The sequence below is a fragment of the Oncorhynchus clarkii genome, chromosome 18, assembly GCF_045791955.1.
Source record: "Oncorhynchus clarkii lewisi isolate Uvic-CL-2024 chromosome 18, UVic_Ocla_1.0, whole genome shotgun sequence".
Taxonomy (NCBI): Eukaryota; Metazoa; Chordata; class Actinopteri; order Salmoniformes; family Salmonidae; genus Oncorhynchus; species Oncorhynchus clarkii.
Genome location: NC_092164.1, coordinates 60,578,173 through 60,648,787, shown reverse-complemented (window position 1 = coordinate 60,648,787; position 70,615 = coordinate 60,578,173). Strand labels below are relative to the sequence as shown.

Genomic DNA, 70,615 nt, shown 5'->3' with positions numbered 1-70,615 from the left:
AGAGAGAGAAAGAGAAAGACCGAGAGAGAGAGAGAGAGAGAGATAGAGATAGAGAGAGAGAGAGAGAGAAAGAGAAAGACCGAGAGAGAGAGAGAGAGAGAGAGAGAGAGAGAAAAAGAGAAAGACAGAGAGAGAGAGAGAGAGAGAGAGAGAGAGAGAGAGAGAGAGAGAGAAAGAGAAAGACAGAGAGAGAGAGAGACCGAGAGAAAGAGAGAAAGAGAGAGAGAAAGAGAAAGACCGAGAGAGAAAGAGAGACAGAGAGAGAGAGAAAGAGAAAGACAGAGAGAGAGAGAGAAAGAGAAAGACAGAGAGAGAGAAAGACCGAGAAAGAGAGAGAGAGAGAGAGAAAGACCGAGAGAGAGAGAAAGACCGAGAGAGAGAGAGAAAGACCGAGAGAGAGAGAAAGACAGAGAGAGAGAGAGAAAGACCGAGAGAGAGAGAGAAAGACCGAGAGAGAGAGAGAGAGAGAGAGAGAGAGAGAAAGCGAGAGAGAGAGACCGAGAGCGAGAGAGAGAGAGAGAGAGAGAGAGACAGAGAGAGACAGAGAGAGAGAGAGAGAAAGACCGAGAGAGAGAGAGAGACAGAGAGAGAGAAAGACCGAGAGAGAGAGAGAGAGAGAAAGACCGAGAGAGAGAGAGAGAAAGACCGAGAGAGAGAGATGGGGCTACAGGCGGACCTGATCTGAGGAAAGCATCCGCTCCTCCACCCTAGTACCCGTCTTTAGGAAGTGTGTTGAGAACAGTCTTTAGAGATTACCAGTGTTTTTATTTATTTCCAGAGGTAGAACAGCGGGAGGCCCAGCTTCAATCAGCCCAACTAGTGCTGGGAGACAAGGACCCTGCTTTTCTACTTGGCCATGCTCTTGAAAAGTAGAAAGAGAAAAAAAAACTCTATATACAACTAAATGGATTAGCCGTCATGCGTTATTTTGGTTATGGAAACATCAGCAGAAGAAATATAAGTGAGTACACGCAGGGCCGCCCAGTGCAAATACATCCAGGGGGGCAATGTCATCTGAGCATTCTCCCGGTTGGATGAAGTATCTACCACTAATACCACTAGTGTGACAGGCTTTTCTTAAACATACCCAATCTGAGGACACCAGAAGACTGTCTGAATCTTGCCGGTTTTAAGACTTTGTGTATATAAAATGGGCTTTGGTTGATATGTGAGTGAGTCAGAGCGAGTGTGCTGTGTGTGTGTGTGTGTGTGTGTGTGTGTGTGTGTGTGTAGTGAGGAACTTGATGAATCTCTTGAGTGAGGTAACAGGTTCAATTGAAAGCTGAAAGATCAGAGTGACTGGATAGATAAAGGGAGGGAGTGATGGAGGGAGGGAGGGGAGGGAGGGAGTATGGAGGGAGAGAGGGGCGGGAGGGAGGGAGGGAGGGAGGGAGGGAGGGAGGGAGGGAGGGAGTATGGAGGGAGAGAGGGGAGGGAGGGAGAGAGGGGAGGGAGGGAGTATGGAGGGAGAGAGGGAGGGAGGGAGAGATGGAGGTAGGAAGGGAGAGAAATCAGGTCAATGGGCACCCAGGACAGCATGGGTGGATTGGGGGATGGGGGGATTGGGGGGTGGGGGGATTGGGGGTGGGGAGCAGTGTTTGGATGCTGCAGGAGTGTGTAGAGTGTGTTTGCGTGTGGGATTAAGGACGCCACATTGACTACGGGAGGAAGGAGGCGGGGACAGGCAGATGTCCAGGGTCCCACGACGTGTCCCAGTGGGAACAAAACAACCACTGCACTGGAACTCCCCCCCCCTTCTTCTACTGCCCAGCCACTGTCACCATGGCAACGTGTCAGCCACAGCTACCTTCCACTATATTACTATAACTTGTTATTGTGAAACTTTGGAATGAGGGGTGGAGGAAAGGATACACTAAAATATCTTACCTCCACATTGAAGACAATGGCTAATTTAACATATGGCTCTGCAGGCCTGCAACACTGCTCTTCCCACTGCCACCCTGCTCTTCCCACTGCCACCCTGCTCTTCCCACTGCCACCCTGCTCTTCCCACTGTCACCCTGCTCTTCCCACTGCCACCCTGCTCTTCCCACTGCCACCCTGCTCTTCCCACTGTCACCCTGCGCTTCCCACTGCCACCCTGCTCTTCCCACTGCCACCCTGCGCTTCCCACTGCCACCCTGCTCTTCCCACTGCCACCCTGCTCTACCCACTGCGCTTCCCACTGCCACCCTGCTCTTCCCACTGCCACCCTGCTCTTCCCACTGCCACCCTGCTCTTCCCACTGCCACCCTGCTCTACCCACTGCGCTTCCCACTGCCACCCTGCTCTTCCCACTGCCACCCTGCTCTTCCCACTGCCACCCTGCTCTTCCCACTGCCACCCTGCTCTTCCCACTGCCACCCTGCGCTTCCCACTGCCACCCTGCGCTTCCCACTGCCACCCTGCGCTTCCCCTGCCACCCTGCGCTTCCCACTGCGCTTCCCACTGCCACCCTGCGCTTCCCACTGCTCTTCCCACTGCTCTTCCCACTGCCACCCTGCTCTTCCCACTGCCACCCTGCTCTTCCCACTGCCACCCTGCTCTACCCACTGCAACCCTGCTCTTCCCACTGCCACCCTGCTCTTCCCACTGCCACCCTGCTCTACCCACTGCGCGTCCCACTGCCACCCTGCTCTTCCCACTGCTACCCTGCTCTTCCCACTGCCACCCTGCTCTTCCCACTGCCACCCTGCTCTACCCACTGCCACCCTGCTCTTCCCACTGCCACCCTGCTCTTCCCACTGCCACCCTGCTCTTCCCACTGCTCTTCCCACTGCTCTTCCCACTGCCACCCTGCTCTTCCCACTGCCACCCTGCTCTTCCCACTGCCACCCTGCTCTACCCACTGCAACCCTGCTCTTCCCACTGCCACCCTGCTCTTCCCACTGCTCTTCCCACTGCCACCCTGCTCTTCCCACTGCCACCCTGCTCTTCCCACTGCCACCCTGCTCTACCCACTGCAACCCTGCTCTTCCCACTGCCACCCTGCGCTTCCCACTGCCACCCTGCGCTTCCCACTGCCACCCTGCGCTTCCCCTGCCACCCTGCGCTTCCCACTGCGCTTCCCACTGCCACCCTGCGCTTCCCACTGCTCTTCCCACTGCTCTTCCCACTGCCACCCTGCTCTTCCCCCTGCCACCCTGCTCTTCCCACTGCCACCCTGCTCTACCCACTGCAACCCTGCTCTTCCCACTGCCACCCTGCTCTTCCCACTGCCACCCTGCTCTACCCACTGCGCGTCCCACTGCCACCCTGCTCTTCCCACTGCTACCCTGCTCTTCCCACTGCCACCCTGCTCTTCCCACTGCCACCCTGCTCTACCCACTGCCACCCTGCTCTTCCCACTGCCACCCTGCTCTTCCCACTGCCACCCTGCTCTTCCCACTGCTCTTCCCACTGCTCTTCCCACTGCCACCCTGCTCTTCCCACTGCCACCCTGCTCTTCCCACTGCCACCCTGCTCTACCCACTGCAACCCTGCTCTTCCCACTGCCACCCTGCTCTTCCCACTGCCACCCTGCTCTACCCACTGCGCGTCCCACTGCCACCCTGCTCTTCCCACTGCTACCCTGCTCTTCCCACTGCCACCCTGCTCTTCCCACTGCCACCCTGCTCTACCCACTGCCACCCTGCTCTTCCCACTGCCACCCTGCTCTTCCCACTGCCACCCTGCTCTTCCCACTGCCACCCTGCTCTTCCCACTGCCACCCTGCTCTTCCCACTGCCACCCTGCTCTACCCACTGCCACCCTGCTCTTCCCACTGCCACCCTGCGCTTCCCCTGCCACCCTGCGCTTCCCACTGCTCTTCCCACTGCCACCCTGCTCTTCCCATCTACTCTGTACTGTTTGTGGAGGCTATTGTCTTCGAGCTGCAGAATGCTCCTCCAGAGGACTATACCCTACAAACTGTACACCACAGGGGGTTGAGGGCACCTTCAACGGAGAGGAGGAGCTCAGGGTGATGGCTGGAGTGGAACTAGTGGCTCCGTTACAGATATTATTATGAGCCTTCCTCCCCTCAGCAGCCTCCACTGCCGCACACTACCATAATCCATATCACTACACATGGAAGCTATATGAATCACTGCAGAATAATGACAGTAAACTACCCAGCCTCAACACTGAACCAAGGAGTGTTTTCATTAGGAACCAAACAGAACTGCAGAATAATGACAGTAAACTACCCAACACTGATCCAGCATACCAAATCAACTTCTCAGACAATCATTTAGTAGCAAACCTACAAGGTCCCTGACTCTTGACAAAGACGATGGAGAATACAGTAGTGTGGCTGCCACTGTTAGTGATCAGAGAAGGCCCGAAACAGCCTTAAAATACTGTAAGGCTTCAGCACTGTCCAGGCCCATTGTCCAGGCTCCCTGTCCAGCAGGCATTCATCTGCATGTGTTAGCATCATCAGCCTCAGCCTCAACACACACACACACACACACACACACACACACACACACACACACACACACACACACACACACACACACACACACACACACACACACACACACACACACACACACACACACACACACACACACACACACACACACACACACACACACACACACACACACACACACACATCACAATACACACCATCTCTACCCAGCATCACAATACACACACACACCGTCTCTACCCAGAATCAAAGCACTGTCCCTCATCGCCACATATTCATCATCCACTCAACTGATTAGGACCACAATACCTGCTCCAGCTATAAAACTGATCAACGCAACGCTACCAGGCATAAATCTTTTGCTAAGGAGACAGGCTACGGTGAGGAATGAGGAGGCAGTGTTTTGGCTTTATGGGGATTAGATTGATGATTTAGATGTGCACATACTTCCCGGCAGTGTAGGTTATAATATAATGCTGTGGAACAAGGAGCAGGTACATGGTTTTTGAAGTTGTTCAAGTGAGAAATAAATTGGATGGAGAGAGTGGGTTTTGCTTGTCTAGGCAAACATGAAACATCACATCTAAGTCCAAATCAGTATATTTTACACAACTTGGAACAAGTAGGATTTAGTAGTCTCTGTTGGTGCTTTCACTTGATCATCAAATAACCAAACGTTGAGGTTGTTCAGCATCAGACAGAGGAAAGCCATTTGGCCAATTCAGAGTGACAAGTCTACCAACACTAACAGCCAATCACACATTGAAACATGCTTTCACTAGGTCTCAGAGGTGGGCACACACACATATCTACCCAGCATCACACACACACGCCCTCCCCAGTCCACCACGACTCTCCCCAGTGTGTGTGTGTTCCTCCATGCCACTGTGTGCATTGGGGAGGGGGGGTAGGCAGGGGTGGTGTTAATACCATCAGTCTGTGTCTTCTACCCAGACACAAAGGGTGTCCCAATGTGAGAGAAGCAGGAGCAGCCCCAGCCCACCACGACTCTCCCCAGTCCACCACGGCTCTCCCCAGCCCACCACGGGCCCTCCCCAGTCCACCACGACTCTCCCCAGCCCACCACGGCTCTCCCCAGCCCACCACGGCTCTCCCCAGCCCACCACGGCTCTCCCCAGCCCACCACGGGCCCTCCCCAGCCCACCACGGGCCCTTCCCAGCCCACCACGGCTCTCCCCAGCCCACCACGGGCCCTCCCCAGTCCACCACGGGCCCTCCCCAGCCCACCACGGGCCCTCCCCAACCCACCACGGGCCCTCCCCAGTCCACCACGGGCCCTCCCCAGCCCACCACGGGCCCTCCCCAGTCCACCACGACTCTCCCCAGTCCACCACGACTCTCCCCAGTCCACCACGACTCTCCCCAGTCCACCACGGGCCCTCCCCAGTCCACCACGACTCTCCCCAGTGTGTGTGTGTTCCTCCATGCCACTGTGTGCATTGGGGAGGGGGGGTAGGCAGGGGATGGTGTTAATACCATCAGTCTGTGTCTTCTACCCAGACACAAAGGGTGTCCCAATGTGAGAGAAGCAGGAGCAGCCCCAGCCCACCACGACTCTCCCCAGTCCACCACGACTCTCCCCAGCCCACCACGCGCCCTCCCCAGTCCACCACGACTCTCCCCAGCCCACCACGGCTCTCCCCAGCCCACCACGGCTCTCCCCAGCCCACCACGGCTCTCCCCAGCCCACCACGGGCCCTCCCCAGCCCACCACGGGCCCTCCCCAGCCCACCTAATGGGAACATCATAAACCACATAGACAGCTAGAATTGAATGGGAATGAGGGGAGAACAGGCCATGGATTAGATTTTTAAAAAAGCCATATCTGTCACTCGCATACTTCAACAGTGAATGACAGTAGTGTTCCAGGTCAACACAGTGTCAGCGTCAAATGTAAAAATGTTATCTAAAGCAGTTATTTTTTACAAGGCAGTCACAATGCACAACTCACCAAGGTACAGTGCTAATGAAAAAATATTTTTAAAAGAAAAGTACAAAATAAAACAATCTTCAGAGCAACAGAAATGAGCTATTTACCTGTTGACATCAAAGACATCAGAGTATAAAAACATTGGAGACATGTGGAATAACAACACATTTGCATAACCTATAAATAGATTGTTCACATGAGAGTTCAGCTCTTTCTCTCTGTATCTGAGGAACCTCATGGAATGTCATAGCTTCTGTCACATGCCTACCACATTCCTCTGTATCTACCACCTGAAACACAGTTACCGGATCTTTATAGGGTCCATCTTTTCCACATTCTATCCTACACAGCTGAGCATGCGTCTGTCTATCAATAGATTCTATCCTACACAGCTGAGCATGCGTCTGTCTATCAATAGATTCTATCCTACACAGCTGAGCATGCGTCTGTCTATCAATAGATTCTATCCTACACAGCTGAGCATGCGTCTGTCTATCAATAGATTATATCCTACACAGCTGAGCATGCGTCTGTCTATCAATAGATTATATCCTACACAGCTGAGCATGCGTCTGTCTATCAATAGATTCTATCCTACACAGCTGAGCATGCGTCTGGGTCTATCAATAGATTCTATCCTACACAGCTGAGCATGCGTCTGTCTATCAATAGATTATATCCTACACAGCTGAGCATGCGTCTGTCTATCAATAGATTCTATCCTACACAGCTGAGCATGCGTCTGTCTATCAATAGATTCTATCCTACACAGCTGAGCATGCGTCTGTGTCTATCAATAGATTCTATCCTACACAGCTGAGCATGCGTCTGTCTATCAATAGATTCTATCCTACACAGCTGAGCATGCGTCTGTGTCTATAAATAGATTATATCCTGCCCAGCTGAGCATTCGTCTGTGTCTATCAATAGATTCTATCCTACACAGCTGAGCATGTGTCTGTGTCTATCAATAGATTCTATCCTACACAGCTGAGCATGCGTCTGTGTCTATCAATAGATTCTATCAAACACAGCTGAGCATGCGTCTGGGTCTATCAATAGATTCTATCCTACACAGCTGAGCATGCGTCTGTGTCTATCAATAGATTCTATCATACACAGCTGAGCATGCGTCTGGGTCTATCAATAGATTCTATCCTACACAGCTGAGCATGCGTCTGGGTCTATCAATAGATTCTATCCTACACAGCTGAGCATGCGTCTGGGTCTATCAATAGATTCTATCATACACAGCTGAGCATGCGTCTGTGTCTATCAATAGATTATATCCTGCACAGCTGAGCATGTGTCTGTCTATCAATATATTCTATCCTGCACAGCTGAGCATGCATCTGTGTCTATCAATAGATTCTATCCTGCACAGCTGAGCATGCATCTGTGTCTATCAATAGATTATATCCTGCACAGCTGAGCATGCATCTCTGTCTATCAATAGATTCTATCCTACACAGCTGAGCATGCGTCTGTCTATCAATAGATTCTATCCTACACAGCTGAGCATGCGTCTGTGTCTATAAATAGATTATATCCTGCCCAGCTGAGCATTCGTCTGTGTCTATCAATAGATTCTATCCTACACAGCTGAGCATGTGTCTGTGTCTATCAATAGATTCTATCCTACACAGCTGAGCATGCGTCTGTGTCTATCAATAGATTCTATCAAACACAGCTGAGCATGCGTCTGGGTCTATCAATAGATTCTATCCTACACAGCTGAGCATGCGTCTGTGTCTATCAATAGATTCTATCATACACAGCTGAGCATGCGTCTGGGTCTATCAATAGATTCTATCCTACACAGCTGAGCATGCGTCTGGGTCTATCAATAGATTCTATCCTACACAGCTGAGCATGCGTCTGGGTCTATCAATAGATTCTATCATACACAGCTGAGCATGCGTCTGTGTCTATCAATAGATTATATCCTGCACAGCTGAGCATGTGTCTGTCTATCAATATATTCTATCCTGCACAGCTGAGCATGCATCTGTGTCTATCAATAGATTCTATCCTGCACAGCTGAGCATGCATCTGTGTCTATCAATAGATTATATCCTGCACAGCTGAGCATGCATCTCTGTCTATCAATAGATTCTATCCTGCACAGCTGAGCATGCATCTCTGTCTATAAATAGATTCTATCCTGCACAGCTGAGCATGCATCTCTGTCTATCAATAGATTCTATCCTGCACAGCTGAGCATGCATCTCTGTCTATCAATAGATTCTATCCTACACAGCTAAGCATGCGTCTCTGTCTATCAATAGATTCTATCCTACACAGCTAAGCATGCGTCTGTGTCTATCAGTGGCGATTATAGCATGTAAATCTTGGTGAGGAAATCAAAACAATTATAATTGTGCAATGCATGCCAGCAAAACCACTACACAACACTAAACAACACATTAATTGCACTATAATGGTGACAAACAGTGCCCACAAACTGTTAGGGCATACATAAAACTTTCCCAACATCAGTGTCCCTACAGCAGTCTTAACATCTTACCACTGCTACACCTGGCTATCAGCGGAGCCTTGTCTGGCAGTGAAAGTTAATTCCTTCTCATTTACTGCCTTTCAAAGAAACTTAGCTGATATGGCTGACTTGCTTAAACAAATGTGGTTTCTACTAACAATTGAGCTGTACAAAACGATGGCATAAGGGGACAACAAGCGGATAAGAGGCAATCTGTCATTTCGATAAAGACATCAATGGGCGAGCCAAGACTGACGTAGTCAATATAACTATTTGTTAAGCACTTTGAAATGCACAGCGACATAATTCAGAACATGGGCCGTTCTCACAGTGTTCTCCCTGTACACCAAGTCAGAAACGTAGGATAAATAAAGAGGGCATATAAAGAGACAATGAAAGCTCTTACAATATTCAATGGTTACATTTCTCTAAAACAGGCTACAGGTTCCATACGCACCACCAAGTTGGAACAGTTGGCAAAATTAAGAGGGAAAAATATACAAAATGTTTAGGGTGAGGCACTTGGGCTACTAACAGTTTACTACACAACATAAACTTAGTATTACTTTCTTAGCTACAGTATACACACCTCCCTGGCATATTACATCATTTATGCAGAAGGATAAAATACCTTTTTTGGACTCGTTGTGCTGTGCTCACTTGAACAAGAAGATGGCATGGCGGTCCTTCGTCAGCAAATTGTGTCATCAAAGTCTGGCATTCTCTGGACTTATGGTGCTTCCAAGACAACTGGGAACTTGGAGGGAAAAAAACAGGTCGAATCATGATGACGTCAGTGATCTTCAAGTAGCTCTAGAGAAAGGCCCGACTTCCCGATTTACAATTCCGAGTTGGATGACCATCCAAAATGTTTTTTTTCCCAGTCGGAGCTTGTTTTTTCCCAGATATCCCAGTTGTCTTGAACTCACTAGAATTCCCAGAATTCCCAGTTCCGAGTAACAGTTGTTTTGAGCGCGGCAGAAATGATGCTGGATTGACAGCATGGTCAATGTTGAATGTTTATCATTTTAAGCTTGGAAAAGAGATCCTTAAACCCAGACTTGGGACCGGACAGCCACTCCAGGGAATAGCAGGCTAGTGATTGTTTTGCAATGCTTGCAGTTAGCCACTGATTCCTTCCAAACAACTCATTGTTGAATTTGCGATTTCCAACTTGTTGTGTAATGTTCATGTCCAACGGCCGATGAGCACCGATACATTTGATCGTTTCTCTTCATTATTTATCTTAATTTGACAAGGATTAAAAAGGATTTGTTAGTTGATTGTCGACTTCACTCATGATGATGACTGCTAGCTAAGATTTTGAAAGTATGATATTGACATGATCAGTCCAATCAAAGCTACTGTACATATAACGTGATTTGACTTAATTTTATCTGTGGTCAATGACCTGGAGTCTTCTTGGATGGGCACTTCTAATTTACCTCTATGGCAGCACCCAAGGGGCTTGAATTTTCAAGCTCTACCCTTAGATTTGGCGGTGACATTGTGTCCCCATGAGTGACAGAACACTGAGCCAATCACGGAGTAACTAGAGAACATTACCAACCCATATACCACAGAAAGCACTGAGCTACGCTGAAACACCTGCATTTTGGAGCTGCCTTACTCAAGAAAACAAAAAATTGACTTATGTGCCACCAATCCCACATGAGGCTTTATTAACTCAATTATTTTGTATATATTTTTTACGCTGTTTGCAAACTGATATGTGACACGTATCAATGCCAAAATAACATGCTTATTTTTTACTCTGCCCCACCTGCCCTGAATGATGGGTCGCCACTGGCGTCTATGAATAAATGAATTGGTGCTTTCTAAAGAAGACTGGCAGGCGTACCTCATGAAGCTGGTAGAGAATGCAAAGCTGTCACCAAGACAAAGGGTGGCTACTTTGAAGAATCTAAAATATATTTTGATTTGTTTAACACTTTTTTGGTTAGTACACGATTCCATGTGTTATTTCATAGTTTTGATGTCTTCGTTATTATTCTACATACAATGTAGAAAATAGTAAATATCAAGAAAAACCCTGTCAATTGCATCAAAATTGTTTTGTCGAGTATTGTCACATCATTGTCATATTGTAATGCTTGTTTCAGAAGGTTGTACATGGAGAATATTTGACAGGGAGGAGTTTATGAATAGCCTGACAATGAAATAGTCTGCAGGATTTCTTTGCCCATGTCATCTACAGTTGAAAAACAGTCAAATTATAATAGGTGGACCATGATAAATGTTCTAACAACTGTCAAATTGCTGTAACTGCAGTGGACTGAAATGTGAGATGTGAATGCAATATAAAAAGAACATTCATCTCTTTAAATATAGCAGGGATTTGTAAAGAATATCAATTTACCTCACTATTTACAACACCATGTTCTTATAATCAAGCATTGACAACCCTCATCTATAATTTATGTGGAAAGAGAACATCCTACAGTGATACTGTATGTCTGTCTCTCTGTGGCCATGTATCTGGGGTGAATTTCAGGGCAAAATGAAAGACATTACATTATTATGCTCAGAGCTCCCTCTAGTGGTCAATATGAATAAATCCCTACTTATAAGAAACCATTTTTCCTCACTTATGTTGGAGACAAAATCCTCAATTCACTATAAAGTTCAAATTTAATGTGTGTCATCAACTCCCTATGAGTAGCTTGGCATAACTTCACCACTTTCAAGTATTTGTTTATCGTATTATTCTTTGGAAAGTTGTTTGTAAAACAAAACAAAAAAATCTGGACCTTTTTCAAACAAAACAGAAACGAATAGAAAACAGGACAGAACCTAGGAGAAAACAGGACAGAAACTAAGAGAAAAGAGGACAGGAGCTAAGAAAAAACAGGACAGGAGCTAAGAGAAAAGAGGACAGGAGCTAAGAAAAAAAGAGGACAGGAACTAAGAGAAAACAAGACAGAACCTGGGAGACAACAGGACAGAACCTAGGAGAAAACAGGACAGGAACTATGAGAAAAAAGGACTAAGAGAAAACAGGACAGGAAATAAGAGAAAACAGGACAGGAACTAAGAGAAAAGAGGACAGGAACTAAGAGAAAATAGGACAGAAACTAAGAGAAAACAGGACTAAGAGAAAACAGGACAGGAACTAAGAGAAAACAGGACAGGAACTAAGAGAAAACAGGACAGGAACTAAGAGAAAACAGGACAGGAACTAAGAGAAAACAGGACAGGAACTAAGAGAAAACAGGGCAGGAACTAAGAGAAAACAGGACAGGAACTAAGAGACAACAGGAAAGAGCCTAGGAGAAAACAGGAAAGGACCTAACAGAAAACAGGACAGAAGCTAAGAGAAATCTAAGAGAAAACAGGACAGGAACTAAGAGAAAACAGGACAGGAACTAAGAGACAACAGGAAAGAGCCTAGGAGAAAACAGGACAGGAACTAAGAGAAAACAGGACATAAGCTAAGAGAAAACAGGACAGGAACTAAGAAAAAACAGGACAGGAACTAAGAGAAAACAGGAAAGGAACTAAGAGAAAACAGGACAGAAGCTAAGCGAAAACAGGACAGGAACTAAGAGAAAACAGGAAAGGAACTAAGAGAAAACAGGACAGGAACTAAGAGACAACAGGACCGAAGCTGAGACAGTCAAACCATGAGGGATCATTATAGTAGTTTATGATGAAGAAGCCTAAACAGCTGGGATCTCTCTGTCTCTCTAGGCCACTGACATAATGTGGCGATGTTTCTAAACAAACACATGTATCTTATATTATTAGTATTTTTTATTAACTTACCCATTTTATTTAAAAAACAAAGATGAGCGAAATAAACCTCTAATCTTATCTGTAGCTCTGGTGTGCATAGAGATGATTCTAAATATTTATTGTAAGGCTGCTAAATCATCCACACATACCTGTGTGGAGCGTTCTGTATGCGGGGCCACGCCCCTATTGCCCTTGCTCTTTACTGTTGGTCATACTGTATGGACCAGAAACTCTATGTGTGCCTCCCAAATGGCACCCAATTCCCTATATAGTGCACTACTTTTGACCAGGACTCTGATTAAAAGTAGTGCACCAATTAGGCAATAGGGTGCCATTTGGGAGGCATACAGCCTTGACATATAGCTCTTCCACTCCCTTGCTCTGACTGTTACTATGACCATTTTATCAAATGGAATCCACAATGCCTGTCATCTCTGCTGATATACTTTGCTGTACCAACCCTTCTTTATAACCCCTCTCTTGGTAATCAGACAAACTACAGTAAATCACCATGCTGACTGGTGATCTACTGTAAAAGATTTTAAAAAATGAGGGTCCACCTCTGATTTATCTGAAGTTGCGATCCATGGATTTGAGCCGTCTGTCTTCGAAAGTGTGGACTCTGAACAGTGAAACTGCCGACGTACCTAATCATGTCAGATAACCAAGTATCTAGAGGATGTTATTTCCTGTATCCATTTACAGGGAATTCTCTTGAGTGGTAGACTGGACAGAATGGAAAAAATACTGCAGCTGGAAAGCATCATATGGCTTTGTGCTCAATGTATGTGCTAAACAAGGAAAGCTATACAGAAACAACATGTATCAGAATTATTATTTTCTTTGCGTATTTTATTACTTTTTGGGGGTTTTGTGGGATTGGTGGCAAGTAAAAATACACATATGACAAAGTTAGACAAAATCTAAACATGTCACATTCTCACATGTATACATACTGTCAACCTCTGCATTACCGCTAACTACACACGTCACACGATCACAAATGAAAACAGAATCTACCTACTTCCCTGCACAGTCACACTGTTATGGTATGTGGTTATACAAAAGATGTGGCAATTACAGAGGCAGTAGGCTGAGGAACTGTGAGTCCCATTATAAATATCGGTGGTATAAATTACAGTTTGAACTAAATCGCATACAGATGAAATCCTTTCCAACAGTAACATTAGCACCAACAGCAGGTTCAGACTGAACACCAGCAGACTACACTTCTATGTGGTAGATACAACAGAACTAGACTATAAATCGCATATATCATCTAGAAAGTCATTTTGAGGAAATCTTCCATCATATAGAATGATCAAGCATGTTAAATTAAATATATCAAAACAGGTCAAATATAGCATAGTTTACATACAGTGTAATTTGTAATTGTATACACATCCATTGCATTGTACTGTACAGTGTGAGGACTAGGAGGCTCTAGAAGCCAATCTTTTCTTCATACAGAGAGAGGAGCAGCAGGATGCCCCAGCCAGACAGCAGTCCTAAGTTCTGGAGCAGGAACATGAGCCAGGGCCTACGGTTGTCCGCATGGATCATGGTGGGGAGCTGGGAGGAGAAAGAAGCAAGACAATCCACTGCATTTAACTCCTTGCCCAAATATAGCATATTTACAGAGAAAGATAGGCATTAGGGAATTGATGAAAGACATAGGTAGGAGCAACCGTGCCATAACTAGGGGTCAGAGCTCTTCCTGGTCAGGTGACATAGCCAGGAGACACTTAAGGCCCAAGTCATAATTGGGCTTCTAGGGGAAAATGTTGTCCGAAGTTGCAACAGTAACCAAGACGGCAGGGCTTAGCGAAGGGTCATTTGAACAATTTGTGCAATAAACTCTCATTTGAAGAGAAACCCAAATAAGTGATTCCTCACAGCCTGTTTGAGAATGTGGTAAACCTAGTGTACTAACCATATCAGCCAGACCCACATACAGGAAGAGACCAGAGGTGATGGCCGCAATCCACTGCTTGGTGGCCAGGTCAGTAGAGACGGTGAGGGCGATGTAGAGTCCGATGAAGGATGTGAGGGCACTGCCCACATTCAGCATCAAGGCCTTCTTCACTGACAACCCACTGTGCATCAGGATTGCAAAATCACCTGGGAGATGTAGGACGGAGAGGTTTAAAAGGGACGTCAGTGATAAAAATGTAGGTCTTAGGTTGATGCCATTGGAGGGATTGAGTGAATAGGAATCTGTATGGAGAGAGAAGTCGTGGCAAATCATCTACCACTACTTCTCATCCAGTCTAACACTTGACTGTTTGAAATGAAAAAATATTGTCCAGAAATCAAACACCATTTTACACACCACACACACACACACAAATTGAAATAAAATAAACATCTGAAGTACTAATGTGGCTGGGTCTCATTCCCTAAAAACCTCTTTCAACATGACCAACTAGAGGCATCAGTCTACACTCACCCAGTTCGTGAGGCAACTCATGACAGAACACAGCCAAAGACGTGGCAAGGCCGGAATTCCAGGAAACAGAAAAGGCCGCCCCGATAGCCAGGCCATCGGCAAAGTTATGTATACCGTCCCCTATGGTAACCATGTAGGGTAGCAGACGCTGTTCTAGTGGAGGGGAGAGACAGAAGGGAAACTCAGAAAAAGGTTCAGTCGTCTAAAGAACTAAAGTCAAATTTGGCTATTTTTAATCATGTGTCTAAATTCATATATCACAATGACAGCATTATTGATTAGCCAATGTCATTAGGCTGGAATACAGAATACAGATGTAGGATCTTAATTTGACCAGTTTCTCACAACAGGAAAAGTATCCTGTAGCAACAGGAAATATGTGTGGATTATAATTAATGGACATTTTTGTAGGGGTTGATACATTGTTAGTTAGGACAAATCAAGTCTGACATTTTAAAGTGGAAATTACTAACTTTAGAAGTCTTTTTAAACCTTAAATTTACTTCATGTTTGCATTTCCTGCAAGAACAGGGTGATCAAATCAAGATCCTACATCTGTAGGAACCAGTGGTGGAAAAAGTACTAAATAGTCATACTTGAGTAAAAGTAAAGATACCTTCATTGAAAATGACTCAAGTAAAAGTCACCCAGTAAAATACTACTTGAGTAAAAGTCAAAGTATTTGGTTTTAAAATACTTCAGTATCAAAAGTAAATGTCATTGTTAAAATATACTTAAGTATGAAAAGTAAAAGTATAAATAATTTCAAATTCTTCATATTAAGCAAACCGGATGGCATAATTCATGTTTTTTTTATATGTACTTATAGCCACAGGCACACTCCAACACTCACATATTATTTACAAACAAAACATTTGTGTTTAGTGAGTCCACCAGATCAGAGGCAGTAGAGATGACCAGGGACGTTCTCTGTTTAATGAGTCCGCTTGAATTGTTTATAAAGATTACATAAAGGATGATGTCTCATTTTAATCATGTCAGATAAATAAATTGTTGTCACTGTTGATATTATCATTTACAATGATATAACAGGGTGTTTTTGGGTGCATCTGCAGCTAAAATGTTGTACCCCTGCAGTAATGAATCCCTGTATTGCTGTTCCTCATGTAAGTGAACAAAGCTCTTTGGTGCACATTACTCTTTGTCACACTAAATGTGTGTAATCATTGACTAGACTTGACTCGCACAGTAAGTTCACAGTATATCAGCTTTCCAGTGAACGCCCTGACTGTCAGACCCTGACCTATATTTAATCTCTTCCTTACAGGTTGTATGATGACCTGGGTTGTCTATCTTACCTCTTGAGCGCTGGTTTGGTTCTGGAAAGGCTTTCTCTGTGTCCTCACTGTGCTCACTTTCAACCTTTTAGGATCAGAATTTTACAGAAGTATAACATCGGAATTACAGCAGGCTTGAACAAGTTAGTGGAGGACAAGGTGTTCAGAGACACGGATAGTAAAGACTTGAGACTACATACTGTGTCAGGTAAAAACACAGCTTTACTAGGATACTGGCTGTTCAGTCATGGACCTCTGACTCAGATCTCCAAGAGAGCAGATAGAGGGTTTAGAACGTCACAGGTGTGTCTGTGAATAGGTGGTACAGAACCTACCAGGTCAGTCTGTGAACAGGTGGTACAGAACCTACCAGGTCAGTCTGTGAATAAGTGGTACAGAACCTACCAGGTCAGTCTGTGAATAGGTGGTACAGAACCTACCAGGTCAGTCTGTGAATAAGTGGTACAGAACCTACCAGGTCAGTCTGTGAATAGGTGGTGGAGAACCTACCAGGTCAGTCTGTGAATAGATGGTACAGAACCTACCAGGTCAGTCTGGGAGATTGACTGCTTGTTATTTTTCTCCTGCAGGTACATCTCCAGGACTTTACCATGGTCACAGTGATGGGGCTCAGACTCCTCCTGGAAACACAATGGCACAATGTATCTGTCTGGGCCCGGAACATCACAACAAAGAACATGTACAGTTGAAGTCGGAAGTTCACATACTCTTAGGTTGGGGTCATTAAAACTAGTTTTTCAAACACTCCACAAATGTCTTGTTGTACCTGAAATATCTTTGACCGAAACATTGCACTTTATTAAAAGGTGTATTGCAAGTGTGCGTGTGTGGGAGTTATTTTCACTATGGATCGACCGAACCAGTAAGCTGACAGAACGGAGGTGTTCAGTAAGGAGATAAGGTTTAGAAACCGTCTGAAATGGGGAGGTACCACCTGGTCGTGTCCAATAAGAACCCATATTTTTGTTTCCTGTTGCAATACATTTTGCTACATCGTGCCCTACTGAACACAGCCCAGATGATAGACACTACTTACCCCATGGTGATGCAGGGAATGGTGATGGCTGTCCTTATGAGTGGTGATGATGGAGAAGATAGTCTCCATGAGATAAAAGCAGTAGATGCCAGCCATCATCACCAGTATCTTACAGATGTAGTCTGGAACCTCCTCTGAGTGGCTGTGATCTGTTCCTTCACTGTGAACATGGAGGCCTAGGAACTGAACCAACAGAGGAAACACAGTCACAACCCAGTCTGACAGTCAGCCCAATGACAGTGCTATGACAGTGCTATGACCGTGCTATGACAGTTCTATGACAGTTCTATTACAGTTCTATGACAGTGCTATGACAGTGCTATGACAGTGCTATGACAGTGCTATGACAGTGCTATGACAGTGTTGCGTAGCTCTTATGAAGGCAGGTTCAAGTGAAGTGTAATACACTACACAAGACCAAATACTGCCGATGCAATCAACCTGTGCAGGGTCCATTAGTCTGAAATGACCTCCTTCACTCACTACTGACAGATGAAAGTCTAGAGTGGAGACCAGTACCGATCCACCATATTGCTTTAACCAATCAAGTCCTCTAAATAAGTGGTTGTGAAGGAGAGGAAGATAGGAAGTCATGTCGGACCATTGGGACACATTGTTATGTTGCTCTTATCATTGGCTTTGTAATAACCTTAGTTCCCTGAAGGAACAAGGGGCCATTTCTCCGTTTGCCTGATCTGAAGGTGTCGTTCTTGTTCCTCACATGGTTATTATTTGACACTGTAGGGGATGACACAGTGTGACAGCCTGCTAATACTTCGCCCTGCAATGTTGACATGATGGATCTAAATGCAGCAGCAGGAAGTATCCCCTTCAGACTTCTGCCCTGGGGGAAATAAGGCTAGGAAGCATCAGATGGGACTACTGTATGTGTTGCTCTGACTTACCATGGTCTCTCAGACATCTGGCTGATCATTGGGTCGCACTGACATTAACCACAAGACTTTAACGAAGTGTTGAGGAGGAAGAGGTCTGCCTGGCTAGAGAAGTGGTTTTCTTTTCACATTGGACATTCCAGCAACTATGATGGATGCATAACCAGGCCAGTTCAGTGCAGCTCAGCTTGAATCAGCTGGGCTCAGTGATGTGGACATGGTACTGTGGTGCTCACCATAGGCAGGAGGTGCAACAGGGCGTCCCCAGTGAGGGAGCCCACAGCCAGGCTGACACAGAACTGGATGACGAGCTGGAAGACACTGCTGCAGGAGGTACACAGCAGCACCATAACGCCAACCAGGGCGGCCAGACAGATCAGCAGATTGGCTATGGAGGCATACACAAACTCTGTGGGGAGAGAGAATTAACATTAAGAGGTTACAAATATAATAACAGTGCCAGACTCAAGCCAATCAGTCAGTCAGTCAAGCCACAAAAGGTCTGTTAGATAATACAGTAAACATTGTGTGATTATACAAGAAATAGGCTCTCGTCCTACCGAATGCAATAGGCTCTCGTCCTACCGAATGCAATAGGCTCTCGTCCTACCGAATGCAATAGGCTCTAGTCCTACCGAATGCAATAGGCTCTAGTCCTACCGAATGCAATAGGCTCTAGTCCTACCGAATGCAATAGGCTCTAGTCCTACCGAATGCAATAGGCTCTAGTCCTACCGAATGCAATAGGCTCTCGTCCTACCGAATGCAATAGGCTCTCGTCCTACCGAATGCAATAGGCTCTAGTCCTACCGAATGCAATAGGCTCTAGTCCTTCCGAATGCAATAGGCTCTAGTCCTACCGAATGCAATAGGCTCTCGTCCTACCGAATGCAATAGGCTCTAGTCATTCCGAATGCAATAGGCTCTAGTCTTTTTGGAGCCTCAAGTTTTGTGATTTTGAATTTTGGAGCATTCATATTTACAAACAGAGGAAATATTTCTGCATAGTCTCTCTATAATTCCTTTATCATTAAAAACATTAACAGGCAGGAATGGGACTTTCTGTATCAAAAGGAAAGGAATGAGTGTTGAATATAGAGTGTACTGTAGAAATCAATAGATCAATCACAAGAGCACACAACGCAGAATCACAGTGGCTCGGACTGTAGCAGTTCACTCACTCTCTGTGGTGCTGAGCTGGTCTAATGGTCCAGTGGGGGGAGAGATGCTGTTGCAGGCACCACTGAGGAGCTGCTGGACCAGGGCTGGGCTGAGCCGGGCCACGTCAGACCTGGACAGGCTAGATCCATTCAGCCCATGGATCTTTATCAGCTCCTCCGGGCTGAAACACGTCTACGTGGAGGAAACAGGGATGAAACACGTCCACGTGGAGGAAACAGGGCTGAAACACGTCCACGTGAAGGAAACAGGGCTGAAACACGTCCACGTGGAGGAAACAGGGCTGAAACACGTCCACGTGGAGGAAACAGGGCTGAAACACGTCCACGTGGAGGAAACAGGGGTGAAACACGTCCACGTGGAGGAAACAGGGGTGAAACACGTCCACGTGGAGGAAACAGGGGTGAAACACGTCCACGTGGAGGAAACAGGGGTGAAACACGTCCACGTGGAGGAAACAGGGGTGAAACACATCCACGTGGAGGAAACAGGGGTGAAACACATGGATCACTATTCCCTTTGCAGTGCACAACTTTTGACCAAAGCCCATTGGTCTATTCTTTGAATTGACACTCCTTGTCGCTAACTGATTAACTGACAGTAAGATGTCATTGGGCATTCACAAAGTGGGGACCAACATATTACAAGTAACATGTTATTATCCCTCAGCAGTGTTCCTTCTCATTCAGATTTCTCAAATATAGACATTACCATGGGGAGAATCCTACAGCTGCCAATAGCTCAGGCCATCTACTGCACATCTGAGGCTCATTGGAGATGCAGCGGACACCAGGGGTTTAGCAGTCTGATAATGAGTCAGAGTGAAGGAGCCTGTATGTGTGTGTGTGTGTGTGTGCGTGCGTGCGTGCGTGCGTGGTTAAGCCCCTGAAGGTCTCTTCAGGAGATTGGAGCGATGGCCTTGACCTAATTACAGACAAAGCACCATGGTGGTTGAGAATAACAATTACCAGTTCCCAGCTGCTGATGTTCCTATGGTGGTACCCCTCCTCATGACTCGTCCTGAAGGCATCACCTCCACTTCGACCCCCCCGACCCCTGCTAACAGTACTGTGGTCACTATGGTCATGGTCAACGTGGTCATCGTGACCATGGTCATCTTTGTGTCCCTCTTGATCTCTATGATCGTGATCCTCTTCATGGATTCCACCCAGTTGCAGGCTCTTCATAAGACCTTCCAGCTCTACAGAGATTAATCACAATGATATGGTTATTTGGTGGTAGAGTATATTAGCAGGCCATTGGGGAACAGTAATATGCTGGTAGAGTATATTAGCAGACCATTGAGGAACAGTAATATGCTGGTAGAGTATATTAGCAGACCATTGGGGAACAGTAATATGCTGGTAGAGTATATTAGGCCATTGGGGAACAGTAATATGCTGGTAGAGTATATTAGGCCATTGAGGAACAGTAATATGCTGGTAGAGTATATTAGGCCATTGGGGAACAGTAATATGCTGGTAGAGTATATTAGGCCATTGAGGAACAGTAATATGCTGGTAGAGTATATTAGCAGGCCATTGGGGAACAGTAATATGCTGGTAGAGTATATTAGCAGACCATTGAGGAACAGTAATATGCTGGTAGAGTATATTAGCAGACCATTGAGGAACAGTAATATGCTGGTAGGGTATATTAGGCCATTGAGGAACAGCAATATAAACTCATTATCCAGGCTTCATGGGGTTATAACATAGGGTTTGAGGGTAACATTAACATAGGGTTTGAGGATAAGATTAATAGCATCATGGTAAATGAATGATGAACTACGTATTGCACAAGATGGATTAATGAGTGGGTTGATGTTACAGTACAGCCAGGAGCATGACATTACAGTGTAATAAAACTAAACAGTGCGAGGAAAATGATTCAGACTAAATAGCGATAGTAGTTTGTCATGAGGCAATATTACAGCACGGACATTTCGTACCAATAGGAATAGTTGTTTCTTACTGTACCATGTATGGTAATGTTGTCAGAACCGAAGGAGTTGAATATGAAATCCAGAAAGTAGTCCTCTTCAGGCAGTGCTCTGGCAGTCATGCAGTCACCTTGCAAAGCATGGTAAACTATGTATTCAAACAGCACATCCATGTTGTGTGGGACACCATCATTCATCTCCTCCAGGATGTCTTGACCAGTAAGACACTGCTAAATGACCACCATAACAAGGGACAGACATACACCGTTGAATAGAATATAAATATTTTGTTGAAACAAATCTACTCAAATGAGTTTGTTAGAAAACAGGTCACTGTTGCTAACGGTAGTTCATTGGGTTTCTATTGCACAACCTTAGAAGGTACAGTATATAAAATGTGTTGCCATTCTTATTAACACAGCAGCACCAACCTGATCGTACTGCTGATCGGGCTTGTAGTGCTTCTTCAAGTTATGGAGCAGTGTCTCTATCCCACTGCTCTCCCTGTCTCCGTGTCCATCCCCATGGTCATAGCCTGTGATCTCATGGATGAAGTTGTCCGCCTCGTCCCCCCATCTCCCTGCCCTCACGGCAGAGCAGGCCTCTGAGGGAGAGCTGAGGTACAGGCAGCATCCTGCCGCTACTCTGAAGAAGCCCTCCTTGTGAAGGAGACCACCAGTGCTGGTGAAGTTACCCACCAGCTGGTCTACTGACTGCACAGAGAGACACTAGAAAGAAGCAGGGTGGCTTCAGTGTTTCATATAGATTATTTATCTACCCAGTACAAATATATGCCTAATTTATGAGAGAAAACCAACGTAGTGTCTTGTAAAGTCAGTAATTATGACCACAAAGCTAAAGGAGTATAGGTTGGGTGAATGCGAGACATAAAAATCTAATTTTCTGATCTTTAACAGCTATTATCTGGCTTTTTGAGTCAGGACATACAGTGACTTGGCCTATTATCTAACAGATTCTTCTGTAGAGTCTACCAGAAGTCCAGAACCGATTAGTGGTGCTGGAGGCTAAATGCTCAACTGGAAAAACAGAGAAAAAAAAAAAGAAAAAGTATTGACACACTTCAAGTCAGATGCACATTTCTTTTAAGAGGCTGAGCTCGATGAAGGTCGACTGACCGAAAGCTCCATATCTATTAAAATAAATGTGCATCTCACTGGGAGTGTGCAGAGATTTCTTCCTGATTCTCCAGCATCATGACCACCTATGAGTAAGATCTCAAGCCATTGTTGCATTAGCAGAACATGCTGTTTAACTACTAATCATTAGTGTTAGTCCCAAACATGTTTGGCCAATCTATAACACGTCTCACATAGCATGTGACAGAAAACTTCCTCTACATGGTCACAAGGGTAGATTACACCTGCCACGGTAAAGTCCAAGGCCTTCAATGTCTGAACAACAGAAAAAATAAAAAAATAAAAAAAATGGATGTGTACATGTTTTTCTACTGTAGTCAAATTAAACCAAAATGAACACTTATTGGAGTACTTGTGGTGCAATGGCATGATGGACAGAGTAATTTATTATTATTATTTTATTTTTTTTACATTGAATGTATTAAATTACGTGAAACAGAATGCCCAATCATTTAGACGTTTAAACAGGCTGCACAGTAAAAGGGTAATACAACCACGATATATTTATTTATTTGTTTTACACATAAGTGATTTAAGTCAAAGCCATTGCTATAATCTATGATAATACCCTAACACATGGAATTAGTTAAATATTGATCAGGGTGTTTTACATCATTGGTAGAACTTAATGATTTTAATACATAAGTTACACAAATCTGCTACAAAACTATCTGCAATGCTGACGTCGTGTATTCTCTCTATATAATACCTACATATTAAGTCAAAATCATTACGGTTATCATTATCATATCATTATTATTATTGCTCAGTGCTCACGATATATGTATCAATAAAATTTAAAAAAGACTTGGTTCGAGACTGGTCAATAAAAAAAGTATAACACAGATTTAGGCTTAATAAACAAGCTAGGTCTGAAAAAGCACTATGACAAATGTACAGCGCTGTATTCCATTGTGTGTAGCGCACGGCACAGTAACAGGTGCAGATTGGACCTCGACCTTTCCTAAAACCAAGTTGAAGCGAGTGTAAGAAAAAAGTTACCTTTTCACACGACACACCAGGGCACTGCACACGCTTCTCCAACAGTTTGAAAAAGGAGCGAACTGACATTTCATCCAGGTATTCCTCTCCTGGCGACACGAGCTCCACCACTTTCCCATATACATTCACAGGTGAACCCCACGCATAGCTGAATAGGTTCAAACTCAGACATAGGAGAATAACGGGAAAATACCTAAATATAGTTTCCATTGTTCTATTAAAATATAAATCCCCTTTAAAAAATAAAATAAAAGTGCAAAAACAGTGAGTTTATAGAAAGAGATGATTCCGAGTGGCGCATATGCAGTCCACACACGGTTTTAAGTTCACCAAACAGCTATCTATAAATCAGCTAAGTTACAGATTTCCTTGACCTGTTAGCTCGCCTTTGATTGGTCCAGAGACAAGTTGCGCTTCGCTAACAGTCCATAAATAGGAAACCATTGCAGTTCACCTGAATATGGGGTACTGGTCCAAAATCACCTGTCTTCAATGTACACTCAGCTGACATAAGCTGACATAATGGCAAGAGTTATGTCAATAAGACATGTTGCGAAGAATACAGGCAAAATGTGTGTCAACTGCCAAGTGATTCACTTACATCCTCAATGGTGACCAACACCCTGATGACCCTTTATGGGAATTTTTTTCTGCCTGCTCTCTCTCCAGTGGATGAAGAAAACGAATCTATTAACTAACATTCCCATTTACTAAAATATTGTGTATTGGGAAAATTAATAAACATGATGTAACACAAACCATTACCGACAGCGTAAAAACAAATACACATTTCTACAGAACCTTTATGTAAAAAATGTATACTGATACATTAATTGATTGATATATTTTTTGAAACAGCCAACATAGTCGAGGACGTTGACTGATGAATTAATTCAGAGGCCCCATTCTCCATGTATAATCATTATGTGGACTAAACGTACTTTCCATGGACATCATTCAACATATGCACTGACCGTGTGACTGGATGATTGGGTTTCATATTTAGGGCCAATACTTTTTCCTGACCATGGCTAAGAGAAACTCCTGGCCCTACTCACAATGATTAAGGCACGGATGACTTCGCTCTACACCACATCAGTGACTGGCCCAGGTAAGGCTGGTCTGGCAGAACTACCAAACACATCCTTGTGTCAATGGTCAGCAGGAAATGAGGTCAAACATGAAACTGTTTGAAGGGTCTTTAGTTGTAAGTATGAACATCCAAATGAGGTACCCAAAAGGTGGAAATCATTTAAAGCAATGTTTTTTCAAATACATTTTGCAGGATGAAATCTCTTGTTTTTTTAAGAGTGTCCCCCCAAAAAAGTTTTAAAAAAAAGACAGGTTTGAGAAACAGGAGCTTGCTCATACAGGTCAAAGAGGACTGGGTGAGTTTATGATAAAGGTCATCCTCTCACCCAGCTGTTGAAAAAGTCCATCTAAACCTCTTCCTTAAGCCTGTAAAAAAGAAACAGCCAAACATATCTTGTTATCTAGGCCAACACAGTTTAATCAGACATACAATACCTGGAACAAAATCTCCCAGGAGGCAGTAGTCTCTCTCACTGCTCTTATACTCTGAACATCAGGCACGTGCACAGATAGGGCCCTAAGGGTGCTGCACGGGCTCTTTTGCCTTCCTATGAAAAATAGTGCCATTTTTTTGGTACTAATGACTTTTTAATTTAAATGTTGTCTCTTTTCTCTGTTGTAACTTTAAAAATGCCACAAATTGCCCCAACAACATTTAGCGCCATCAGGATGTGGCCGGTGACACCGTTTCTTGAAAGGCCAATAACTTGAAAACTTGACTTCTGACATGCAAGACATTTTGGAACTCTATCAAGTAGACTAATGAAACCAATTCCAAAAGATAGTTTGAGTGGAGTTCCCCTTTAAATGTTAAAATATACACACACACTTTTGGAACAACTACTAAATTTAACATTTGTATAAAATGTGGATAAGTGTCCAATTCTGCAGTGAGAGAGCTTATTGAGATAAGAGCATTGCTCTCTAATGTATTCTCTGTTATGCAATTGGATCTGAAGTTGTAGTTTTTTTTGTAGTTGGGAGAAACAAAGAAATATGCTAATTGCACCCAAAAAAAGATTACATTTGTAAATATACTTATGTAGCAACAGCTTGAAAATATTGAGTATGGTATGTTATTGTAACAAAACAAAAGAGTTACAAAATGTCTGTATTGTAAGTTTAAATCAACTTAAAAAGACATGCTCCGGTTCTTTGGAAACTACTTAGTATTTATTTTTTATTTTTTTTAAACCTCCTGCTTTGGGCTGGGTGTGTCAATGTGTAGTTCATACATTCATAATCTATGAGCAGAATTACTGTTTTAACCCAAAGAGCCACAAAATCCCTAGTTTGAAAGAGACTGTTTTCTGGAAAGTGTGCTGAGCCATTGTCTTGCATGTCAACATTTCCCCCCACGTGGGCCAACCCCCTACGCAGGGGTGGGCAACTCCAGTCCTCTGGGGCCTGATTGGTGTCACACTTTTTCTCCATCCCTAGAAAACACAGCTGATTATTCACATTGCAATCTAAACTGAATATCATGACTGGGTGATTATTGGAGTCAGGTGTGTTAGCTGGGGCAAAACTGACACCAATCAGGCCCATGAGGACTGGAATTACCCACCCCTGGTCTAGAGGATCACCGTTGACCTGTAATCAAAGATACTATACAGTGAATCTGTGACCTGTCAGCCTTAAAATTATAACGTCCCGCTATCAAAGAACACAGTCATCTGATAAAATGGTTTTTATAACATCTTAAAAAATGACATTATAATACACATTTTGCCACGACAATTCCCATAGACAAAATTATAATTTCCTATTTCTAATGTATTGTTTCACAGATAACCCTCTCCCATACAACAAAGTTGCCAGGGACTGCAAGCATATGAACATAGCTCTCCATACAGTGAATGCATGCTACCTGACAAAGTTCACAGTCGACAAAGAGATAAGGTTTATTATCTTGAGTTATAAAAGAAAGACATACAGCTGTACAACTTCTCAAAAGGTTATTTTTTTCAGATAAAATAAACACACATTGAGAAATAGACACCTCACAAGTCCTCAACTGGCAGCTTCATTAAATAGTACCCGCAAAACACCAGTCTCAATGTCAACAGTGAAATTGTGACTCCGGGACGCTGGCCTTCTAGGCAGAGTTGCAAAGAAAAAGCCATATCTCAGACTGGCCAATAAAAAGAAAAGATTAAGATGGGGAAAATAACACAGACACTGGACAGAGGAACTCTGCCTAGAACTCTGTGACCCCAAACTTTTGAACGGTAGTGTAGCTACTATAATAATGCAATGCACTTGACCCATACTGTAAAACTCAGTCAACCATTGACCGAGAACCTTTTTCAACCTTCAAAGTGTTCTGAGCATTACACAAGTTTCAATAACATCAAGCCCTTACATTTCGTACAAAATACATTTTATTAAATTGGCATACAAAGAACATTACATGAAATGTACAGTACACCAAACAAACATGAAAAAAATACAGAAACCACACCATAAAACAGCCATTTATAAATAATAAAAAAAATGGTTGCAGCAGAGGTAAGATTTATTTTTATATATATTTTTTTTAACATTTACTTTTTTTATTTTTTAGATAGAGTAGGTATTTCATCACTTGAATCGAATGATCTCCTGAATAGCAAAGCGGATGATTTCATTAAAGTCAAATTGGATGTATTTTCTCCAGTATCTCTTGTCCCTGCCGAAGGTCTGAGCTGGGTAACATGGACTCCCTGAAAACAAAAGACAGAGGGCGTTCCAGTTGACTTACTGACACCATAGAGGGCGTTCCAGTTGACTTACTGACACCATAGAGGGCGTTCCAGTTGACTTACTGACACCATAGAGGGCGTTCCAGTTGACTTACTGACACCATAGAGGGCGTTCCAGTTGACTTACTGACACCATAGAGGGCGTTCCAGTTGACTTACTGACACCATAGAGGGCGTTCCAGTTGACTTACTGACACCATAGAGGGCGTTCCAGTTGACTTACTGACACCATAGAGGGCGTTCCAGTTGACTTACTGACACCATAGAGGGCGTTCCAGTTGACTTACTGACACCATAGAGGGCGTTCCAGTTGACTTACTAAAGCGGCTTTCCAAAAACAAGTCTTATTTCAACTTGGCAGTGTCAATATAGCAGCCATTGTTTATAGGTTTCAGTGACCAGCTGGGGGAAGATATGGCAGCACCCTCCTCAGGGGACAGCTACACAGTGTAAAGCCAATTAGTACACACCTGGGCCCACTGATTGGTTTGGCGTCTCCCTCTATATAGGTGTGCCAGGAGATGAGCTCGGTGGGATTGGAAGCAGACACGGGGACCTGTGAGGACGTCAGACTTTCATACCTCAGAGAAAGCTTCTTCATCTGACGCACCTTGGCTCTATGTTAAACAAGGCAGGCTATAGATAGAGGGAAGCGTTCGCCCTGTAAATATGACGTGTAGACGATAGTCTAAAGACAAGGGGAGCCGCTTGTTGTTTTTTGGCCACGGCCGTTTAGTTTGCTGCTGATTGTTTAGAGACAATCCGAAAGAAAAGGAACCACAACCACTGCCTCCGGTCTGTTCATTTCTCTCGCCTTTGTTAAGGTGTTTCAGACTAGCTGATCCGTCACACGAAATAAACTTTTATCTACCCCACCTCTGTATCACACCCTCACACTGAAAACACATGTCTACAATCAATAGGTTAGACAGAGAAATTAAATATCACACTCTATACTCTTAGGCCTACACTATTGTAGTGTAGCTATGAGTCAAGGCCACAAAGTTGGTTCCAGTTTCAGTCACGTCTTTGGCCATGTTTGAGTGGGTCAAGCAAAAACACTAAATGAATGAACCTCCTGCAATGGCTTCAGGGTGCAGTTGGTGCAGTGGACTGCATCAAAAACTGCATGACCTTACATCATGTAGGCTCAAGTTGGACAATGTAACACAAATTGAAAATCAATGATCATCACTGACTGCATAAAACTGACTGGCACGACTGAGCCCATACAGTTCAGACACATGGCACTAAACAAGCCACCCCCCCTAGTGACAAGGAGCCAGCATACTGTACCATTAGACACTGAAGTAGTTCTGGATGTTTGCAAAAAATATATATATATTTAAAAAGGAAAACTCACCAATTCCAAAGAATATTCTAGCGACGGCTCTGCCAGAGAACTTCTCATCACTGCGGTTGCCCAGGAAACTCTGAATATCTGCTCTGATCTGACCCTCGAAGTCCTTCATCTGAAGACCAACAAAAGCCATCAGAATCACCTTTATTGGCATAGTACATTTACCAGGCAGGAGTCTGACCTGGTGAAATGGTGCTGACAACAATAAACAGAATTTAGACAAAATCATTTACACAATCCACATGCAGTAAAAACAGAACAATTACACGTAAAAATAAGTATCGTTTAAACTTCAAGGACATACAATATAAAGTAGAAATATTGTAAACTCACTACATTACTCTAAATGGAAAAGTCCTGTTCTTACCAGATTCAGCTCTATTAGGTCATTCATTATACGGGTACTTTATTACATTTAGAATTCGCTAAAGGCATTAGCTTCACTTACACTTGGTAAAAACCTTCAGGGAATTTTAAGGACAGACAAACCTTGCATTTCAACAACAGCTCCTCCTCGTCCTCGCCATCCTTCTCCTCCTGGAACTTCCTGCTCAGGTCCAGTTCTCTCCTCTTATCAAAGTAATCCCCCAGAAGCCCTTTCAGTTTCAGGCTTCTGCTCTCGTCCAGCTTGTCCGTACAGAAACTGCAGCTCTTGAATGCAACGCTGCAGAAAGACATACAGCGTGGCAGAACTCAATGCAGGCAGAGACCTTTCCAAGTTAAGGCTAATACACACAACGTGTATAAATATCAATGTCTTAAACATACTTCAAGCACCATTGTGTTAACAGCTCCAATAACAGCCCTACAAAGCCATGAAAATCAGGTAAACAGGATGTGTCTACGGTCACATTTGTTGCTATAATACTGGTGTAGTGTAACCTAGTGTTGGTACGAGTTCTGAATACTGGTGTAGTGTAACCTAGTGTTGGTACGAGTTCTGAATACTGGTGTAGTGCAACCTAGTGTTGGTACGAGTTCTGAATACTGGTGTAGTGCAACCTAGTGTTGGTACGAGTTCTGAATACTGGTGTAGTGTAGGTTGGTGCTGACCTGCGGAAGGCCTTGAAGCAGGCTTTGAGCTGGTACAGTTTGGTCCTCTCCTGGGCCACCACCCTGCCATGCAGGAACTCACACACCCGGTCCATCTCATCCGGGGTCAAATCACCGTAGGAACGGAAGTAGAAGGACAGGTTGGAGAACTCCACCAAGACTCCTGGAGAAGACAGGAGATGTATGATATGGAGATAGAAATAATTATACTTTTCCACTCTTTTATCCAAATGTAACACTCACACAGGCACACTTTAAATTCTGTAGGAAATAATATTATATTTGTAATCATACCCATCTTTGACTATACTCCACTGTAGTTTGCATTTTTTAACTATAAAAACACACCTCTGTTTGTGGCCCACTGTAGTTGTCTGAGGCCTCTCTTCACCAGACCCAGCTGCCAGCCCATAGTGTCTGCCACCTCCACCACATCAAAGTCGACCGAATCACAGGTCTCCACTCGCTCCCCTGCCAGCCGTTTCCGGGCTAACACTACGGCAACAGGTGGGCAGCTGCCAATCAGACGGCACATATCCATCATCACCATGCAGATTCCACCCCTCAACATACAGTACCAGTCAAAAATTTGGACACACCTACTCATTCAAGGGTTTTTCTTTATTTGGACTTTTCTACATTATAGAATAAAGACATGAAAACTATGAAATAACACATATGGAATCATGTAGTAACCCCAAAAAAGAGTTAGATTTTAGAGTCTTCACAGTAGCCACCCATTGTCTTGATAAAAGATTTGCACACTCTTGGCATTCTCTCAACCATCTTCATGAGGTAGTCACCTGGAATCCATTTCAATTAACAGGTGTGCCTTGTTAAAAGATCATTTGTGGGATTTATTTCCTTCCTAATTAGTTTGAACCAATCAGTTGTGTTGTGACAAGGTAAGGGGGGGGCTATACAGAAGATGGCCCTATTTGGTAAAATACCAAGTCCATATTATGGCAAGAACAGCTCAAATAAGCAAAGCGAAACGACAGTCCATCATTACTTTAAGACATGAAGGTCAGTCAATCCAGAACATTTCAAGAACTTTGAAAGTTTCTTCAAGTGCTGTCGTAAAAACCATCAAGCGCTATGATGAAACTGGCTCTTACAAGGACCGCCACAGGAAAGGAAGACCCAGAGTTCTCCTCTGCAGCAGAGAAGTTCATTAGAGTTACCAGCCTCAAATTGCAGCCCAAATAAATGCTTCACAGTTCAAGTAACAGACACATCAACTGTTCAGAGGAGACTGGGTGAATCAGGCCTTCATGGCCAAAATGCTGCAAAGAAAGCACTACTAAAGGAGACCAATAAGAAGAGACTTGGTTGGGCCAAGAAACACGAGCAATGGACATTAGACCAGTGGAAATCTGTCCGTTGGTCTGATGAGTCAAAATTTGAGTTGGTTCCAACTGCCGTCTTTGTCAGACGCTGAGTAGGAGAATGGATGTTCACTGCATGAGTGGTTCCCACTGTGAAGCATGCAGGTGGTGGTGTGATGGTGCTTAGCTGGTGAGGTTGTTAGTGATTTATTTAGAATTCAAGGCACACTTAACCAGCATGGCTACCACAGCATTCTGCAGCGATACACCATCCCATCTGGTTTGAGTTTAGTAGGACTATCATTTGTTTTTCAACAGGACAATGAGCCAAAACACCTCCAGGCTGTGTAAGGGTTATTTGACCAAGAAGCAGTGGAGTGCTGCATCAGATGACCTGACCTCCACAATCACCTGACCTCAAACCAATTGAGATGGTTTGGGATGAGTTGGACTGCAGAGTGAAGGAAAAGCAGCCAACAAGTGTTCAGCATATGTGGGAACTCCTTTAAAACTGTTGGAAAATCATTCCAGATGAAGCTGGTTGAGGGAATGCCAAGAGTGTGCAAAGCTGTCATCTAGGCAAAGGGTGGCTATTTTGAAGAATATAAAATCTAAAATATACATTTTGTTTTGTTTAACACTTTTTTGGTTACTACATGATTCCATATGTGTTATTTCATAGTTTTGATGTCTTCACTATCATTCTACAAAATAAATAAAAACTCTTGAATGAGTAGGTGTGTCCAAACTTTTGACTGGTACTGTAAACATGACTTACCTACACAAAAACAGTTTAAGCACATTGTAAACATTAGTCATCTATTGCCTGTACATGAAAACACCAAACCGCTCACATGTCCCGCTGCCTTTACTGGACCAAAATAACATCACGAGTATGAAATACACACCTACATATAAAAACACAACCCAGCAAACAGGACTTTGTATGGTACAGCTAAACGGTCTACTGTAACAGACTGGCCAGGTGTTGAGTGACTGTGCAGAACTCCATTGCAAAACTTCTAAACACGTTTTTCTATGACCCTGGTTTTGTGATGTCCTACATTTTGGTGAGTTTGCGGAGTTGATGCGGGCCGTTGTAACAGACCATCTTACAGTTGGAGAGGGTGGGGTGGAGCAGCTCTACCCACTGCTGAGGGTGCAGCTCCAGATAGCACAGCAGAGTCTCCAAACCTGACAGACACAGTGATAGAACTTCAATCATTTTAAGTCTATTGTGTAATACAGTCTGATATCTGAAGAAAAGGCGGGAGACTCACTGGTCTTGACAAAGAAAAGCTGAATTAAAAGTGGGATATCATTCTAATTATTTATTTACGGGTTTCTGATCCTTGAGTCAACTATACAAGCGAAAATATTTCACCTGTCTTGTGTTCAGTATAGTGAGGTACCTACCTTCCTCAGTGATGTCCAGGGCTTCCACAGTGTCCTGCATAGATATGGCCCTCTCATGGGTGTGACACACCCTAGTCGTGGGCCAATCATCACCTCCCCCTGTCTGCTCCTCCTCTTCATGTTCGCCTCTCTGGGGAACTGGAACACTTGACTCTGATGGGTGTTTCTGCTCCCCGTCCAGTGGTTGAAAAGTTGATACATCCTCAGTAGGAACTTTGGCCTGTTCCAACTGCTCGACGGGGGTGTTCTGACCAGTCTCTGTTGTGTGTTCCGGTGTTTCAACTGGGTTCTCATCACAGGTGTCCATCAGTTCCATCATCTCAGAGTCATCAACCTCCTCCTGAGTCTAAGACATGGTTAGAATTTTAAAAAAAATGTAAATACTGTTTGGTTTGTGCCTGATACATCTTGTTTAAAAAAAACATAATCCTAAACATTAAATTGGGGTTCACATAATGGTCATAGGCTGTTAATGTGTGATGATTGTAGACCTGAGAGAAGGGAAGAAAAAAAGTTGAATATGTAAGTATACCAACATTACCCTGGCTAGGTCCTGCTGGTTCTGGTGGATCTGTCTGCACCTGCAGGGAGGAAACACCTTCTGCACTATCTTCTTCACAGTATAGTAATCCACCGTATCGGCATAGATGTGCCTCCGCAACTCATGCAGGTCTCCTCCCTACAACACCACCAGGCAAGAACGTAGGATTAATCAACATAATGAGCATACACATATGTCTTGGCACTCTATTGAATAATATATTTATTTGTGAATAACCTAATAATTTGAAGAAAAGTATTGTAGCACAGCCCCTGTACACTGCTCACCAAATATCAATTCATCACTTAACTATTACTTACTAGACATTGTCATCAAAACACATTTGAATTTGGATGAAAAGTAAATAAACACTATGAAATAAATAACGACTGAAAAAGGTGAGAGGAGACAGAACCTCAGGATCCAGGAAGAGATGACAGTGGGCCGGTTCCCCATCTCTCCCTGCCCTCCCGATCTCCTGCACGTAGCTCTCAAAGCTCTTGGGCATGTTGTAGTGCACGATTCCGCGCACGTCCGACTTGTCCAGGCCCATGCCGAAGGCTACCGTGGCGACCACCACTCGCAGCTCACCACACATGAAGTTGTTCTGGACGCGACGGCGCTCGGAGGACGACATGCCGGCATGGTAGGACTCAGCCATCCACTTCAGAGGCTTACGGATCTTCTTCCTGGCTGAGGGCAAACAGCAGAGAGAGGTGTCAGGGCCCATAGTCACAGAGCATCTCTGAGTAGCAATGCTGATCTAGCATATCTATATAATCTGATTCAATATGATCTAAAAGGGAAAACTGATCCTAGCACTTTGATGAGACTTTTTGACAACGGCATCAGAGCAATGCAAATTGTCCAGTTTCCAAAATTCCTATTCTCCATTGTCATTAATGTATGATTCAAGACAGGATTCAGCCCTTTACCTAGACTTCTGTGAATATCAACATCCCAATAAAATATTTAAGCAATAAGGCACAAGGGGGTGGTAGCCTAGTGGTTAGTGTTGGGCCAGTAACCGAAAGGTTGCTGGATCAAATCCCGAGCTGACAAGGTAAAAATCTGTCGTTCTGCTCCTGAACAAGGCAGTTAACCCACTGTTCCTAGGCGGTCATTGTAAATAAGAATTTGTTCTTAACTGCCTGGCCTAGTTAAATATAAAAACAATCTACCACGGCTAAGGGCTGTTCTTAGACACAACACATCGGAGTATATTGACCATGAATCCCCCGAGGTGCCTTATTGCTATTATAAACTGGTTATCAACGGAATTAGAGCAGTAAAAATAAATGTTTTGTCATTCCCGTGATATACTGTCTGATATACCACGGCTGTCAGGCAATCAGCAATCAGGGCTCTAACCACCCAGTTGATAAATATAACATCCCGATCAACCCAGCTCCAGCCAAACCCAGACAGACAGGTACCCAAAGCTTTCTTCTTCTTCCCTACAGGGTTGTCATCTGCCTCCTGACTAGCTGTACGGTTAGACTCCTTCAACAGCACCCCCTGCAGGCAGGTCCTGAGCAGGGCAGATATACGGGTCGTCTCCTCTCTCCTGGTGCAGTAGATGATGACGGACTCCAGAGACCCGAACCGCTCTCCCTTCAGCAGACACACCAGGGCCTGGACAGGAGACACAGCATCAGACCTGGGTTCAAATTCCATTTGTTTGCTTTCAAATACTTTAGCTGTGCTTGATTGGGCTTTCCTGGCACAATGCAACCAATGAAATTTGATTAAATTGCAAACTCCATTGTTTGTGCGTGTCGTTGGCATGTACCCTACCTGGTCCTGTGGTTGGCATGTACCCTACTTGGTCCTGTGGTTGGCATGTACCCTACCTGGTCCTGTGGTTGGCATGTACCCTACCTGGTCCTGTGGTTGGCATGTACCCTACCTGGTCCTGGTCTAGTGGTTGGCATGTACCCTACCTGGTCCTGGTCTAGTGGTTGGCATGTACCCTACCTGGTCCTGGTCTAGTGGTTGGCATGTACCCTACCTGGTCTAGTGGTTGGCATGTACCCTACCTGGTCTTGTGGTTGGCATGTACCCTACCTGGTCCTTGTCTCGGTCCATGGAGACAGACAGCTGCAGGTTGTTAGGCACGGCGGCTGAGCGGACAGCAACACCGTCCTGGTCAGTGATGCCCAGGTTTTGAGCGATGTCCAGGGCTGTGGACAGGGTGGCAGTGGCAGTCAGACCCAACAGGCAACGCACGCCCAGACGGTCCCTCAACACCTAGAAGATGGAATGGAGGTGGTTTGGTGAACCATGCTCGTGTGTTCAGTAATCTGGCCTAAGACCTGAGGATCTAGGTCTTCAGGTCAGCAAGCTAAAATTATTGTGGTGCACTGACAACCTAGATTAAAACCCAGTTGGTCAAAGAGACGTACAGGGCTCTTCCACTCTGAGGGGTAGAACGGCACGCACGGGCTAGCCATCTACAGCTATAGTGAGAGACAGGCTCATTCTAAAGAAGTAAGTGTTTTGGGAAAAAAAACTCCCCTTGCCTTTAATACAAATGTCCCCCAAATGGTGGGTTAGGATAGAGGTAAATATGAATGAAGTGGTCATCAGAGCTCACCTTGCAGAGACGCAGGTAGCAGGGCCTAAAGTTGTGTGACCACTCTGAGACACAGTGGGCCTCGTCGATACAGGCGAAGGCCACCGGGGGGAGCTGGTCAGCTGGGGGAAGACAGCCAGGGCCAGAGTGACCTCCACCTACCAACGCCTCAGGGGACAGGAGCAGGACATGGACCTCACCTGCCTTAACCTGGAGGACACACACACAAAGCAGAAAACTTTGTCGTCATGTAGATCACAATAGATAAGACATCAACAGCAATGGAAATATGACTGACATCCTTGTAGTGGCATCTTCATGGTATCACACAACACATACAAATGTGCACCTGAAGGTACAGACACACACACACACAGTATGAATAACAAAAATATCACTGACAGCTATAGAAGTCTAATGCAGGAAACAAAAATTATCAATGCAGTTAAACATTACGCAAAAACGCTAAGGTTTAGGCCTAGATAAACTATGCTCTAACTAAGTGGATTGAAAGAGGATAACAGTACCTTCTCAATGGCAACCTCTCTCTGTTTTTTAGACATATTGGAGTGAATGGCAGCCGCTTTCAGCTTGGATGGAAGTCCAGAAAGCTAAGGAGACAAAATAATATGCTTTCAGTACTTCATTCAAATCACTTATTTTGAGACATTCACAAGACAATGTCTGTATCAATAAGGTGTTGTATAACTAGGGGCTACAGATATGGGACGTTAACTAGGGGCTACAGTAATGGGGCGTTACCTGATCATCCATAAGAGACACCAGTGGTGACACCACCAGAGTGATACAGTTCGACCTCTGGGCATAGAGGTAGGCAGGCAGCTGGTAGCACAGAGACTTGCCCATGCCCGTAGAGAGCACCACTAGCGTGGACAGACCTGGAGAGAATAGAAAAACAATGGACAAAGTTATATTCTATCTTGCAAAGTAAGTGTAATTTGTTCAGCCCCCCCCCCCCCCCCCCCCCCAAGACACCACACACACAGGGAGTGAAAGTGGGTGGGAGCCCTGCTTGTAACAAACAAGAAACATACATATGGGAAAGCAACTACTTACATTTAGTCATTACATTTATTGGAGTAATTTAGCAGACATTCTTATCCAGAGCAACTTACAGGATCTGTACATCTTCTCATGTAAATCCCTTAACTGAGGTACGATAAAGGAAACACTGTTTTATCCTCTTCCTGCATACCTGATAGAATTCTCATGATGGCCTGTTCCTGCCCTGGTCTGAAAGACTTGTACCCAAAGTCTTTAAGTGCTTCATTAACTTCAGAGGGCACCGCTGCAGAAACAAAATTTAATTGGAAGTCAAAAGGAGTATAAATTATACTGTACTGGTTGATTGATTCGTTTAGATTCATTCATTAATAATTTTAAAAACGGGGTACCTTGTACTTTGCCGTCCTCCCCTAGGGGGTAGAGGGGCTGCATGGGGGGCGGAGGGAGCAGGCGCTCGTAATCCGGCCTGATCACATTCAACAAGACCTCATCACCACCATCCTCCTGCTGCTTCTCCCCCAGACCCTCATTCTCCTCTTTAACAATGGGGGTCGCCACTGTAATAATGAGATAGATATAGTATGCATCCGAAATGGCACCCTATTACTATACACTACTTCTGACCAGAGCCCTATAGGCCCTGGTCAAAAGTAATACATCATAAAAAGGGAATAGGGTGTCATTTGGGACCCACACAGGCAGGGGGACCTCATGTACACAGATGTCATTAATTAGTTCCTCCTCCACTGGTCTGGAGTCAGCTTTGGCGTGGAGTTCGTTATGACTGAGGTTTGAATTGGAGTCGGGAGAAACTGAATCGAAATCAGTTGTTATGGGCAGGGAACTGGGAGGAAGTAAACGGCGTGAGAGAATTGCAGGGGGGTAAGAATGAGCTCTTTGGCCTTTTGGCATGCAGGTTAGTTTAGTAGCATGACATCATTGCCGTGCCAGACATTGTAGGAGCTGTTATGCGCATCTACTGCTTTAGATGGCATCTACTTTTTTTAGGCTTACAGGGGCATCGGTTTCTGTCTGCGCAATCGCTCTGACTTTCGCTGGACATTGTCTGTTTGTGGAGCTGTATTTCACTCCAAGTACACCCCAAATGGCACCCTATTCCCTACATAGGGCTCTGGTTGAGAGTAGTGCACTATGGGCCAGGGGAGAAAAAAAAATCTGGGCATTCTATAGGGAATAAGGTGCCATCGCGTAACCCGATCTATGAAAATGAACGTTGATCGTTTCCGTGGGGACCATACCCGAGTGGTCTTAGCAGTGACATTTTACCCACTTAAGTCTCGGCTTGACATATACATACACACACAAAGGTATGTGGACACCCCTTCAAATTAGTGGATTCGGCTATTTCAGCCACACCTGTTGCGGACAGGTGTATAAAATTGAGTACACAGCCATGCAATCTCCATAGACATTGGCAGTAGAATGGCCTTACTGAAGAGCTCAATGACTTTCAACATGCCACCTTTCCAACAAGTTAGTTCATAAAATTTCTTCCCTGCTAGAGCTGCCCCGGTCAACTGTAGTGCTGTTATTGTGAAGTGGAAACATCAATGAGCAACAACGGCTCAACTGCGAATTGGTAGGCCATACAAGCTCACAGAATGGGACCGCCGAGTGCTGAAGTACGTAAAAATAGTCTTCCCTCGGTTGCAACACTCACCACGGAGTTCAAAACTGCCTCTGGAAGCAACATCGGCACAATAACTGTTCGTCCTGGGCTTCATAAAATGGGTTTCCACGGCCGAGCACCTGCACACAAGCCTAAGATCACCATGTGTAATGCTCACTAGCTTGGCATTGCGCATGGTGACCTTAGGCTTGTGTGCAGCTGCTCACCCCTGGAAGTTGTGTGTACTTGCTCTCGTAAGTTTTCTAATCACAAACAATTAGTTATTCTTCAAATGTTCTGGAGCAATGAGTAAGATGACTAAGAAAACGACCGAGACGACAAAAAAGAGGGGTATGGTAGTATTCTTGAGGAAGCTTGTAATTACTGATGGGGACTTTCCTTTCCCGGATGCCGGTACCTCAGCTGGGACCGGGGTGCAGGAAGCGAAGATGGATTAGGTGGTCGCCTGGGCGTGGGGTGTGGTGGCTGCCGGCGCCCAACCCGGCTGCTGTGCGCTCTGCCGCCGGTTATGGGAGGCTACTCAAAGAGACCTTGAATAGACCCGGGATATCTGGTTATGTGACAAACTTGTTGTCTGTTTTGCTAGGGGGCAAAGGTTACCTAGTGGTGATTGTGCCCACTCCACCAGGGGTCTGGCAGCGTCTTGGGCGTTGTTTAAAGGGTTGAGTTGGACATCACGGTTGTGAGGTTCTCTCTTTTGGATGTCACTGGCCTCAGTGTAGCCCACAGGGTGCTAATGGCTGGGACAGGGGAAAGTCACTAGGCAGCGCGCCGTGTGGAAATACCCAGACTGTCGCATCTGGCGGGGTCAGGTCTGGGTGGTCTGCCATGGGCAGTTTCATTTAGTATCCGTTGGGGTCGGCTTGGGGCGAAATTCTATTTCTCTACAGTACGTTGTACCAAAAGTTGACAGACTGAAAGGGAATGTAACGTTATGACTAAAACTACTGTTCCCTGGAGGAGGGAAACAAGGTACAACATCTGTTTGGCCCCACACCGCCCGTTCCTGGGCTTGGTGAAGAGCGGTATTAAATTGAAAGAATGAATCCGAGCCTCACGCTTATCACCTGTGGTGGGCGGGGCTTCCAGCGAGGTGTGCATTTCATTGGCCTTGTCAGGAGTGATTGTAGATCCTTCAACTGAAGTCGCAAGTGCAACTCCCAATAGTAAGTTGTAACTCATTTCCCTCCTTCAGGGAGTAGTAGTTACAGTCATAACGTTAGGTTATGTCTCTACTGCTAAAACAGATGTTCTGGGATACTGAAGGGAGCTAGACTTGGGAGAAATAGTCACTGCTGACAGATACACTGGAAAAATGACCCTTATCAACAAAGTGAGTGAGTGTATGGTGAAGATTCTGATTGGTCCAACTTCTAAGTTGTCTATTTAGCTTATTGTGATGCTCCAAAGTACAGTGCATTTGGAAAGTATTCAGACCCCTTGACTTTCTCCACATTGTTACATTAGAGCCTTATTATAAATTTGATTCAATTGCCCCCCCCCCACCCCCCCCCCCCCACCCACCCCCCACCCCCATCTACACACAATACCCCATAATGACAAAGCAAAAACAGGTTTTTAGAATTGTTTGCAAATGTTTAAAAAAATAAAATAAAAACAGAAATATCACATTTACACAGGTATTCAGACCCCTTCAACTGAGTACCTTCTTGAAGCACCTTTTGGCAGCGATTACATGCTCGAGTCTTCGGTATGACGCTAGAATCTTGTCACGCCAGTATTTGGGGAGTTTCTCCCATTCTTCTATGCAGATCCTCTCAAGCTCTGTCAGATAGGATGGGGAGTGTCACTGCACAGCTATTTTCAGGTCTCTCCAGAGATGTTTGATCGGGTTCAAGTCCGGGCTCTGGCTGGGCCACTCAAGGACATTCAGAGACTTGTCCCGAAGCCATTCCTGTGCTGTCTTGGCTGTGTGCTTAGGGTCGTTGTCCTGTTGGAAGGTGACCCTTTGCCCCAGTCGGAGGTCCTGAGCACTCTGGAGCAGGTTTTCATCAAAGATCTCTGTACTTTGCTCTGTTCCTCTTCGTCTTGATCCTGACTAGTCTCCCAGTCCCTGCCGCTAAAAAACATCCCCACCATGCTTCACTATAGGGATGGTGCCAGGTTCCCTCCAGAAGTGATGCTTGGCTTTCAGGCCAAAGAGTTCAGTCTTGGTTTCAAAAGACCAGAGAATATTGTTTCTCATGGTCTGAGAGTCTTTTAGTGCCTTTTGGCAAACGCCAAACCGGGCTGTCATGTGCCTTTTACTGAGGAGTGGCATCCGCCTGGCCACTCTGCAATAAAGAGAGGAACTCTGGAGCTCTGTCAGAGTGACCATTGGATACTAGGTTACCTCCCTGACCAAGGCCCTTCTCCCCCAATTGCTACGTTTGGCCGGGGGTCAAGCTCTAGGAAGAGTCTTGGTGGTTCCAAACTTCTTCCATTTAAGAATGATGGATGATCAATTCAATCAATTGAATTTACCACATGTGGACTCCAATCAAGTTGTAGAAACATCAAGTATGATCAAGGGAAACAGGATGCCCCACCTGAGCTCAATTTCAAGTCTTATAGCAAAGGGTCTGAATACTTATATAAATAAGGTATCTGTTTTACATTTTTAATAAATATGCAACATTTTCTAAAAACCTGTTTTCGCTTTGTCATTATGGGGTATCGTGTGTAGCTGGACGAGGAAAATTGTTTATTTAATGCATTTTAGAATAAGGCTGTAATGTAGCAAAAAGTTGGAAAAGGTCTAGGGGTCTGAAAACTTTCCAAATGCACTGTTATATGTCCCAAATAGCACCCTTTTCGTTTAATAGTGCCCAACGTTTAACCATCGCACATAGGGCTAAGGACAAAGGTAGTGCACTATGTAAGGAATAGGGTGCCATTTGGGGTGCACCCTTGGGGATATTTTGATTGGGGGGAGAATCTGCCTGCCTCAACATTTTCACTGATGTAGATCTCATCGCCAGAAGGGGTGACAATAGCATACCCCGAGGCTCGGAACGCAGAGTTCCCGTTGCCCGGGCAACTTCTTCCAAGGTTGGCAGTTCGAAGGGCTCCTCAACCGCAGACGCATCATCAGCAGCAGCACTGTCTACTGGAGCTCCAACTAGAAACAGGAAGGGCAAAACAGGTTAAATAGGGGTTATATATTAGAATCAATATATAACATTCACAGGATACAGGGATGTATTCAGTAAGGAGAAGTGTTCAAAAGTTGAAAATGACTCTTGCACATGTAAAGGACAGCTAATCAGATCTGTTGAGCAAAATACATTTCCAACTGAATGTTCTGTAATGTTGCACCTTCCTCAACAGACCCCAGGTGCATCAAATATTTTTTTTTAGCACAGTATTTCTTATGCATCAACGTAGTAAAGACAAGCGTGATGTGGTCAATGAAACTAGTTTCTAAAGAACCACTCATCGAAACAAACCAATTTAGCTACCACAGCTTCAGTCGTCTGTGCTGTGACCGCTCACCTCTGCCCTTGCAGTTCATAGCCCAGTGTCCTGTGCCTCCACACTTGAAGCAGGGGTCCCCTGGACGATTGAACCCTCCGAAGCCACCTCTAAACCCTCCTCTGCCTCTTCCACCTCTAAACCCTCCTCTGCCTCTTCCCCCTCTAAACCGTGAGTCTGGTCCTCCAAACCTCTCCCCCTTTAGCTGGAACTTCTCCATGGTCAACTGAAACAGAGAGAAAAACAGGATAAAATGTTCTGATATCATATATACACGTACTGTCTTCCTAGGCAGGGACTGTATGCTGTAAAGCATTCAGACCCCTAGACTTTTTCCACATTTTTACGTTACAGCCTTATTCTAAAATGGATTCAATTGTACACACAATAACCCATAACGACAAAGCGAAAATGGGTTTTTAGACCCATAACAAAGCGAAAGCAGGTATTAGCAACCCGATGGTCACTCTGACAGAGCTCCAGAGTTCCTCTGTGGAAATGGGAAAACCTTCCAAAAGGACAACCATCTCTGCAGCACTCCACCAATCAGGCCTTTATTGTAGGTGGCCAGACAGAAGCCACTCCTCAGTAAGAAGGCACATGACAGCCCCGATTGGAGTTTGCCAAAAGGCACCAAAAGGACTCTCAAACCATGAGAAACAAGATTCTCTGATCTGATGAAACCAAGATTGAACTCTTTGGCCTGAATGCCAAGCGTCACGTCTGGAGGAAACCTGGCACCATCCCTACGGTGAAGCATGGTGGTGGCAGCATCATGCTGTGGGGATGTTTTTCAGCAGCAGGGATTGGGAGACTAGTCAGGATCAAGGCAAAGATGAACGGAGCAAAGTACAGAGAGATCCTTGATGAAAACCTGCTCCAGAGCGCTCAAGACCTCAGACTGGGGCAAAGGTTCACCTTCCAACAGGACAACGATCCTCAGCACACAGCCAAGACAACGCAGGAATGGCTTCGGGACAAGTCTCTGAATGTCCTTGAGTGGCCCAGCCAGAGCCCAGACTTGAACCCGATCAAACATCTCTGGAGAGACCTGAAGATAGCTGTGCAGCGACGCTCCCCATCCTACCTGACAGAGCTTGAGAGGATCTGCAGAGAAGAATGGGAGAAACTCCCCAAATACTGGTGTACCAAGCTTGTAGCATCATACCCAAGAAGACTTGAGCATGTAATCGCTGCCAAAGGTGTTTCAACAAAGTACTGAGTAAAGGGTCTGAATACTTATGTAAATGTGACTTCAATTTTTTTATACATTGGGGTATTGTGTGTAGATTGATGAATGTAAAAAAAAAAAGATTTAATACATTTTAGAATAAGGCTGTAACGTAACAAAATGTGGAAAAAGTCAAGGGGTCTGAATAGTTTCTGAATGCACATTATGTACCAACCGTACTAGTTTCCTTACCTGCTTCCGTAGGCCAGCGCCCCTACATGCGTATCCTTTGACATGAGACTTATTTTTCAGGTTGAGCTTTACAAAGTTACAGTCCGAGTTCTTGATGGGTCTGGACAGATGGTGCGAAAGAAAAATCACATTAATACAAAAACAATTAGATTATTAAAAATAAGATAGTTATGACAATTACAGTCAATGAGGAATATATATTTAAAAAGGGGCTCTCAAGAGCGCATAGATCAATTTGTAAATCTAAATAATATTGTTTGTTGAAATATTTAGTAGTCCAAGGGTAATATAGAGTATAACCCACTTAGGTCTCATAGTGTTGCTCCCTCTGTTCCTGGCAGCTTTGACATCTTCCTCATCCACCTCTCCTAGGAGGTTCTCCTGTGGAAGCCTTGGTTTCTGCTTCACTGCTTCCTTCTCTGTGACATCACCACTCCCCTGCTCGCTAGCATTTCCATCACCCGTCTGAGCCTTCTTCTTCCTCACTCTGGGGACTTTTTTGGGACTCCTGCCATCAAGTGTAGCCTCTGTAACCTTTTTGGTTCTCCTCTTTTTCACCGCCCCCTCTTTCTCTGTGTCGTCAGGGGTCTCTCCATCTGTGTCAAGGTCCCTTTGCCTCTTTTTGGCCTTTTTCTTCGTACCTTTCTTCTCCGTCCCGAGCTCGTCACCCTCGGCCTTCTGTGGTGGCTGCGTCGACACCTCCGCCTCCTCTTCAACCCTTCCTACCCGGCCCTTTCTGGCCCTTGCTCGAGATTTCTTGGCGGTGGAGGCGCCGATGGCTGTCTCTTCTGACGTTCCGCCCTCGGCCTGTCCTCTGAGACCTGGTCTGGTTTCTCCATCCTTTCCCTCTCCGGAGCCAGACCCCAATGAGGAGTGTTGTCCAGTGGACCGCAGACTGGCTGGGACTGCTGCAGACGTTACGCCACAACCAATTTTGGGCTGTTGCTCGTCTGAAAAAGGCAGAGCCTGTGGCATGGTACTCTTGGAAGCCCTCTCCCCCAGGAGAGTTGTCCCTTCATTCTGCATGGAAGGAATGACAAAGGAACTGGCGGCACGTCCTGGGTTCTCTCCCTCGCCAACACCTCCCCCTTTGGCCTGTGGTGAATCTACCGCCGACACCACGGCGAGAGACAAATTACCCACAACCGGCTTCTCCGCGACACCCACCTCGTCAAACACCTGACATCTCTCGAGCCAGCTGCTGTCTACAGAGGATAACCTCTTGGTGAAGGTCTGTCTGAGCTGCTGGGCCCTACTTCCTGCCGGTCTGTCTGATGAGGATGCCCCCGCTGCAGGAGACCACAGCTTGGAGGGCGTGAAGGCTGGTATTGGCTCAAAGGGCTGATGTGGGTGTTCTGTCCCTGTCTGCACTGGACAGGCCAGGAGGTGTGGACGTGTGTTGGCTGGCTTTAGCAGAGGGGATAACAGTGTATCGCTGCCTGCAGCACCAGCTGCAGGGTTTGGGCTCTGGCCGTCTTTCCAGGACTTCAGAGGTGTTCGACGTGGCATGAACTTCTTCTTCAGAGAAACAGGTCTTTCCTAGAAACAGTTTATAGCGCAGGAAAAATGTATATATTCAAAATGGCAGAGGTCCAAATTCCCCACATCTCCATCATCACATTAACTAGCAATAGCAGTTTGCAATTTATACTAACAGGATGCAAAATCAAATGTATGCAACAGAGTTTGCAAAATACAACGTGTGGAACTAGACACAGCCAAACTACACACAGACTGTACCTTTGTTAGAGCACCCAGGTTTGACTTGAGCTTCATGCCAAAGTACTGGGCCGAGGCTTGGAGGGACTCCTTGTCCTTGGGCGTCAGCGTCAGTTTGGGAGCAGCCATCGGCATGCTCTTACGGTTCAGGTGAGTGCCCCAGCAATCGGATTCCTTCAAAGAGAAAACATTAAAAAAGGGGTATTCTTCAACAACAACAAAATAAATAATAATGTATTGAACTAGGCAAGTCAGTCAAGAACAAATTCTTATTTTCAATGACGGCCTACTGGGGAACGGTGGGTTAACTGCCTTGTTCAGAGGCAGAACAACAGATTTTTACCTTGTCAGCTCAGGGATTCGATTTAGCAACCTTTCGGTTAACAAAAGCAGTAAATGGGTATGTATCATTCATTTAAATGTATGAAAGAAAAATCACATATTGTCCCTTTAAACACCGTTAACTAATAACTGTGGATGACAAGTTTTATAACAATATAATTACACTGAACATAACCTACCTTCTCAGATGACTGAGTCTGTGCGGTAGGTGTTGGGTCTGTATGCCCATTGCTGCCGTTTTCTTTTGCTTGCTTGAGTGTTCGATATTCTTTGTAGAGCTCTGTGAAACACATGCAGAAACACAAAACTCAAAGCAATGCATTTTAGTAACTGAAATGAATTATAGAAGAATACCTGAGTCCTATTCAGTAGGCAGCAAACGGAAGCAAACCGGCCAAAACAGGGAGGGACCTACCTGAATTTATCCCATAAGAAACGTATTTTTTTTTTTATTATTATTTTAAAATCGGTTACAAAACATTTTGCTATGGTGATAACCAATGAACACAAGCCTGAGAGCAGCAACATTTCTCCCCTGTGTTTCAGATCTGATTTTTTAGCCAGTTAAAATATTGGCATGCACTTACTTTTAGCCTCTTCTGGGGCTGCGTCAATATCCCCCTGAATAATAGGACACAACCGTGAGAAAGACTATAGGAGTTAGTTACTGTAGGTCTCTGGTTAGTAATACATGGTAATTGAATAGCTAATTACCTATAGATAGCTAGCTAGATAGATATAGTACCTTGTTGGGCTTTCTTCGATGTTCGTGAACAAATGACTGCTCCCAGGTTTTCAGAAGAATCTTCACATCATTGTATCGATCCATCACTCTGTAGGCATCAACGTTTGTTGAAATGAAAAATAAGCAATATTATAAAATCGCCAGCGATTTCAAAATGTTAGAGTTTGGGCAAGTTATCTAGCTAGTCAGTCAGGGATTTCAACTGTATCTAAACAGCTGGCGCTCATGACAGTAAAACTGCAAGTCAGACAATGCTATCATTCATTATAAACATAAAGTAGCAAACTATTATTTTAGACAAGAGAGCCACATATGAGACTTGAAGTGAACATTTAGTAGGTCTGGGCGATATGGCCAAAATACCATATCCCAGTATATATATATATATATATATATATATATATATATAAAAAATGGCGGTATGATGGTATTTCATGTTTTTTAATAATAAAATAAGTTCTCCATGTTCTTTATGAGTGGTGAGTGATCCCAGGGTGGCAACACATACATGCTAAGTGACTTCAATGGGTCTTTCTCCATTCTGATTGTTTTATATTGTTCTATTTAACCAAAACAAATTGTTTATCAATTTCTGTATTTCCTGCACTCATTTCAGATCATTTCCACACTTATAGGCCTTATTTTTTACCAAATGTTGCAATTGCAATTTAGAGCAAAACAATTGGGTGAACTGTTGGCATCATGGAAATATGATTATTCTAATTAGTAGGAACCAAAGAAGTGTTTCCTAGGGGACCCAATTATCTTTGGTTACATTAAAATGTTTTCTGTTAGCTACTTCATTTTGCTAACATATTCATGCTTCGCGTATTCCTTTTTGATTTAGAAAATACTGTTGCACAAACATTCACTGGTATTATCAGGCTGTATAGCTAATTACGTTTGTTCTGATTCAGTACTGTACATAGCGAGCTAGTGATTAGCAGCTAACAAGATTTAGAGCCAACTTGCTAAGAAACGGTCATGAATACTGCTGAATTGACCATGTTGACTGAACGCAAGTGTCTCTGGTTGAGGACAGTTCTTTGCTTCACGGAAACGTGGCTTACTGGAGAGACGCAATCCGAAGCGGTGCAGCCAACAGGTTTCTCCACGCATCGCGCAGACAGGAAAAACATCTTTCTGGTAAAAAGAGGGGCGGGGGCGTATGCCTTATGACTAACGTGACATGGTGCGATGAAAGAAACATACAGGAACTCAAATCCTTCTGTTCACCTGATTTAGAATTCCTCACAATCAAATGTAGACCGCATTATCTACCAAGAGAATTCTCTTCGATTATAATCACAGCCGTATATATCCCCCCCCAAGCAGACACATCGATGGCTCTGAACGAACTTTATTTAACTCTCTGCAAACTGGAAACAATTTATCCGGAGGCTGCATTCATTGTAGCTGGGGATTTTAACAAGGCTAATCTGAAAACAAGACTCCCCAAATTTTATCAGCATATCGATTGCGCAACCAGGGGAGGAAAGACCTTGGACCATTGTTACTCTAACTTCCGCGACGCATATAAGGCCCTGCCCCGCCCCCCTTTCGGAAAAGCTGACCACGACTCCATTTTGTTGATCCCTGCCTACAGACAGAAACTAAAACAAGAGGCTCCCACGCTGAGGTCTGTCCAACGCTGGTCCGACCAAGCTGACTCCACACTCCAAGACTGCTTCCATCACGTGGACTGGGAGATGTTTCGTATTGCGTCAGATAACAACATTGACGAATACGCTGATTCGGTGTGCGAGTTCATTAGAACGTGCGTTGAAGATGTCGTTCCCATAGCAACGATTAAAACATTCCCTAACCAGAAACCGTGGATTGATGGCAGCATTCGTGTGAAACTGAAAGCGAGAACCACTGCTTTTAATCAGGGCAAGGTGTCTGGTAACATGACCGAATACAAACAGTGCAGCTATTCCCTCCGCAAGGCTATCAAACAAGCTAAGCGCCAGTACAGAGACAAAGTAGAATCTCAATTCAACGGCTCAGACACAAGAGGCATGTGGCAGGGTCTACAGTCAATCACGGACTACAGGAAGAAACCCAGCCCAGTCACGGACCAGGATGTCTTGCTCCCAGGCAGACTAAATAACTTTTTTGCCCGCTTTGAGGACAATACAGTGCCACTGACACGGCCTGCAACGAAAACATGCGGTCTCTCCTTCACTGCAGCCGAGGTGAGTAAGACATTTAAACGTGTTAACCCTCGCAAGGCTGCAGGCCCAGATGGCATCCCCAGCCGCGCCCTCAGAGCATGCGCAGACCAGCTGGCCGGTGTGTTTACGGACATATTCAATCAATCCCTATACCAGTCTGCTGTTCCCACATGCTTCAAGAGGGCCACCATTGTTCCTGTTCCCAAGAAAGCTAAGGTAACTGAGCTAAATGACTACCGCCCCGTAGCACTCACATCCGTCATCATGAAGTGCTTTGAGAGACTAGTCAAGGACCATATCACCTCCACCCTACCTGACACCCTAGACCCACTCCAATTTGCTTACCGCCCTAATAGGTCCACAGACGATGCAATCTCAACCACACTGCACACTGCCCTAACCCATCTGGACAAGAGGAATACCTATGTGAGAATGCTGTTCATCGACTACAGCTCGGCATTCAACACCATAGTACCCTCCAAGCTCGTCATCAAGCTCGAGACCCTGGGTCTCGACCCCGCCCTGTGCAACTGGGTACTGGACTTCCTGACGGGCCGCCCCCAGGTGGTGAGGGTAGGCAACAACATCTCCTCCCCGCTGATCCTCAACACTGGGGCCCCACAAGGTTGCGTTCTGAGCCCTCTCCTGTACTCCCTGTTCACCCACGACTGCGTGGCCACGCACGCCTCCAACTCAATCATCAAGTTTGCGGACGACACAACAGTGGTAGGCTTGATTACCAACAACGATGAGACGGCCTACAGGGAGGAGGTGAGGGCCCTCGGAGTGTGGTGTCAGGAAAACAACCTCACACTCAACGTCAACAAAACTAAGGAGATGATTGTGGACTTCAGGAAACAGCAGAGGGAACACCCCCCTATCCACATCGATGGAACAGTAGTGGAGAGGGTAGCAAGTTTTAAGTTCCTCGGCATACACATCACAGACAAACTGAATTGGTCCACTCACACAGACAGCATCGTGAAGAAGGCGCAGCAGCGCCTCTTCAACCTCAGGAGGCTGAAGAAATTCGGCTTGTCACCAAAAGCACTCACAAACTTCTACAGATGCACAATCGAGAGCATCCTGGCGGGCTGTATCACCGCCTGGTATGGCAACTGCACCGCCCTCAACCGTAAGGCTCTCCAGAGGGTAGTGAGGTCTGCACAACGCATCACCGGGGGCAAACTACCTGCCCTCCAGGACACCTACACCACCCGATGTCACAGGAAGGCCATAAAGATCATCAAGGACATCAACCACCCGAGCCACTGCCTGTTCACCCCGCTATCATCCAGAAGGCGAGGTCAGTACAGGTGCATCAAAGCTGGGACCGAGAGACTGAAAAACAGCTTCTATCTCAAGGCCATCAGACTGTTAAACAGCCACCACTAACACTGAGTGGCTGCTGCCAACACACTGACACTGACTCAACTCCAGCCACTTTAATAATGGGAATTGATGGGAAATGATGTAAATATATCACTAGCCACTTTAAACAATGCTACCTTATATAAATGTTACTTACCCTACATTATTCATCTCATACGCATACGTATATACTGTACTCTATATCATCGACGGTATCCTTATGTAATACATGTATCACTAGCCACTTTATACTATACTATGCCACTTGGTTTACATACTCATCTCATTTGTACATACTGTACCCGATACCATCTACTGTATCTTGCCTATGCTGCTCTGTATCATCACTCATTCATATATCCTTATGTACATATTCTTTATCCCCTTACACTGTGTACAAGACAGTAGTTTTGGAATTGTTAGTTAGATTACTTGTTATTACTGCATTGTCGGAACTAGAAGCACAAGCATTTCGCTACACTCGCATTAACATCTGCTAACCATGTGTATGTGACAAATAAAATTTGATTTGATTTGATTTGATTTGAGGAACAACACATGCGCTCCTTGAGTGACAGGGGACAAGGCTAGGTCTGTGTGGAAAGCGGCGCATATAAATAAATAAATAAATAAATAAAATGAGAGAGCGTACAACATTCTTTCCCAAATACACCCTCTATACACAACTATGACAAAACAACCAACAAAAACAGCTGCAGCTCTGTACATAGTCAATGCTAGGCTTCGAGGAGACTCATATGGGAGGTACACCTATAGCGCATTTCTTGGCAGTAGTACCGTAGATTACTTTATCACTGACCTCATCACAGAGTCCTTCAGAGTGTTCACAGTCAGCCCACTGACACCCCTACCAGATGACAGCAAAATCATGAACTGAGCAATACTCAAATCACAAGTCATCAAAGCCAAAGGAACTGAATAATATTAAGAAACGCTATAGATGGAAGGAAAGTAGTGTAGAAACCTACCAAAAAAGCAATTAGGAAACAAATTCAAACCCTTTTAGACAACTTCCTGGATAAAATATGTCACTGTCATATTGAGTGTAAACTTGGCAGCAGAAAGCCTTAACAGACTATTTGACCTCTCAGCTTCCCTATCAAATCAAAAAATGTCAAGCAGACAACCTAAGAACATTTTAAACAATGACAAATTGAGAAATCTATCCAACCAAAAGCATAGAGACCCAGAAAACCTGAGTCAACACCTTCACTATGGTGAATCACTAAAACAATACAGAAAAACACTACGGAAAAAGAGGGAACAGCATGTCAGAAATCAGCTCAATGTAACCACTTCTGGGAAAATTGGAAAGCACTAAACACGAAGAGTTATCTATCCAAAATGGAGATGTATAGATAAACCACTTCTCCAATCTTTTTGGCTTTATAACAAAGAACAAACAGCAAAAACATATACATGATCAAACACAAATCTTAGAATCAGCTATTAAAAAGACTACATGAACCCACTGGATTTTCCAATTACATTGAATGGACTACAGGACAAAATACAAACCCCAAAAGGCCTGTGGTGTTGATGGTAAAATAAAATATACAGACCACAAATTTCAATTGGCTATACTTTAAAAAACAAAACAATATCATCCTCAGCTATGGCATCTCCCCCAATATTTGGAACCAAGGACTGATCACCTCAATGCACAAAAGTAGAGACAAATTTGACCCCAATAACTACCGTGGGATATGGGTCAACAGCAACCTTGGGAAAATCCTCTGCATTATCATTAACAGCAGACTTGTACATTTCCTCAGTGAAAACAATGTACCGAGCAAATATCAAATGGGCTTTTTACCAAATGTACATAGGACAGACCACATATTCACCTTGCACACCATAACTGACAAACAAACAAATCAAAACAAAGGCAAAGTCTTCTCACGCTTTGTTGATTTTTAAGCTGTGAAACATATGAGAGACAAGGCAAGAAGGGCCTTCTACGCCATGGAAAAGGAACATAAAAATTTCACATACCAATTAGGATCTGGCTAAAAAAAAATACTTGAAATCAGTTGTAGAACCCATTGCTTTTTATGGTTGTGAGGTCTGGGTTCCCTCACCAACAAATAATTCACAAAATGGGACAAACACCAAATTGAGACTCTGCATTGAGAATTAGGCCCGACACCCGCAAATGATCAAAATCCAGAAAATAGACGTTCAATTCTATAACCACCTAAAAGGAAGCGATTCCCCAAACCTTCCATAAAGCCATCATCTACAGAGAGAGATGAACCTAGAGACAAGTCCCCTAAGTAAGCTGATCCTGGGGCTCTGCTCACAAACAGACCCCTCAGCACCCCAGGACAGCAACACAATTAGAATCAACCAAATCATGAGAAAACAAAAAGAGAATTACTTGACACAATGGAAAGAATTTAACAAAAAACAGAGCAAACTGGAATTCTATTTGGCCCTAAACAGAGAGTACACAGTGGCAGAATACCTGACCACTGTGACTGACCCAACATTAAGGAAAGCTTTGACTATGTACAGACTCAGTGAGCATGGCCTTGATATCGAGATGCCGCCTAGGCAGACCTGGCTCTCAAGAGAAAACACTGCCCACAAAATGATGTGGAAATGGAGCTGCACTTCCTAACCTCCTGCCACATTTATGACCATATCCGAGGACATGCATTTCCCTCAAGATTACACAGACCCACAAAGAATTCCAAAACAAATCCAATTTTGATAAACTCTCATATCTATTAGGTGAAATACCACTGTCTCATCACAGCATCAAGATTTGTGACCTGTTGACACAACCAGTGAAGAAACATTGTAAATACAAACCATGTGTTTACTTATTTTCCCTTTTGTACTCTTGCATATCATTATAACACTGTACATAGCCATAATATGTCATTTGAAATGTGTCTATTCCTTTGAAACGGAGTGTAATGTTACTGTTCATTTTTGATTGATTACTTAACTTTTGCAGAACTGCCAATATGCACGCATTTTGCGTAACAACTACGCAATTATCTGTCCATGTACGCAGGTACGAGATCCGGGTTAAAAGTACGCAGAAATTAATAGGGCCTGTTTTTTAAAAACATTTGAATGAAAAATAAATCCACTGAGTAAATCTAACATCCAGATTCTCGAGCTGCAACACACAGACATGTACCGAGTTGTGTCAACGGACGTGTATTAATAATCTCCATCATTGTTCGACGTAGCTACCCGGTGTCTGCCCCTTCTACTGTTTATTGTGATGCTGGGTTTGCCGACCGTCAACAGTACGTAAACGTATGGACAAATCCCTTTTCGACCCAGTGTTGTGGAAAGGTAAACACGAATTGTTTCAAGCTAACGTTAGAAAACATAATATGGACATTCAGTGAACTCTAAAGTGCCAGCAGTTCACTCGCATTTGCTAGTGAAATAAATTAAATGCAATTACGAAAAATAACTGGTCGCATTTGTGCGAGTGTGATATACATTTAATTCCACGTAACATTACGAGGATCACACAACCTGATAGACTAACTACGATCCACGTCACAAAAAAAGCATTACAAAAGTATAATCAAAAATAATTAAACATATTGGCATTAAATGGAGTCGGGAGTTTAGAAGACTGCGCGATGAAGAATGACTGAGTGTCAGGTATTAGCTATAGAGGCAATGCTTCTAAAATGCCTTTGCACTAGATTTGAGATCCATCGTGCAGTGGTCACTGACATTGACTGCCAAATTCTCATCCCACAACTTTTTTTTTTTCATGGCACGCTTTCCCTGGATTATTCCTGAGGGAACCTCTGTTGATCTGGTGGAATAGGAGTTTAGACTCTTAGGCAACAACCTTTGAGCAGAGTCTGGTCAACATGCGCACGGATCAGGCCTGGAGATAAATCCGCACAATGAAAGGGGTGGGAATAGAGAGACTCCCATCTTTCGGCCGCTGAGTGCTGAGTGCCCTCTACCAAGAAGGTTTCAATGATTGCCACAGAGAAATCTACCCTAATGCCCAGCTACATAAGGCTAAATCTGCTAGCTACCAGGCAAATCTGTCTAGGAAATGATTTCCTGAACATTTGAGGGTCGCCAGAATATTTGTTCTCACCCACTGTTTCCTATCATAGCTTTTTCGTTTTTATTATGGATAGCATGTATATTTCATACTGATGCTCTGCTTCAAACATTTGTTATTCTTATCATAGTTACAAAATTATAATTGGATAGGACATTTGTACCTAAACAAACAACGTGTTATTTGTTTAATAAAATAAAAACAACTCCAAGAATAAAGGGCCTTTGTGTGTTCTTTCTAATTAGAGTTTGTTAGTGAATTTGATCATATGTATAAATTGAATGCTGTCAAGAAAGAAAAGTATTCCAACCTTTTATAGACTTGATTTAGTCCAATTCTAGAATTGCGATCAGACTCAAACAGCGCGTGCACGAGCGTGCGGGGGAAAGAAACCACCAAATTCCAATTTACCGCGCGCCTCAACTACTCTAAAAAGTTGGACAGGTTTGGCAGGTCTGCTTTTGTTTATTATCTATTTAACTTGGTTTGGCAATGTACACATATTGCAATGAACTAGCTAGATCATAAAGGAACAATTGTCCAGTCAGAATTCAGTTTACGAATGTACTGTTTATTAAGCCAACTTCACATAGGCTACTGTTTGGCCGTAGCCCACGCCAAATTAATGAAAGATACACTATAAAAAAATTTAAACCACACCACTCCACTCCACCAGGATGCCCGGCATCAGAACATTCCAGACATTTCCGTGATTGACAGATAGCAAGTTGATTGGCATGTCGGACCCCGCGAACACTGGGTACTGGTAAGTACAACACAACCAACTAATAAAATAACACACAGCTGTCTGTGCGAGTCGCTACAATATGTGTCCCATGCCAACAAAGCCCTTTGAATTGATTTCAATTGAGTTGAGTGAGAGAGGACTCAAGTAGCGAAGTAAACTATACAAATGGACGTTACACACGGCGTATCACATAAAAATAAAACATTCAAATACCTTTATAGAAGGTAAAGTAAAAACACAATCCCGTCCGTGCATCAATACCGGTATATCGTAAAATACTGTATAGTATACCGCCCAGCCCTACAATGTAGGCAAGCTACAACCACAGAGAGACAAAACAATGGGTTAGTTTAAAAACATCTTTGCTCCAACAGTGGGTTCAAAAAGTCCCAATAAAAATAAATTCGACGTTTCTTACCTGACTGCTGGCAATAAGAATCCTAAACGCTGCTTTGAAAGAGACTAAATCAGCTTCTTACACCAGGAGAATTTTATGTCGTGCTGAGTATATGTTGTTTCCACTCTTTTAGCGCGCTTTAAAATGACATGCAGTAATCTACCAATCGAAAGGCTGCTGAGAAAATGAAACCAATCAGAACTAAGGATTACTTTTGGAAGCGGATATATCTATATTATCTGTAATCCTATTGGAGACGCAAAATGTCAAATGCGGAAGTGCTTAGTTATCAGCATGGAACGACCCATGTGGATGAGGTGAGTGTGCGTCATAATAAACGTTTGATCAATGTTACAGAACCGCACGATTGGTTTTAAATCCAGAAATATGTATCAAGCCAGCTAGCTACGATGTACGATGTAGCTAGCTACGAAACTTTTAACAGTCAAGGAATTCGGATGGTTTTATATCGCCTGAGATATAGAAACTACAGTGAACCCATGTTCGACTGGCTAGCTAGCACGATCGAAAGGACTCGGATATGATCCTGCTATGTGACAGCATGAGTTTAATGTAACTATTACTGACTTTGTCATTTATATTCACCATGTATGTTTATGTTGTGTTCTAGCTACATTGTATCTAACCAGTTGTCATTGGTCTAATTGTCCTCTCTCTTTGTAGCAAGCTTTCTTTACACTTGTGGAATTGTAACCCTGTATCTTGTGACTGTCAACTTTTGGATTAGTGAAGATTTGGATTGACCATCACACGTTGCCTGTCCACCATCATGCTGAGTGACGTGGAGGCAAAAGAGCTGCTGTCCTTCCTCACCCTGAACACCAGGCCGGACCTCAAGGGCCAGGCCACAGAGTACATCCTGGGCCTATCTGGCAACAGGGACGGCTGTCGCTACCTACAGTCAAAACCTGACTTCCTTAAAGCCCTGGTGACCCTCACCACCGACCCCTCTATCGCTATCGTCAAAGACTGTTACCACTCTCTCATCAACCTCTCGGCTGACGAGACCATGCACCAACCGCTGGTGAAAGACGCTGACTTCCTCCCTATGTTGTTTAAAAACCTCCTGGACCCAGAGTTTATGTTTGCAGACCGTATCTGTACGATCCTCACTAACCTGTCGCGGCACGTGAAGACGTGTAAAGAGGTGTTTAAGGCTATGCAGGAGCAGGAGATAGGTCTGACGCAGATAGTGGAAATCTTCTGCACTGAGGGCTACAACAAGCAGGTGTCACTCCATTACCTGGGCCCCCTCCTCTCCAACTTGACTCAGCTGCCCGAAACCAGACACTTTATCCTGGATAGGGAGAGGTCAGTGGCTGGGTGTTTAGCTCAATGAGATCCAGGTTTAGCCTAGGCTAGGTTATGTCTTTTGACTTTTCTCATCATCTGGTAATACATGCTACATGCTATACATGCCTAAAGAGATGTCAAACTTCCTGCCCAATAAGTGTTACCTGTCTGTTCCCTGTCCAATGACGATGCCTGATCTTTGTGTGTATGTTTGATGGTCCACAGGTGTGTAGTGCAGAGACTCCTTCCCTACATACAATACGAGGCCTCCACAATCAGACGAGGGGGAGTCATTGGCACTCTGAGAAATTGTTGCTTTGACCATGGTAAGTGATGAAAAGACACACACATGTTAATGGCTGTAGGACAGTCAGTTTTAACCTTCCTAGTTCATGCCCGTTTTGTGTTGAATTGAAGAGGATTCATTTTCGGTAAACGTTCTAGCTATGTTGACCTTTGACCTTGTAACATATGTTTCCAAGAAAGGGTAAGAGAAAAAAAGTTATTGATTTGGATATCTTACGATTTCCCCCAGCTCATCATGAGTGGTTGCTGAGTGATGCAGTGGACATTCTGCCTTTCCTGTTGCTGCCTCTCGCTGGGCCTGAGGAACTGTCTGACGAGGAGAATGAAGGTAAGGAGGACACCACGGCAAAGTGGCAGGGCGGCAGGGTAGCCTAGTGGTTAGAGCGTTGGACTAGTAACTGAAAGGTTGCAAGATCAAATCCCCGAGCTGACAAGGTAAAAATCTGTCGTTCTGCCCCTGAACAAGGCAACTAACCCACTGTTCCTAGGCCGTCATTGAAAATAAGAATTTGTTCTTAACTGACTTGCCTAGTTAAATAAAGGTAAAAAATAAATACAAAAAAAAGTGTTTCTCATCTCCCTGCAGAACAGACAGGATCCAGCTGCAGCAGACAGCGTATCATGTACTGTACCAGGCACTGTGATTTCAGATGTTTCAACAGTCCTTAAATACATCCTCGGCCCTAAGGAATAGGGTGAAGTTGCCCCTAGACCAGTGGTATTCAAAAATCAATTCTAGTTAGTACATACTACTAACAATTTAATAACAATGGGGCGGCAGGTAGCCTAGTGGTTAGAGCGTTGGACTAGTAACCGAAAGGTTGCAAGATCAAATCCCCGAGCTGACAAGGTAAAAATCTGTCGTTCTGCCCCTGAACAGGCAGTTAACCCACTGTTCCTAGGCCGTCATTGAAAATAAGAACTTGTTCTTAACTGACTTGCCTAGTTAAATAAAGATAAAATAAAAAAATAACAGGTTAGTTAGTTACACACTGATATAACAGGTTAGTTAGTAGACACTGATATAACAGGTAGTATAGACTGATATTTTTTATTTTATTTCACCTTTAGTGAAACTGTAGGCCAGTTGAGAACAAGTTCTCATTTACAACTGTGACCTGGCCAAGATAAAGCAAAGCAGTGTGGCACAAACAACAACAGATGGAATAAACACATTTACAGTCAATAACACAATAGAAATGTCTATACACAGTGTGTGCAATTGAAGTAAGATTAGGGAGGTAAGGCAATAAATAGGCCGTCGTGGCGAAATAATTACAATTTCGCAAATAAATACAGTGCCTTGCGAAAGTATTCGGCCCCCTTGAACTTTGCGACCTTTTGCCACATTTCAGGCTTCAAACATAAAGATATAAAACTGTATTTTTTTGTGAAGAATCAACAACAAGTGGGACACAATCATGAAGTGGAACGACATTTATTGGATATTTCAAACAAAATTATTCAGCCCCTTTACTTTCAGTGCAGCAAACTCTCTCCAGAAGTTCAGTGAGGATCTCTGAATGATCCAATGTTGACCTAAATGACTAATGATGATAAATACAATCCACCTGTGTGTAATCAAGTCTCTGTATAAATGCACCTGCACTGTGATAGTCTCAGAGGTCCGTTAAAAGCGCAGAGAGCATCATGAAGAACAAGGAACACACCAGGCAGGTCCGAGATACTGTTGTGAAGAAGTTTAAAGCCGGATTTGGATACAAAAATATTTCCCAAGCTTTAAACATCCCAAGGAGCACTGTGCAAGCGATAATATTGAAATGGAAGGAGTATCAGACCACTGCAAATCTACCAAGACCTGGCCGTCCCTCTAAACTTTCAGCTCATACAAGGAGAAGACTGATCAGAGATGCTGCCAAGAGGCCCATGATCACTCTGGATGAACTGCAGAGATCTACAGCTGAGGTGGGAGACTCTGTCCATAGGACAACAATCAGTCGTATATTGCACAAATCTGGTCTTTATGGAAGAGTGGCAAGAAAGCCATTTCTTAAAGATATCCATAAAAAGTGTCGTTTAAAGTTTGCCACAAGCCACCTGGGAGACACACCAAACATGTGGAAGAAGGTGCTCTGGTCAGATGAAACCAAAATTGAACTTTTTGGCAACAATGCAAAACGTTATGTTTGGCGTAAAAGCAACACAGCTCATCACCCTGAACACACCATCCCCACTGTCAAACATGGTGGTGGCAGCATCATGGTTTGGGCCTGCTTTTCTTCAGAAGGGACAGGGAAGATGGTTAAAATTGATGGGAAGATGGATGGAGCCAAATACAGGACCATTCTGGAAGAAACCCCGATGGAGTCTGCAAAAGACCTGAGACTGGGACGGAGATTTGTCTTCCAACAAGACAATGATCCAAAACATAAAGCAAAATCTACAATGGAATGGTTCAAAAGAAAACATATCCAGGTGTTAGAATGGCCAAGTCAAAGTCCAGACCTGAATCCAATCGAGAATCTGTGGAAAGAACTGAAAACTGCTGTTCACAAATGCTCTCCATCCAACCTCACTGAGCTCGAGCTGTTTTGCAAGGAGGAATGGGAAAAAAATGTCAGTCTCTCGATGTGCAAAACTGATAGACATACCCCAAGCGACTTACAGCTGTAATCGCAGCAAAAGGTGGTGCTACAAAGTATTAACTTAAGGGGGCTCAATAATTTTGCAAGCCCAATTTTTCAGTTTTTGATTTGTTAAAAAAGTTTGAAATATCCAATAAATGTCGTTCCACTTCATGATTGTGTCCCACTTGTTGTTGATTCTTCACAAAAAAATACAGTTTTATATCTTTATGTTTGAAGCCTGAAATGTGGCAAAAGGTCGCAAAGTTCAAGGGGGCCGAATACTTTCGCAAGGCACTGTAGATGTGCAGAAGATGAATGTGCAAGTGGAGATACTGGGGTGCAAAGGAGCAAAAAATATAACAATATGGGGATGAGGTATTTGGATGGGCTATTTACAGATGAGCTATGTACAGGTGCAATGATATGTAAGCTGCTCTGATAGCTGATGCTTAAAGCTAGAGAGGGAGATATGAGTCTAGCTTCTGTGATTTTTGCAATTCGTTAGTCATTGGCAGCAGAGAGCTGGAAGAAAAGGCGGCCAAAGTAGGAATTGGCTTTGGGGGTGACCAGTGAAATAAACCTGCTGGAGCGCGTGCTATGGTGGCCAGTGAGCTGAGATAAGGCAGGGCTTTACCTAGCAAGGACTTATAGATGACCTGGAGCCAGTGGGTTTGGCGACGAATATGAAGCGAGGGCCAGCCAACGAGAGCATACAGGTCGCAGTGGTAGGTAGTATATGGGGCTTTGGTGACGAAACGGATGGCACTGTGATAGATTGCATCCATTTTGGAGGCTGTTTTGTAATTGACATTGCCGAAGTCAAGGATTGGTAGGATAGTCAGTTTTACGAGGGTATGTTTGGCAGGATGAGTGAAGGATGCTTTGTTGTGAAATAGGAAGCCGATTCTAGATTTTAAATTTGTATTTTAATGCTTAATGTGAGTCTGGAAGGAGAGTTTACAGTCTAACCAGACACCTAGAATATGTGGACAACTACAAATACCTAAGTCAGAACCGTCCAGAGTAGTGATGCTAGGCGGGCGGGTAGGTACGGACAGCGATCGGTTGAAGAGCATGCATTTAGTTGCAATTAACAGCAGTTGGAGGCCACGGAAGGAGAGTTGTATGGCATTGAAGCTCGTCTGGAGGTTAGTTAACACAGTGTCTAAAGAAGGGCCAGAAGTATACAGGATGGTGTCGTCTGCATAGAGGTGGATCAAAGAATCACCAGCTGCAAGAGCGACATCATTGATGTATACAGAGAAGAGAGTTGGCCTGAGAATTGAACCCTGTGGCACTCTCATAGAGACTGCCAGAGGTCTGGAGAACAGGCCCTCTGATTTGACACACTGAACTCTTTCTGAGAAGTAGTTGGTGAACCAGGCGAGGCAGTCATTTGAGAAGCCAAGGCTGTCTGCCGATAAGAATGTGGTAATTGAAGCCTTGGTCAGGTTGATGAATACGGCTGCACAGTATAGTCTTTTGTCGATGGCAATTATGATATCGTTTAGGACCTTGAGCGTGGCTAAGGTGCACCCATGACCAGCTTGGAAACCAGATTGCATAGCAGAGAAGATACGGTGGGATTCTAAATGGTTGGTGATGTCTTTGTTAACTTGGCTTTCGAAGACCTTAGAAAGACAGGGTAGGACAGATATAGTTCTGTAACAGTTTGGGTCTAGAACGAAAGAGGTTGAACAGGCTAGTAATAGGGGTTGCAACAATTGCGGCGGATAATTTTAGAGAGGGTCCAGATTGTTTTTAGAAAGAAAGGGTCTAGATTGTCTAGCCCAGTTGATTTGTAGGGGTCCAGATTTTGCAGCTCTTTCAGAACATCAGCTGTTTGGATTTGGGTGAAGGAGAAATGGGGAGGCTTGGGCAAGTTACCGCGGGCAGAGCTGTTGACCGGGGTAGGGGTAGCCAGGTGGAAAGCAAGTCCAGCCGTAGAAAAATGCTTACTGAAATTCTCAATAATCGTAGATTTGTTTCCTAACGTCAGTGCAGTGGGCAGCTGGTAAAATAACAGGTTAGTTGGTAGACGCTGACATAACAGGTTAGTTGGTAGACGCTGACATAACAGGTTAGTTGGTAGACGCTGACATAACAGGTTAGTTGGTACACGCTGACATAACAGGTTAGTTGGTAGACGCTGACATAACCGGTTCAAACTTTTTCAGCGAGGATCCCATTTTTTGGGGGGGACAGAATTTCTGGGTCCCCATTTTTTTTCCCAAAAAAATTTATTGCGATCCCACCCCAAATCTAATGACAACCTTAAAATAATGAAATTGAGTTTTACGTCAACAAATAACCTTCAATTTATTGCATTTTTAGCTCTTATCAAAATGAATTAAAAACCAATAAATATGTTTATTCAATACTATTTTATTTCAAATCGTCCTTCTCAAAAAACGTTTGTATATTTTCTGTCCTTGAGCTGTTCTTGCCTATTAATGTTCTGTATTGTCATGTTCTGTGTGGACCCCAGGAAGAGTAGCTGCTGCTTTCGCAACAGCTAATGGGGATCCTAACAAAAAGTATTGTTGCCCCCCCCCCCCCCAAAAAAAAAAAAATTTTGCCGACCCCACTGCAGTTCCCTCGATTTTGAGTCAGTTTGACATTTTACCCACTAATGGTTAGGATTAGGGGAAGGGACGATTATCCTAGATCTATACCTAGGGATAACTTCAGAGCTCATTCCTATTCCCAGCTGCAACAGGAAATCATTGTGCCTGTGGCATGAGCATGTCTGCTGCAGTAACCCTCTCCTCCCTAGGACACAATGTGTTTGTTCTGTGCAGATGGCAGGTGAAATTTCAAGGCATGTGTATTTGTCCCCACCTTGTGCATGGAGAGTTGATAAAAAATGTTTTACATCACAATAACGTCAGAGGGACCCAAATAGAAAATGTTGAAGATCCTTCCAAGGAAGTTGTGAATCTGTGCTGTACTCAGCCCGGGGTTCAACTTTAAAGGCGGTGGTCACGTAAAAATAGTTCAACATTTTTCATTTGTTTTGATGTTTTACAGTCTTGTGGCACATGGCCACGTTAACCAGTCTTTATAGAAGGCTACACAGCCTGAGATGCTAGAGAAGAATTCATAAAGAGATGGTTTGCTTCACAAGGCCCTCCGTTTGTACTGTGAACAACATGCATTGATTAAAACACTTCAACTCCTTGATATAGCCTACTGCTAATGTAATACAGTAAGATATCTGCATTAAAATGTAGCCTAATACTGACTGTACATTATTCCTATTCAATGAAGGGTTACCCGTCGACCTCCAGTACTTGCCCGAGGACAAGAAAAGAGAGGAGGATCCCGACATTCGCAAGATGCTCATTGAGACCATGATACTGGTTAGTGTACCCATTTAAATACCATGCCATGCTTCCACCAACACTTCAAATCAAAGCTTATTTGTCACGTTTACAGATTTTCAGATGTTGCCGCAGGTGCAACGAAATGCTTTGTTTCTGGCTCCATCTTTGTCACTAAACCAGAAAAGCTCTTTCTGTATAACCCAAACTGATTTTAGCAGCTGGAAATACTCCTAACCTGACGTTTTTCTCTTGATGCACCCAGCTGACTGCTACCAAAGTGGGCCGGCAGTTTCTGAAGGCCAAGAACACCTATGTCATCATGAGGGAGTTCCACAACTGGGAAAAGGAACCTCACGTGGCCGCTGCTTGCGAGAAGTTTATACAGGTAAACTACGAATATACACTGAGTATACTAAACATTAGGAACACCTTCCTAATATTGAGTTGCACCTCCTTTTGCCCTCAAATTAGCCTCAATTCGTTGGGGCATGGACTCAACAAGGTGTCAAGCATTCCACAGGGATGCTGGCCCATGTTGACTCCAATGCTTCTCACAGTTGTCATGTTGGCTGGATGTCCATTGGGTGGTTGACCATTCTTGATACACATGGGAAACGGTTGAACATGAAAAACCCAGCAGCGTTGCAGTTCTTGACACAAACCAGTGTGCCTGGGACCAACTACCTTTCCCTGTTCAAATGCACTTAAATGTTGTGTCTTGTCCATTCACCCTCTGAATGGCACACAATGCATGTCTCAGTTGTCTCAAAAGTTAAAGAAGGATTTTTAAACCGTCTCCTCCCCTTCACCTATACTGATTGAGGTGGATTTAACAACTGATGACAATAAGGGATCATAGCTTTTGCCTGTCATGGAAAGAGCAGGTATTCTTAATGTTTTGTGTACTCTGTGTATAATTTACAGTAATTTTTAATGTGTGTTAGGTTTGTACTAAGATCAACAAACGGTTGCTGTAATTCTGAGGCAGACCTCTGCAGTTAGGGTTTAGGTTTACCCTATTAAATCAACCCAGCGAAACCTCACGGTGAGCTGCTGCTGCTGCGTTATTCACAAGCAAGTCCAGATTTTCCAGCTGTCGTCATGGCACCTTGGTAACCAGTACGTTCGGGAATTTCATGGCTTCTTGTTGTGCTTGGTAAGACACCCCAGTCTACAATGCCAATTAATCTCATGACATGTCAGTACTCTGAGTGCTGAAATTTACAGCAGCGGCTGACTGAGAAAATGGAATCTATATCCCAAATGGCACCCTAGTCCCTACATAGTGCACTACTTTTAACCAGGGCCCTGTGGAGCCCTATCGGCCCTCTGTAAAAGTAGTGTACTATAGGGATCCATTTAGGTCACAGACAGGATGTTCTGATTGCCTGGAAAAAGCTTCCACTGTTCCTTCCCTGCATAGTGCCTGCTCTGCAGTGGCATTCTGGTAGTGGGGAACGACTGAGTGGAAAAGATGTCACTCGGTCTTGGGTGAAACCCCCTGATACACTCCATACAGCTAGGAGTATGAGTTCTGGTCCAGAGGTACGAGTTCAGTCTTTAGCTACCCAGACAGTTTAACCACAGTCATAAAGCATATAAATCTAGCGAGTTGAAATCCAAGCATGATATTTATCTAAGATTAATGGTCTTTTTATGCTGAATCTTGCGCTTAACAAGGTTGTAACATTTTTATCATATTACTTAAAAATACATTTTTTTCAAAATTTTGGGAACACGTCCTGATGCCGTTTTGACGTTTCTTGAGCTAATTTGTTGTCAACTCCAGTCTGTAGTAATGTGGAGGATGTCATTGGAATATTTTGCTCTCTACAGTTTTTTTCACTTAAAGTAAGTCTTTGTTAATGTGTTTGCCACCAGCATTGATGCATCCTTTTTTGTATGGGCATGTCTCCTGTCTGTCTCTCTCTGTCAGGTGCTGATCGGGGACGAACCGGAGCCAGGCATGGAGAACTTGTTGGAGGTGGAGATTCCTGAGGATGTGGTGGTGAAGCTCAAAGACATGGATGCCAAGGAGCAGGAGCAGTTGGAGAAGGACCAGGAAGATCTGTTAAATCCAGACAAGCCCCAGCAGTGTGCTGGCATAGTGAGGATGATGTAGCAGAGGTCTTTTCTACATTTCATCTGAGCCACCATCTGATGAACAATGGAACCAAACCAACTGCTGACTGGAACGAACAGAAGATAATTCTCGCCATCACAACAACAAACTTGCATGTAAACAGGAGTCGGGGAGGACTGTGTTGTATTTTCACATAATGTACATTTTAGACAACAAAAGTCAAGTAACCATTAAAATAATATCATTTTGTTTTTAACTAAAAGAGTCTGCCCTTGATTTATTTTCTGTAGGAACCCCAAAATGTTTGAGTCCCAAATGGAATCCCGTTTGAGCCCATAGTAGTCCATGGTAACATAATCCATGGTTAGCAGCCACTAGGTACCATGGTTAGCAGCCACTAGGTACCATGGTTAGCAGCCACTAGGTACCATGGTTAGCAGCCACTAGGTACCATGGTTAGCAGCCACTAGGTACCATGGTTAGCAGCCACTAGGCTCGTAGCCAGGAGTAGGAATCCTCAGGCTGCCTTCAGACAGTTTACCTGAGAAGCTGTGCAGCTGCCTGTTGGGCTGCTGGTCCTTATGGGCTGAGCTGGGCTTCCTGCTGTTAGGTAGGTTGTGGAAGGGCTTGGGGGTGGAGGGCTGCCACTGTAACAGCTTCTAAATCAGGTCCTGGCAGCCTGGAGGGGCACACACAGCCAGGGGACATTAGGACTGCAGCTCTTTATGGCAAAGTAGTTTTATTGACTTTAAAGTAACATCAACAAGTAAAGACAGGCTCACATCCAACAAAAGTAATCTTTTTTTTTTTCTTCAATTTACATCACCACTGTTCTATAATAATCATACAAATGTATAATTGAAGGCATTCGTATTTAGGTTTCTTTCGAGCTGGGCTTAATGCTTATTTGGGTATGCTTTTTTTCCAAGACATGTACAGTCGTGGCCAAAAGTTTTGAATGACATAAATATTAATTTCCACAGTTTGCTGCTTCAGTGTCTTTAGATATTTTTGTCAGATGTTACTATGGAATACTGAAGCATAATTACAAGCATTTCATAAGTGTCAAAGACTTTTATTGACAATTACATGAAGTTGATGCAGAGTCAATATTTGCAGTGTTGACCTTTTTCAAGAACTCTGCAATCCGCCCTGTCATGCTGTCAATTAACTTCTGGGCCACATCCTGACTGATGGCAGCCCATTCTTGCATAATCAATGCTTGGAGTTTGTCAGAATTTGTGGGTTTTTGTTTGTCCACCCGCCTCTTGATGATTGACCACAAGTTCTCAATGGGATTAAGGTCTGGGGAGTTTCCTTGCCATGGACCCAAAATATCAATGTTTTGTTCCCCGAGCCATTTAGGTATCACTTATGGCAAGGTGCTCCATCATGCTGGAAAAGGCATTGTTCGTCACCAAACTGTTCCTGGATGGTTGGGAGAAGTTGCTCTCGGAGGATGTGTTGGTACCATTCTTTATTCATGGCTGTGTTCTTAGGCAAAATTGTGAGTGAGCCCACTCCCTTGGCTGAGAAGCAACCCCACACATGAATGGTCTCAGGATGCTTTACTGGCATTACACAGGACTGATGGTAGTGCTCACCTTGTCTTCTCCGGACAAGCTTTTTTTCGGATGCCCTTTCTCATCAGAGAAAATGATTTTACCCCAGTCCTCAGCAGTCCAATCCCTGTACCTTTTGCAGAATATCAGTCTGTCCCTGATGTTTTTCTTGGAGAGAAGTGGCTTCTTTGCTGCCCTTCTTGACAGCAGGCCATTCTCCAAAAGTCTTCGCCTCACTGTGCGTGCAGATGTAACGGATGTGAAGCGGCTAGCTTAGTTAGCGGTGTGCGCTAAATAGCGTTTCAATCGGTGACGTCACTTGCTCTGAGACCTTGAAGTAGTAGTTCCCCTTGCTCTGCAAGGGCCGCGGCTTTTGTGGAGCGATGGGTAACGATGCTTCGTGGGTGACTGTTGTTGATGTGTGCAGAGGGTCCCTGGTTCGCGCCCAGGTATGGGCGAGGGGACGGACTAAAGTTATACTGTTACACAGATACACCCACACCTGCCTGCTGCCATTCCTGAGCAAGCTCTGTACTGGTGGTGCCACGATCCCGCAGCTGAATCAACTTTAGGAGACGGTCCTGGCGCTTGTTGGACTTTCTTGGGCGCCCTGAAGCCTTCTTCACAATAATTGAACCGCTCTCCTTGAAGTTCTTGATGATCCGATAAATGGTTGATTTAGGTGCAATCTTACTGGCAGCAATATCCTTGCCTGTGAAGCCCTTTTTGTGCAAAGCAATGATGATGGCACGTGTTTCCTTGCAGGTAACCATGGTTGACAGAGGAAGAACAATGATTCCAAGCACCACCCTCCTTTTGAAGCTTCCAGTCTGTTATTCGAACTCAATCAGCATGACAGTGATCTCCAGCCTTGTCCTCGTTAACACTCACAACTGTGTTAACGAGAGAATCACTGACATGATGTCAGCTGGTCCTTTTGTGGCAGGGCTGAAATGCAGTGGAAATGTTTTTTGGGGATTCAGGTCATTTGCATGGCAAAGAGGGACTTTGCAATTCATTGCAATTTATCTGATCACCCTTCATAACATTCTGGAGTATATGCAAATTGCCATCATACAAACTGAGGCAGCAGACAATGTGAAAATTAATATTTGTGTCATTCTCAAAACTTTTGGTCACGACTGTAGTGTTCGATTGGAGAAGTGGGCTTAAGGGCCAGAGAAGTGTTGTTGTTTTTTTAAACACATTTTACAGACCAGGGCCCGTATCCAAAAAAGTATCTCAAAGTAGGAGTGCTGTTCTAGGATCAGTTTTGCTTTTCTAAATCTTTCTCAAGGAATACGATTACTTAGACGAGACGGAAATGGTACTCTTACGCCAATATGCTTTATTAGTATGGCCCCTGTTGATCACTGGCAGAATACCTAGGGAAACTGGGTGGTGGAACGGCAGCTCTTTCCTGATGAGTTGGACCAGTTTGCGGGGATGCTTCTCATGGTAGGGCAGCTTCCCTGTGACCATGGCATACAGAAACAACCCTATGGATAGAAGAGACATGGGACCAACTAACTTCCAGTAAGCAGAAAATTGTTGCGTTCAAAACTATGACAGTGATATGTGATGCCCCTTTGCTGTGTTATTTATTGGTAACATGACTGTCAACATACACAGTAGGTAACTATTATACTGGTACACTGGGACCAATGAGTAGGCTAGTTCTGTAGAAGTCATTGGATGATACTCATTTAGCTATTTAATGAAGTGTGAGACTTGTTCTAGGGTGTGTCCCAAATGCCCCTCCTAGTCCTTATAAAGTGCACTACTTTTTACAAGAGCCCTATAGGCCCAGGTCAAAAGTAGTGCACTATTTAGGGAATAGGGAGCCATTTGAGACCCAAATCTCTGATGACTCACAGGCTCCACAGGTCAGCTTGTTCTTCCTGTGTTTGGTTGCTATGGTATTACCTGTGTTTGGTTGCTATAGTATTACCTGTGTTTGGTTGCTGTGGTATTACCTGTGTTTGGTTTCTGTGGTATTACCAGTATTTGGTTGCTATGGTATTACCTGTGTTTGGTTGCTGTTGTATTACCTGCAAACTACAATGATTGTTGTGGTTTTACTCAACAACATATGATGCTATTGGCATTACCTGTGATTTTGCAGATATAGAATCAGATTGTTGCAGCAACAGCAGTGAGGTGTTACTTGTCTACTATGTGGTTGTTATGACAGACAGTGAGGTCCAGCCACTTTAATAATGGGAATTGATGGGAAATGATGTAAATATATCACTAGCCACTTTAAACAATGCTACCTTATATAATGTTACTTACCCTACATTATTCATCTCATATGCATACGTATATACTGTACTCTATATCATCGACTGTATCCTTATGTAATACATGTATCACTAGCCACTTTAAACTATGCCACTTTGTTTACATACTCATCTCATTTGTACATACTGTACTCGATACCATCTACTGTATCTTGCCTATGCTGCTCTGTACCATCACTCATTCATATATCCTTATGTACATATTCTTTATCCCCTTACACTGTGTACAAGACAGTAGTTTTGGAATTGTTAGTTAGATTACTTGTTATTACTGCATTGTCGGAACTAGAAGCACAAGCATTTCGCTACACTCGCATTAACATCTGCTAACCATGTGTATGTGACAAATAAAATTTGATTTGATTTGATTTACCTGTCTACTATGTGGTTGTTATGACAGACAGTGAAATGTTACTTGTCTACTATCTCCTATTGGCCACATCTCTTTTCCTGTGCATCTCAAATTAAGCTCTCAGTCAAATGTATTTGTTGTATGAATGAGGTATTTGATATTTATCTATGTAATATTTAGCTGTAAGCATGCCCACACTCAAGGTGTGAACTTGCTGAAATGATGACAATATATTTGGAACCTTCTCCATGGCAACATGAATGACATAGTACAAACTAATTCTACAATAGAATGTTGAGGTGGTTCTCTTTGCTTCAACATGAATGGAATGGAACCATTTGCTGATAATCCATTGTTACAGGCTGGAGTGTAATATTTATTAGCTTATCATTATTTGCTCTCTAGCTACAGTACCGTAATTAAGGCTTTTACAGTGCATTCAGTGCATTCACAACTCCACATATTTTCCTTCCACTAATGATTTCATTCTCCTCGCCAAAAATAGCTAAATAGAGTGACGATTTAAAATGTGATGAATCAAAATGTCTGGCCAACAGGAGTGACGGACGACTCGTGAGACCAGCTCATTAGGAATGCATGACAAGGAAAACATGGGTCACGTCCCAAATGGCAACATATTCCCTTTATAGTGCACTACTTTCATCCAGGGCACATAGGGCTTTGGTCAAAAGTAGTGCACTATATAGGGAATAAGGTGCCATTTGGGATGCACCCTTGGCCCAGGCCCACATTAATATACAGGGCTGAAAACAATTAAGAGTATGACATTGACTTAGTTATTCCCGCTGGAGAGGCCAGTTTGAGGAAGAGACACATCATAAGTGTAAGTGATATATCAATAGCTCATGGTTCACCATCCAGGCCAATTTAGTTTCAGCACTGCATACTTGGGCCAGTTGAAGTTAGCCTCGGAGGTGAATGCTGTTCTGGCCTATGTGATGTTGTGGCCATAATGCATTAGCCTTTTCATTTGTATAACTGCTTAGACGAATACTGATGTGCATATGGCCTGGCCAATAGAAGAGAAAATGGTCAAGTCAAATGGAATAGAAAATGAGGTGAGCTAACTACTTTCTCAGATTGTGTTTATGTAAGGTTCTGATATTTAAGCAATAAGGCACAAGGGGGTGTGGTATATGGCCAATATATCACGGATAAGGGCTGTTCTTATGCACGACGCAATGTGGAGTGCCTGGATACCACCATTAGACGTGGTATATTGGCCATATACCACAAACCCCAGAGGTGCCTTATTGCGATTATAAACTGATTACCAACGTAATTAGGGCAGTAAAAATACATATTTTGTCATAATCCTGGTATTCGGTCTGATATACCACAGCTGTCAGCCAATCAGCATTCAGGGCTGTACTGACAAGTGTATATCGCCATAGCTTGTGGTATATCACCCTCTTGTGGACAACTATGAAGTGATTTTATCTTACCGGCATGGACAGTGCATTCAGAAAGTATTCACACCCCTTGACTTTTTACACATTTTGTTGTGGGATTCAAATGGATTTATTGTATTTTTTTTGTCAATGATCTACACAAACTACACTGTAATGTCAAAGTGGAAGAAAATGTTTAACATTTGTAAAAAAATAAAATATGAATTAGCCTTTAAACAGCTTGGAAAATTCCAGAAAATGATGTCGTGGCTTTAGAAGCTTCTGATAGGCTAACTGACATAATTTGAGTCAATTGGAGGTGTACCTGTGGATATACTTCAAGGCCTACCTTCAAACTCATTGCCTCTTTACTTAAAATCAAAAGAAATCAGCCAACGCCTGAAGGTACCACGTTCATCTGTACAAACAATAGTACGCAAGTATAAACACCATGGGACCACGCAGCCATCATGAAGGAGATGCGTTCTGTCTCCTAGAGATGAAAGTA

The 70,615-nt window shown here is 44.0% G+C and overlaps 3 protein-coding genes across 6 annotated transcripts; 1 reads left to right on the top strand and 2 right to left on the bottom strand.

Annotated features, from left to right (window-relative positions):
* Positions 1 to 13,455: 13,455 nt before the first annotated feature.
* LOC139372751 (zinc transporter ZIP4-like) lies at positions 13,456 to 23,943 on the bottom strand. The gene is made up of 12 exons (XM_071112552.1): positions 23,599 to 23,943; positions 21,871 to 22,167; positions 21,477 to 21,669; positions 20,466 to 20,698; positions 19,500 to 19,671; positions 18,555 to 18,727; positions 17,426 to 17,608; positions 16,914 to 17,009; positions 16,390 to 16,453; positions 15,071 to 15,223; positions 14,555 to 14,742; positions 13,456 to 14,193 (listed from the first exon to the last, which is right to left on the bottom strand). Exons 1-12 carry the CDS (start codon positions 23,806 to 23,808, stop codon positions 14,065 to 14,067), a joined length of 2,091 nt encoding a protein of 696 aa, XP_070968653.1. The 5' UTR covers positions 23,809 to 23,943; the 3' UTR covers positions 13,456 to 14,064.
* A 3,217-nt stretch (positions 23,944 to 27,160) lies between these two features.
* Positions 27,161 to 45,597, bottom strand: LOC139372750 (ATP-dependent DNA helicase Q4-like). The gene is made up of 22 exons (XM_071112551.1): positions 45,522 to 45,597; positions 45,022 to 45,174; positions 43,586 to 44,820; positions 43,282 to 43,381; positions 41,880 to 42,084; positions 41,386 to 41,505; positions 37,123 to 37,290; positions 36,924 to 37,016; positions 36,470 to 36,606; positions 36,235 to 36,318; positions 35,729 to 35,917; positions 35,200 to 35,382; positions 34,569 to 34,767; positions 33,548 to 33,825; positions 33,133 to 33,270; positions 32,592 to 32,937; positions 32,240 to 32,369; positions 30,196 to 30,362; positions 29,848 to 30,010; positions 29,284 to 29,458; positions 28,798 to 28,906; positions 27,161 to 27,395 (listed from the first exon to the last, which is right to left on the bottom strand). The coding sequence occupies exons 2-22, from the start codon at positions 45,133 to 45,135 to the stop codon at positions 27,274 to 27,276; spliced, it is 4,455 nt and encodes a 1,484-aa protein (XP_070968652.1). The 5' UTR covers positions 45,136 to 45,174; positions 45,522 to 45,597; the 3' UTR covers positions 27,161 to 27,273.
* Positions 45,598 to 55,118: 9,521 nt separating this feature from the next.
* On the top strand, positions 55,119 to 65,460 carry LOC139372749 (protein HGH1 homolog). Of its 4 annotated transcripts, none has more exons than XM_071112546.1 (7): positions 55,119 to 55,178; positions 55,546 to 56,193; positions 56,401 to 56,501; positions 56,711 to 56,809; positions 62,340 to 62,431; positions 62,658 to 62,780; positions 64,332 to 65,460. In XM_071112546.1, the coding sequence occupies exons 2-7, from the start codon at positions 55,652 to 55,654 to the stop codon at positions 64,515 to 64,517; spliced, it is 1,143 nt and encodes a 380-aa protein (XP_070968647.1). In that variant the 5' UTR covers positions 55,119 to 55,178; positions 55,546 to 55,651; the 3' UTR covers positions 64,518 to 65,460. The 4 variants fall into 4 exon arrangements, with proteins under 4 accessions (XP_070968647.1, XP_070968651.1, XP_070968648.1 ...); XM_071112550.1 differs by having other exon boundaries at positions 55,157 to 55,178; positions 55,610 to 56,193; positions 64,332 to 64,731; XM_071112547.1 differs by having other exon boundaries at positions 55,170 to 55,434; positions 64,332 to 64,740.
* The last annotated feature ends 5,155 nt before the right edge of the window (positions 65,461 to 70,615 follow it).

Bases quoted from the DNA above. Each gene is read 5' to 3' on its own strand.
- LOC139372749 (XM_071112546.1), top strand. From the start codon at position 55,652: ATGCTGAGTGACGTGGAGGCAAAAGAGCTGCTGTCCTTCCTCACCCTG. The intron at 56,810-62,339 runs GTAAGGAGGACA...TATTCAATGAAG, and splicing joins GTCTGACGAGGAGAATGAAG to GGTTACCCGTCGACCTCCAG. The intron at 62,432-62,657 runs GTTAGTGTACCC...TGATGCACCCAG, and splicing joins TCATTGAGACCATGATACTG to CTGACTGCTACCAAAGTGGG.
- LOC139372750 (XM_071112551.1), bottom strand. From the start codon at position 45,135: ATGCCGATGGCTGCTCCCAAACTGACGCTGACGCCCAAGGACAAGGAG. The intron at 43,382-43,585 runs GTGGGTTATACT...CCATCTGTCCAG, and splicing joins AGCAACACTATGAGACCTAA to ACCCATCAAGAACTCGGACT. The intron at 33,826-34,568 runs GTACCTGTCTGT...GTTTGCCCTCAG, and splicing joins GAAGAAGAAGAAAGCTTTGG to CCAGGAAGAAGATCCGTAAG.
- LOC139372751 (XM_071112552.1), bottom strand. From the start codon at position 23,808: ATGGAAACTATATTTAGGTATTTTCCCGTTATTCTCCTATGTCTGAGT. The intron at 18,728-19,499 runs GTGAGTGAACTG...CTCTCCCCACAG, and splicing joins CCAGCTCAGCACCACAGAGA to AGTTTGTGTATGCCTCCATA. The intron at 15,224-16,389 runs GTAAGATAGACA...CCCCTCCACTAG, and splicing joins ACCAAACCAGCGCTCAAGAG to AACAGCGTCTGCTACCCTAC.